Genomic DNA, 69,818 nt, shown 5'->3' on the forward strand with positions numbered 1-69,818 from the left:
GACCCTCTTCACCCTTTTTCGGAAGCCCAATTTTTTGTTCTTTACAATCTAAGATAGTCATTAGTTCATTACAATGGCATTGATACATCAAAGATGTAATAAGCATGATAACAGTTTGTTTCAAACTCTCACAAGAACGGGTTTATAACCCAACTAAACAATAGTCTCAAGCCCAATAACATTATTTATAGTTTTGGAGTTTACGTCAACCTTATCCACCTGTTGGGTTACTAAATGTTGTCAAACTTCTGGCAACATCAAAGCGTTGCCATTACATAACGAAGAAGTAATCTAGCTCATTCGAGTCCAACATAGAATTCGTGGAGATGTGAATGAAGTTTTTTTTGTTGAAATAATGTGAATGAAGTTGACGAAGAATTACATATAATGGAAAACATATAATAGAAACACATTATATTATAGAATAATAGAAACCATTTGATAATTTTTTGTAACAAACAAAATACTCTGAAGTGTCATAATTTAGAAGTAGAACTCTAGTTTTTTTTTGTTGCGGAGGAGTGAGGCCAACACGAAACATTGGTTGGTTCAATAGGTAGTCACATGGGGAAGGTCTGAGTTTGCGTGATGACTGACAAGTCATACCAGCGTGTACTTGCGTAATAGATTATTAGTACCTCTTTGTCTTTTTTCGCAAGTCCAATTCTTTTGATATTTAGACAGACAGAAGAGTAGAACTTCAAGGCGTTACGATTATACAACGAACAACTAATTTTAAACTATTAGAGTCCAACCTCCGAGAGTTGAAAGTTGGTGAAGAATTAAGTATACAAGAAACACACACACATATATATAAACGAGGGTAATGAGCTAATTTGACCAAGTGGATTTTTTTCTCATTATTATTTCAGACTGGGACCGATTCTCTCTTGAGTCCCACATTTTGGGCCTTATAATTATCGCCCCATTCTTATTATCACCCATATTTTGGGTTTGATAATTACCGCCCCTAATGGAAAACATATAATAGAAACACATTATATTATAGAATAATAGAAACCATTTTGATAACTTTTTGTAACAACCAAAATACTCCTAATTCTCAACACAGCCGTTAAAGACTCAACACAAGAATTAGAAACAAACAAAGTCAAAATAGAAAGAAACAAACTCAGCCGTTAAAGACTCAAGACACAAAATAGAAAGTTTCATTGGAAAACAAAACCTATAAATAGGTTAATCAATCAAGCACTCAGACACACATTCTCAACTACTTTATTCATTCATAATCTATCTGCTTTAATTTCCCCCATTGTCAAATCAAGAAAACAACAACAAGAAAGAAGAAGAAGAAGATATGGAGGAGGAGACTAAGATGATGACCATTACCAATGAAGTTTTGAAGATAAAACACATTCTATGTGATTCCAACAACAACAACTACTCTGAAATGGAGTTGTTGAGAGCTCTTGAATCTCTTCTACACGTTCCTATCTCACTCGATATCCTTCAAGTATGTATACTATAACACTACTAATTTCATCTCTCTTTGTTTTTTTTCTTTACTTTGGGTTATTAGAATCAACAAGGCTTAACCTTTCTATAGTTTAATTTCTATAATGTTAAACAGAGTATCATGTTATTGTTGTTCAAAGGTCAGAGTTAGGTTTATTTATATAAGGTTTAGCCCTACTTTTTTACATTACCAACTACTTACTGTATGATTTTATCTTTTTACAGGCTACTCAGATTGGAAGGGTTGTTAATGATATCAAGAAGAAATCAGAGTCAAAGAAAATCTGTCAACTTGCTCGAACTCTCGTCACTAAATGGAAAACTGTCGTAGATGAGTGGATCGACAAAGATAATGCTACTACTAAGAATCACCCTGAAACTCCTAATGAAAAAGTAATATACAAAGATGGAGTTGAATTTGTCCAGAAACATATTGTATTGAAGTGCTCCAATAACGTCACTCTTCGTTTAAAATATCTATCTAAGAAACATCAATCACCGCGACATGTAGTCGCAGAAGCACAAACCACAAATATGAAGATGGAGCAGCAAGAGGAAAAATTATTAGTTACCACCAACAATAAAAGTGACGCAGTTCAGAAAAACGAAGAGTTTGCACTCCAAGCAAAACTTGAAGCCAGCAAGAGAAACCTTCATGATGGGTATGAAAGAATACAGAAAAAACAAAGAACCATAAAGACGATTGACTTTAAAGGTCTTCCACAGGACGGAGTTACTAATTTATGTCAAGCTAAACCGCGGACCAGAATTGTGCGCCAACGCATTACTGCAGCAGGCTCGAATTGTTTTAAGAATCCAAACACAAGTAGAGGTTGCAGAACAAGGGCTGCCAGTTGCATTTGAAGAGGAAATAGAGCATTGTCGCTTCTCAGAAAAAAACCTGTCTTTTGAAGTTTTATTCTTTTAAGTTGCAAAGAAACTTATGGTGATGTAACTAGGTAATAGGATACAGAACTACGTGATGCTTGATCCCTTTTCATTTCGTGGGTACGTAGGCAGCTTCACTATGACATGTTCAACGAAACAAAAATGATAATTTGTCCAATGAAGTGGGACGGATGTAGGTTGAAATATGTCGTGGACGGCATGGATTCAACCCATTTTGAAACCCGGTGTGAATAGCCGGGATTCAACCCACTTTAAAACCCGGCGTGAAGAGTTGGGAATTAACCCACTATTTTAAGAAAAACAAGATTTTTAAGAAAAACAAAGATAAAAGTGGGTTGAATCTAGGCCGTTCCCTGTCAAATTCCGACCTAGATTTGTCCTACTTTTTTGGGCGTCTTATCATTTTTGCTTAATTGAACATGTCATTGTGTTGTTCAGCACAAATATGTAAACAATTTTTAATTCATTATACAAACATGTACATATTATTACATACTTCTCATAAGATTAAAATACTGAGGTAACATACAAAGGCTAGACAGATTTTAGAATTTGAGAATAATAAACAGAACTGAGTTAGAAACTCCTTAATTTGTGAACTTAGATTTTGCAGCTCAGTTTGTGTTGTAGTGAATAACTGGGAGTGAACCTAAAAGTTTACAACCCAATTGAGCAGCAGGGCTGCTGAGTTTTGAACTTGATTTGTCCAAAAAAATGTACCTTCTTCATTAAATCAGATTGTTAGTTAATTTGTTTAATGTATTGGCCAAAAATAGTCTTGGGCCCTTCGGCACAACAGTAGTCTAAATGGGTGGTGAACGTAATCCACTCTACCTAATTCTATCTGAGCCAAATACGAATGTCTCAGTGGACGCTTACTCTTCGAGGAAATCTAATTTAACCCATTAAAGCCCATTGGCTCAAGTGGATTTGGCCATCCATCTGATCAGAACCGTCCCAAAAGTCACAATCATCGAGGGTGGCAGTTCTCTAAGCATCCTTTTAGCAAACGTCTGCTATGTCCATAAATTACAGAATCAATTTCAACCCAAAAGATTTTTCATGAATCTTCTTCCCACTTGCAAAGCCATGCTGCTGCCTCAAACATCTCAAACTCATCTCTGACCACGAATAACTCAAAGTTGAGGCGGTGTAATGGTACAATCAAACTACTATAGACGACAGACTAACACATCAAATAACTCTCCTCTGAGAGTTGAGTTCATCCTTGACTCCAAGTCTTTAGAATCTGACAGACTCTAACCTTTCAAGGGTGCTATGAGCTTCTAAACGGCTAAAAATAGAAGTGGACTCTCTCCTTCAAAACACTACACATTAGTTATTTTCTAGTTGATTCCTCTAGACGAACGTCTACATCCAATTCTACTCCGATAGAGTACCCTGGTTAACTCCTCATAGAGTCGAAACTCTCACAACTGTAAGAGAGTCAATTCACATTTTGACTCACAACACGGTGATACTTTTAACATCATATGTCTTTGCTTTCTCGTCTTACTATGTTTTCTACGTTTGCTTACTAAGCATCAACTTGCTATGTTTTCTACCTTTGCCAACTAAGCTCATCAACTTACTATGTTTTCTACCTTTGCCAACTAAGCATCGACCGACGCCGCTTTGATGTCTGAATCTACGTTTTTACTTGTCTTTTTGTTTGTTTGCAGGTCTATTACAGTTCCATAGTCTCTCTTGACTAATAACTCTGTTGGACAGACTATGAAGAAGAAAAGTGTGAATACTGATGCTGCCAACTCCCTCGGACGGACCCTACGAAGAAGAAAAGTGTGAATACTGATGAGTTGGATGCACACTATGAAGAAGACGGCACACTATGAAGAGGAAAAGTGCCCGTCACTGCCAACTACATTAGCATTCGGCATGTGGTCAACCCATCCATCGGAGGCATTTTGCATGTGGTCAACCCATCTATCGGAGGCACCCTAAGAAGAAGAAAAGTGCCCGTCACCGCCAACTACATTAGCATTCGGCATGTGGTCAACCCATCTATCAGAGGCACCCTACGAAGAAGAAAAGTGCCCGCCACCGTCACCTACATTAGCATTCGGCATGCTATCGGAGCCGCATTCGGCATGTGGTCAACCCATCTATCGGAGGAGCCGCATTCGGCATGTGGTCAACCCATCTATCGGAGCCGCGACCGTTCAGCATGTGGCCAACCATTTTTCTGGCCAAATAGGGATAACAGGAGTAGTGAAATTAAGGGTTAAACTGAAACACTAATTTGACTAGTAAGATACAGAGACCAAGTCTATATACCTGGCTCTCTCACTCATCTTGTGGAGAAGTGTCTAATAAAAAAACCATAGTCACTTAACACAAGCTAGAAAGATTGGATAATCCTTGCAGGTAAAAATGGAACTTTGAGGGAGAAAATAAAATGAAAAATCTAAAACTATGACAAACATTCATTAAGAAAAAGCTTCTTCTTACAAACCTTAATTGAAAAAGGAACAAAAAAAAAAAAAATTAAGGATGAAAAATTCATCTTCATTTCTATTTACAAAAAAGTCCCTAATTCCAACCAGCTCTAATTCTCTTGATCATTTAATACTAAAGAAGATTCATTCATGGGTTTCTTCTTCACTATGACTTGAAGAAGAAGAAGAATCAAGATTAGTTGAATTTGAATCTCTCCTATTAAAAGAAAAAGTAACCCATATCTCTCTATCACCTCTTCTTTCTTCTGCTTCTTCATCATTTCTCTTCTTCAATTCCCCATCTTCTTCAACAGGCATCTTATATCTACAAATAGGGCAAGATCCATGAATACCCAACCATTTTTCAATACAATTTGAATGATATTTATGCTTACAAGGCATTTCTCTTCCTTCCCCACCAATTTCCCATCCATCTAAACAAATAGCACACTCTAAATCTTTCTCTGTTATTTCTACCTTTGGCATCTCATCAATGGAGGATTTAGTTGCAGGTGGTAAACCATCTTTCTGTGAAATCCCATTAAGAAGAGCATCAAAACTTCGATTACTTTCAATTATAGTCATACCTTGAGTAAAAGGATTAATCAGTATAATTCTATCTTGGGTTCTTCCTGTTTCTTGATTTTCATCTTGTTCTTGATCTTGTTCTTGTTGTTGGTTTGAAATACCCAATAAGAAAGGTAAGAAGAAAGAAAGATCTCTGTTTCTTGATCCGATGAGTTGCTCAAAGAAAGAAGAATCTGATTCCGAGTTTGGGGAAGCCATTGAAGGATGAGAAGATAGTGAAAAACCAGTATAGAGAGAGAGAGAGAGAAAGAAAGGGTAATTGATTTGACAATAGAGAGAAAGTGGTTTGGGAAAGGTTGAGTGGATTATAAGAGAGAGAAAGAAACGCCCACAGGAAGATTGTAGAAGAATCTAGAACCTTTTTTCTGATGTTTATCTAATAAGCTGGTAAACCTAGAGATTTATATAATAACATGATAAAGATGTTGGAACCGTTGGATGATACAAGCGGTATTTTAGAGTGTTAAAATCTCCGGTTTATATAGAAGATTGATGGAGATATTTTGTGTGAGACTGTGAGTGTGGGAATTGTGGATTAGTTCAAACTTCAAAATAGCTTGGTATAACGGAGGAATCTGGGTCATACACGTGTTTTATTAGCTAAACCATCAGGGCACCACACAATTATAAGGGCACCACAAAGTTAAAAACTTATAAGGGTTGAAAAGTCAAGGCCGCTCCAAACATGAAATAGGACAAAGATTTAGGGTCCGTTTGTTAGGTGGGGAAATGGGGCTGGGAAAGTCGTTTTCACATGAAAGTCGATTTCTATTGTATGATGGTGTAATTCTCATTTTCTGTGTGAAAACTGGAAATTCGGTAGCTTATCTTGGTTTCGTGTTTGGGTAGGCTGAGATTTTCGCCCCATTTATCATTATCGATGAGAAAAATAGTACTTTCAGTTCGGGTCAATGTTAAATGTGTGGGAAAAAAAGAATCGGTAGGTCATTTGTTTTTGTTTAGTAATACGAAAGGATTGCGATATGTTCATTTGAATTTATGGTTGAATGACGATTCCATCGAGTGAAACTAAACTAGAAAAACACCTAATCAGGTGAAATCAAGAGGTTGGCTTAGTTCCGGTAGAGCCAAAGCTAGTCAGTAATGGACATAAGCTTCCCCCTCCTTGGTGATGCCTTAACTAGATTAGCTTTAGGAAATGGACCAAAATATGGTATAGCACTCCATCTAGATTAGAAAGAATTCAAATGGTAGGAAACTATGTACATTACTAGGTGTAACCTGTGCCTTTGTACGACACAAACATTCTATCTTGCACGTTATTATTTACACAGGCAAAAGGTAAACGACGAAACTACAGATTTCGTGTGTTGTACAAGTTACCACTGATACTTAGCAGCAAGAAGAACTTCCTCGTAATTCTGAGCAGCATTATCCCAACTAAGATTTTGCATCATTCCGCGCCTCTGGAGTCCCTTCCAACTATCTTTATATTCCCGATACGTAAATAAGCAGTTCCCTAATGCATGTATAAGTCTATCTACTTCAGCCCTCTCGAATGTCCACCCTAACCCGGATTCATTATACGGATCAAAAGGTTGGACTGTATCTCTAAGCCCACCAACAGCATGAACAACAGGAATAGTCCCGTAATTCATTGCATATAGCTGGTTCAATCCGCAAGGCTCAAATCTTGATGGCATTAGTAAAATGTCTACACCTGCAGTTATTCGGTGTGCCATTTTCACCGAAAAACCAACCCATCCTCTTACCTTGTCGCGGTGTTGGGCCTCAAAGTGCCTTAGCATGTTTTCCAAGTCTGGCCTTCCGGTGCCTAGCATGATAAGCTGTATGTCTTGATCAACCATCCAGGGTATGGCTTCGGCTATCAGATCGACACCTTTCTGGTGGTCAAGTCTCCCAATGAAACCTATGAGAGGGACATCTTCACGAATGGGTAGACCGAGTTCTTTTTGTAGCGCTTTCTTGCATTTGGGTTTACCACCGTCGAGGGTCTCAAGAGAGTAATTTGTATAATCGTCGGAGGTTAGATGAGTATCTACTTGTGGATTCCATTCTTTCATATCGATTCCATTCACGATGCCCTTTAGTTTCCAGTCATTCTCGTTTATGATTCCATGGAGACCCCAACCACCTTCTCGAGTCTTCAACTCCCAGACGTAACCATGGCTTACAGTAACTATACGGTCTGCTGACTTTATTCCAGCAGCAAAAATATTGAAATGATCACCACCCGCGGGGTCGTACAATTTAAACAGGTCCATATAATGTCCTGGAAGATCCACTTTCGAGAAATCGTCCACTGGACCACGACCCTGGTTGAGATTTATTGATTAAACTATAGTTAGAAATGGTTCTATTTATTGAATGCTAATATCAAGTTACCCTCAAGACATTCATGGCCTGTCTAAGGTTCTTATCATGGCCTGTTTAGGGTTCTCTTTGATGGCCTTCAAGTGCATATTCCGTCCTTATGATGTCCCCAAGATATATGACGTAACAAACCCTTCATATATATATAACAAACCGAAGAACAGAAAGTCTGAGGAATGAACCTGGTGGGCTATGTTGTGGATCACAAGAACAGACCGTGCATAAGTCATCAAACCATTGTCACGATAATATGCCTTCAGATATACTGGTAATAATGCAGTGTGCCAATCATTAGCAATAAAAACCAAATTGCCATCTCCATAGCAGACCCCACCACATGGAACATACCAAGGAACCTGTAAACCTTTCCGAAGTCAGATTTCAGCTGGAATTGAGTTAAGCATCATTCTCTCGCTCGTAAACATGAACACATTTTTTTGCTTCCTAGTATCACTTTATCTATTAACTTCCAAATAAGAAACACGGGGTTTGTGAACAAGGACCATAGATGCTCCTTTTTAGTGTTTTCTTTGCAATTAGATACTCGCAATCATGTAAATTAGGTATAAATTGAGACTTTGTAATTGCACAAAATCGTACTAGTATTGCCTAATAGATGAAGAAGTCAAAAATCAAATATCTTTGCAATGTTTGGTACCATAATCCGTATTTCAGAAAACTACCTAGCCAAAAGTGACTTGTGTGTATTTCCGTCACCCTCTGTGCATAAAACATGTATCGTTCGAAGTTTTTAAAGAATTCATCTCTTTCTATTTGATTATATCTGTAGGTAGTGTCCATTTAAACTTTTTGAAGCATCTTTTTGTTGTGGTTAATAGGTTTAGAATCATACCTCAACGGCTGCCTTGCAGAACAAAACCATGCGCCTTAATATGTCCTGCATAGGGTTTGAAATCAAAGATATTGGTGAAATTTAAATCTACATAAAAGTTAGACAAAATTATACGATATGTAAAAATTCTACTAACGGGATTTAGAAGAATTCACCTCTCGGTTTCCTCCATATATATTATTCTCGATATTACGAAAGACAGGGCTATCTATGAAAACGAAATCTACGCCATCAATATACGCCTGGAAGTAATTTACATTCATATCCTGCACAGATCAGTATGGCACAAAATTATTTTCTTAAGCCATGCATCAGAAGAATGTAATATTGTCTCAAGTGCATCAGCTGTTACTTACGTGCCCTTCTATCTTATAACTGCGGCACACTCCCGTGTTTTGAGGTTCAGCGTAGTCCCCATAAAATGGTACAACAACCTGACAGTTAAAAGTTTCAACCACATCAATTACAGTAAGGAGTTCCATGAGGTCTTAATGATTTTTAAGTACCCAATTGATAAGTTTATATTTAATATCGAGTTTGATTTTAACATATTGAGTTCTCTGAACATTGTCATGTGGTCAACTATGATTTCTCATTTCCCTAACTCCAAAACTTACATATTATAGATATGGTGATATACATAAATTAGTGTGTATCGAGAGTTTATAATGTTAGGTTAAACTAGTGAACGTAAAATAGTATTACCATGACTCTATGTCCACGCCGAGCCAATGCCTTTGGTAAAGCCCCAGCAACATCTCCTAGCCCACCTAAGATATCAACAAAAATCAAAAACTACCAAAAATGTAGGCATGCTCATTTTTTTTCCTTATCCAGTGCAAGCTTGTAGCTGCCAACATGCTTATTATGATCCAACAAATCATTAAGAAGATGAGGGAGCAAAAGAGACTAATTCATGGGCCACCTTGTATCCAAACCAAATAATTTTTACCTGTTTTGGACCAAGGAGCACATTCAGCAGATACCAAAATGATATTCATGACGTCGCTTCCAGCCAAGGGAGGAGATTCTGTGTTTTCTCCTGCAGGGTTTCCATTTGCTTCGTGTCTCTGTTCTTCTAAACTCATTTCGACTAATTCCTCGAGCTTCTTTCCTTCTGAAATCAAGGTTTTTGAGGTTTTGGGAAGAAAGGGCGGGTCTATGTCCGATTCAAATTCTTTTGGAGTAGTTTCTTTGGACTCCTTTCGGAAATTAAGATTTGAATGAACTTGCTTATTTCGCTCCGGGTTATTTTCTCCTTCGACACTGTTAGGAATACTAACTCCAGCTGAAGAGGCATTAGTAGATTCTCGATCAGGGTCACCTTCACTAAAGAAAGCTACATCCATTTTCGGGCTAGGTATATTCGTATCATTATGAGGAAGTAAATCATCTTCTGGGTCGATAAAACTATCTCTTATAGAAGACACAAGTTTTCTCCGTTCTGCAATCTGTAAGAAGATAAGTTAAATTGAAACAGTTGTACAGGACAAGGCAAAGGCGATGACTGATGAACGGTACATTAAAACGTTTACTAAACTAGGCTGAACTAGAAGACATGGAATTGAAGGAGAAAAATACCAAATACACAATCCATTTCACATTGAATGAAAACATATAATCTATTGAATCTTAAGTCCTAACTCGATTGAGGTACATGAACATAACTCGTAAGAACAAGAAACACAAAGAAGCTTGAATAAATAACTATCTAGTCAACTACGAAGACTGATAAGATACGTAAAAGAAGAGAAAAAAGATCAACAAAAAAGAGAGAAGAACACAAAATATATCATAGATAGATGAGAAGCAATTTGACCTCAAGTGGCGAAAAAATCATTGTAAATTCAACCTATGCTACAAGTGGCATCCGAAGAAACTATGCAAGTCAAGTGATATCCAATAACCCAAATCCATATTTAATACCATATTACAAACTTACCCAAAGCATAGTGGAATAACATGTAGTGTTCATTCTAAATGAATGAGATTTTCGAAAAATAGTTGATAAAACTTATATGGTCAGAGTATTGCCATAACAAAACTCCAAATAAAAGTTGAGGGGAAAAAGCATTTCCCTTGAAGTATCTCCAAACTACCCCAAGTTTTTACCAAAATTAGATATGCATTTATTAGTAGAGAGTAGAGACCCACTTAGGTTTAAACACAAAATTCTCATAAAAAGTTTATACCTGTTGAAGTAGCTCTTTCTGTAAAGCTAACACCTTTTTGCTCTTTTCAATTGTAGCTTGAAATCTATCATTTGATTCATCACTTAGGTTTTCTTGAGAAGAGTTCTTCCCAATAGCTCTCATAAACTTTTTATTACCCATTTTGATTAGTTTATCTCCCTCCAAATAAAACCCATGAAAATTTGCTCCATCTCCAACCTTGAGAAACCCACATTTGGAAACAGAAGAATGAAATCTAGGCCTAAGAATATGAGAATTCCCACACTGAAAAAGAACAGAATTCTCCATTCCCATACCTATTATAAACGAAGAAGAACCCATTTGTTTTTCTGGTTTTGTAAACTGGTCGAGAGAAACCCAAATGTGGAAACTGAAAATGAAGCAAAACCCAGAAGAGAAGGTTCAAATTTATAAACACCCAGAACAAGAAAACGTGGAAAATGATAATCACTCATGCATAAAATGACTTCTTCAATTGTGGGGTTGGTTTAAGTTGAAATTAAAAATTGTAATGAGTGAGATTGAAGTGAGAGTTTAGATTTTTGAGGTTGAGAATTGGGAGGAAATTTGGATGTTGTAACGAGTGGTTGACAGTTAAATCCAATTAAAAATTGTAAGCAGAAGAAGAAATCAAGGCTTGAAAAGGTTAAACACGTGATAAATGATGAAGACAGTGATAGAAATGAATCAAATGATGATGAACCCTAGTTAGAGAAACCCTTTAAAATGCCCCTCATGGTCTTAACTATGAAACAATGCCACAAAATTTGATTTGGGAGGGAATCTCAATCAACGGGTAGGATTGATTCATCAATTTTCTCTTGATATGTGTTTTGGAGCAACAGAAAATCTCAACTGTTATACCAGAAATCGACACAAAACTAGAAAACGAAAGGAACAATCATCATCACCAAAACTCTAAGACATGCTCTTCTTAATAGATATGAAACTTCTCTCAATTCTCTAGTTATATCAGCACTATATGATGATGATACATGCTAGTGTACATATGCCAACTTCAAATAGAAAAAAGTTGTAAGCAAAAAAATAACAAGACTCCAGGGCAATACTGAGTTCTGGAGGAATTTCTTGTTTCTATTTTGGATCTTGAGATGATTATTTGAGAGTATAAAACTCCAACATTTCTTCTTCCACCGGATGGGTCTTCCCTACGATGACAAGGCAATGAAGAGGCGCTCCAAAGTCAACCTTCAGTAGTTCCTTCATTGGTCCTGCTACTACCTTCTGATCTTCACTTCCAATACGCGCAAAACCAACACAAGTTGTCTTTTCATCGTAAGCTGCAACAAAAAAGCAACACCAAGATCGAGTTAACTTGATATAATTTCCTTGAGACAAGTGACTGACGTGAGAGAGAAAGTAGTAAAGAGACAAAGGCGTAAACTTTGAAGGAACTAAAAGTACCACACAAACAACTGACAGAATCGTCACTTTGCAGGCAAAAGGTTTACTAAACAAAACTGAGGGCTAAAGTGTCTGCTTCATCAAAAGTCAGGAGCTATTCCGGAAGTAGCCTGATACTTAGAGCTTTATGAAAGAAAAGTAAAAGAGTCCGAAAAATATATGAATACTACCAGATTGTCCTCGTGATTGCTCAACCTCTAGCAGTTGTTCTATGGCAGTATTGATTGTCATATATTTCGGTGGTTCGTACTGTTTTCTTCCTCTGGAAACAAATTAAAGGCAAGATTCAGGCATCACTAGGCAAAGAAGACAAATCTATCATTTAACATTAATCAGAATAACTAAGATTTACCTGCATAAGGATTCAAGAGTTGGTTCCTTTACCCGTATATCTGCAGCTCAAAACAAGTTCAGTTATGTTTCTGACCCAAGAATTAACAAAATAATGTCTCAAGTTTCTACCTAAGTCACTTGCAAATAACATCTTTCGAATCTTTCATTCTATAAATAGATTAAGCAACTAACGTTCACATGGACAGTTCAATAAGTATACCAACCATGGTCATATATAACCCAAGACGATAAAGAAAAACTATATGGCGAAAAACTTGAAACTGTATGGACTTCTCTCTTTATAGGTTTCTCGGCAACCACAAATTTCTTCAATGAGAAAACAGTAAAAGTTTTTTGCATATCGGATGGCTGTAGTAACAATGTAACATTACATTGATCTATTAACCTAAGTAATTGGGAGTGACCAGTCCTCCAGTGTAGGGGCACTGGATTGAGCTCAAAGGTAGCCTTAGCGGATCCCACACCGATCCCGGGTTAGTTCTTATATTTATAACTGTGATTGCTAGAATTCAACTTGAAGTAAGAGAAGAGATTATGGCCTACGCTTAAAATATTATAGATATTTTTATACACTCACAGACATACACACATAAAAGTAAGTGAAAACTCAGGCAGGAACTCGGCTTAGCTACTCGGCTCAGATAAGTGGTGATATAGTAGCGGTGAGCGAAATGGGGCCAGCCTAAACCGTGAAAAAAGGTTGTAGGAGAGCTATACAAGCGTCGTGCTGCTAGGCAAAGCGGTGGGTTATTGAAAAGATTTTTTTTCAACTTTTTGTTTTATTCTATAAATATAAAAAAAGGTAATTCTCTATACAATCCATATCGGATTGGATGTCTGAGCATTCCTAGAACCTCTGGCCCCACCCCGATCTGGTTAGATATGAACAAGTCAAGAGGGCCACTGGTCAGTGGCCCATGCAGTCAAAATCGAAGAACTAACACTCAGCAAGTCAGCATAACCTTCAGCTAAAAGAATGATCATGGTATGCATAAAAGCAGTCTAGAAGTTCTTTTTCAAGATAGAAAAAGACTGTCTGTAGGAACCTTTAGATCAGTAGATGATTATGTTAACCACATACCACAAAGACGCAAAAAATCACTCATACATCAAGATACAATCATATTTTCATAGTGAACCTTAGCATGAAGAAACCGCCACCGGTCCAAAGGTAACAAATTGATCAATAATGTACAGTAAGAAGCTTACCTAACAAGCAGAGTGTATGCAAACCAAGCTTCCGATTACTCTGGATCTTCTCATAGAAACTGTCTGGTCTCCATGTGTCCGTGAAGAAAGGAAGCGAGATGGTCTCACCGTAACGGTAAAGTTGCAACCCGCAAAGTCCAATAGCATTCATTACTGAAGCATTGTGTACTACCTTTACTTCTACACCCAATTTCTGTGCTCGAACTACTAAGTCTGAATGAGTTGTGGCTCTGCATTCCATATTTATAGCTTCAACTTAATACATGAATTAAGATAAACCATGGTTTGACCTTATTAACCATACATCCTATCAACCTAATATATGGGTTTCCTTTGTATACAATGTATAGTACTTGAGAACTATCTCTCTGATGTTAAATTGAACTATCTTACTCTTAACTCCTACAAGTAGCTTAGAACTCCACAATCTAGGATTCTAGGCTAAGATAACTATTTCACAAACTCATCACGATATTTGAAACAAGTAAATTATTCATAAAGATGAGTTCTTTAGTCCTTAATGACACTACTAAATCTCCAATCATTGAATCTGAAAGCTAAAAATAGTACAATAACTTAAAATTGAAGAAATGATCAATGAATGTACATACCCAAAAGGATCTCCAACAACAAGGAAAGCGACATTAGACTCGCGAGCTTCCGACAGTATATCATCTGCTTTTTCCTCAACCATTTCTCTATCTGCAAGTATAATTGACTTGCCATACAACTCTTCCTGCAAAACCCAATACAAAAATGAAGTTATATTGTCTGTGTGAAGATAAAAATAATAGTAAAATTTGAATCAAAAGACAAAATTGAATCAAAATATGAAACCCCAAATGATGGAAATAGTGAAGAAACTACTTACAAGTGAAGAAAGACCATTTGAAGATAGACCAAAAGAGAGGAGAGAAGTGTAAGCCTCCATGAATACTTTATCACATTTCTTTATAGCTTCTAACCCTTTCAGTGTTATATCTTTCTCATCCCCTAAACCTAGACCTATAACATACAACATATTCACTTTCTCTCTCTAAAACTCCCTCTCTCTCTCTCTCTCTCTGTCTCTAGTCTCTGCTAACAATACCAGCCCAGAAAAGAAAGAAACGATGATTATCAGTACTGGGTCGAGCTGCAAATTGGACGACACCGAGCTCCGGCGACTCTCTTTCTCTCTCTAGACTCTCTATATGTCTCTCTCAATTGAGGGTTTTGTGAATGAATATAGCAACTGGGTTTAATCTCAACCGTCCAATAATGAACGGTTGATATCTCACCATTCATGACTGACGCCATTTCTGACGTCAATTTCAGACTGAAGCTCAATTTCAGTTCACAACTTTTAAATTAGGTTTGGAGTTTCGGAGGATGATTTGGGTTTCTGAAATGGAGTTGAAATTAATTTTTCTGATGGTTTGAGTTATACTACCCTTGACCCTTCCTTGCATTTCGTCGAACCCTAATTTCGAGACAAATTTGTTAGTCGAAACTAAAGAGTAACTGATTTCTCCTCCTAATTCTCAAATTTGAAATTGATGTCCGTTAAGTGTTTGAAGAATTGCTTCACTCAAAAGCTCAGTTGGTCTAAGGAATGGCATTGGCTCTTCTGACTATTCTTCCTACCTCAAACTTCAGTAGCTCCATTCTCTTTGGGACTCGCCCACATCAATTTAACTGCTTTCCCCTGAATCTGAAGAGTAAGTGAGGGTTGTTTTTCGAATTCAAGTTTTCAACTTGTACTATTATTATTATTATATCATATGCAATTTGATCCATGACCCATTTATTGTAAATAATTACTTTATTTATCACTAGTTAACAATTTGACATGATTCCATTTGATTCAATGTTTTAAACTAAATATTGCTTTACTCTTTTATCGATAGATTCGTCTTTCAAGTCATTAGTGATTCAAGCAAGAGCAAATACTCGTAAAGAAAGTCCCAAAGTCAGGAACCGAAGACTGCAAAAGAAGGTACGGGTTTTACTTCTTAATATGACCATTGGTTTTATCATCTCCTACTCATCTAAGTATTTCATCTCAATTGGACATAAAATGATAGAAACTATCCCCGAGCGAGGCCTTAAATTGAGAGAGTAAAGATAGGTTGGAGATTGTATGACAACGATAATGTTTCACTCTCTCTTCTCATATGATGAGCAGTATTTGATTCTTTAGCTTCCAAACCTCCCATCTTAAAGCAAAATAGTTAAGTCCCTCAGTGGGTAGCCCGAGTTGTGAGTAGCTACTGAGTACGATCCGGCTGGGAATAGCCCGAGCCAAGATTGGGGAACTCAGCTCCGCAAATTAGTAGACTTTAGAGTAGCTTCACGGAGTGTCTCTATATCAGTACTCCGAATTCACACCCAAATGGCATATGGTAAGGGTCTAATTGTAGCTACGTGTTACTGCGCCCAAGCTGGAGTCGGCATTCCTGAGTGTCTCTCAGATGATATGCATTTATGACTACTAGACATACTAACGTGCTGTTCCTTCAATATTTACCCTTTCTTTATTCTATCTTGAGCAATAGTTTCTAAACATCGAAAATAAAAATATGTTAGTATAGGTAGTATGGATAGTTGTGATCATCAACAATGATTCCAAATTTGTGGTAAGCTGTTAGTATATATTGGAATCTTGAACTCAGAATGTTCATATCTTATTACATGTTGTTTTCCTGCTTACCAGTTTAACGGCACGTCTAGAAGGCCCAGACTCTCTGTTTTCTGTTCAACCAAGCAGTTATATGCAATGTTAGTCGACGATCAGAATAAGAAGTGTTTATTTTATGCAACTACTCTACAAAAGCATATTCGTGACGATCCTTCCTGCACTACAATCGTAAGCATTTCTTTCACAATCCCTTTTCTATCTAGTTGATTTCTCACAGACTTGGGGGTTATATCCATTTTGTGCGAAATCAAGGAAGTCGTAGTAATGCACCACAGACTGATATCCAAACGGGTGTGCCTGGCTAATGGGTCACCTAAATGGACCATTTCCGCGGTGGCAAGGCCCGCTTTGAACCCCTAAGAACGATGATATGCACTCCTACAGTTTCACACGCGATGTGCAATAATTCATAGTTTGAGTTGGATGGTTTTATTAGTATTCGACATTTGAGAAACCATTTAACAAAGACCGTGTTTTTTCCCATAAGATTGACTTTCTGAAAGAAGTAAACGTGGCGGTTTCTTTTCTTTACTATTTTACTTTAACTAGGCAAGTAGTAACTAAATTTTTATCGGTATTCACGATTGTGGGCAAACTTGTAAATGCAGGAAGCTGCTCAAAGGGTAGGCGAAGAGCTGGTGAAAGCGTGCATCAAGCTAAACATAAACGAAATAGCTTCGTATGACCGAAACGGGTTTGCAATAGGAGAAAGAATGGAAGCATTTGAAATTGCAATTTCCCAACATGGGTTCTTGCTGCGTTAGTAATCTTTAAACTGTTTCAAGCTTGTGAATGTATTGTAGATTTGTAGCTAGGACCAAACAACTCGAACCTATCATAAAATTTTGTATGGTTCTCTTACATTATGGCGACATTCAACATCCAACCAAATAGCTATTTCAGGTGTACTTCCATTAGAATATATCAAGTTCAAATATACGACTAAATTCGAGATCAAGGTTACTATTTCACTTTTGGAGATCTCGGATATAGATATAAGTAAGCAAATAAATATAACTCACAGTCAGAAAAGCTACTTAAGGAAAAATGATAGATATTACTACCGAAATATACTCTATCTCAGACTAAATAGGAATCAACCGTCCACGAAGAGTGAAATATCCATGAAGGGAAAGAGCTGACTCGGAAATGGAGACCGTTGGTTTCGTGTAGGTCAATGGTAGGTTTTAAATTGTAACCTCTTCTAGCACATTCAAGTGGTTTTTTTCCTTATTGTCTGGATCTGACTCTAATGTGTCGAAAATCAGACCCAATTATCCACTCAGACTAATCATCACCAGTCAGTGAGACGAAAACAAATATCTTGAATACGAGACGAAAACAGATTTTTTGAATCTGAATTGTCTGAACAGGTCCAAGAAAACAAACGAGTCAGATCAAGCCTACTTTTCAGAGTGCTAACAAGTTTCAAATCAGCTGGTTGCTAAACCAACCTTCGCCTTCTTTCCTTTCTAACATAATAGTCTTGTCTTCATCATGAATGGATCTTCAAATCCAATACTTTCACTTATGAAATCATGTTCAAAGAAATCCCATTTTCTTCAAATCCACGCTCACATAATTCGTACATTTCTCATTCAAGAACAATTAATCTCAACTAATTTCTTATCATTGATTGCTCTATCCCCATCTCGAGATATCAACTATTCTACTCAAATTTTCTCTCAAATCCCAAAACCCACTTTCTCTCACTACAATACCATGATCAGAGCTTACTCCCAGAGTACTTCTCCTGAGAAAAGCTTTGATTTTTATAATCAAATGCGAGAAACAGGTATCTATCCAAACCCCCTTGCTTCCTCTTTTATGCTAAAATCATGTATTAAACTTAGGTCATTAGTTGGTGGTAAACAAATTCATTGTAGAATTTTAAGAGATGGGCAAGAATCAGATAGTCAATTACTTACTACATTGATGAGTTTTTATGCTACTTGTGATAATGGAGTTGATGCTCGTAAAGTATTTGATGAAATGACTGAAAGAGATACTGTTACTTGGAATGTTCTGATTTCTTGTTATACTCGTAATGGTCGAACTCGTGATGCCTTGAGTATATTTGATTTTATGCAGAAATCTGAGTTTGGGTCTGAACCAGATGATGTTACATGTTTGCTTCTCCTCCAAGCTTGTGCTCACTTGGGTGCATTAGAATTTGGCGAACGGATTCATAAATACATTAATGATCATGGCTATGGAGATGCCATTAAAATATGTAATTCGTTAATAGCTATGTATTCTAGGTGTGGATGCTTTGATAAAGCATTTCAAGTGTTTCAGGGGATGCCTAATAAAAATGTGGTAACTTGGAGTGCAGTAATTTCGGGTTTGGCGATGAATGGCCATGGTAGAGATGCTATCGAAGCTTTTGGAGAAATGCGGAAAATGGGTATCTCTCCCGATGATCAAACTTTTACGGGTGTACTTTCAGCTTGTAGTCATGTCGGCTTAGTCAATGAAGGTTTGGATATATTCTATTCTATGAAGGAATTTGGAGTATCACCAAATATTCATCATTATGGGTGTATGGTTGATCTTTTAGGTCGTGCTGGTTTACTTGATCAAGCATATGAGCTTATAACTTCAATGGTGGTTAAACCCGACTCAACGATTTGGAGAACTTTACTTGGAGCTTGCAGAATTCATGGTCATGTTTCACTTGGGGAACGAGTCGTTTCCCATTTGATCGAATTAAAAGCCCAAGAAGCTGGAGATTATGTATTGTTATTGAATATCTACGCGTCTGTTGGGGACTGGCAGAATGTAGCTAATGTGAGGAAGTTAATGAAAGAGAAAGGAATTCAAACATCCCCTGGTTGTAGTACAACTGAAATCAATGGTGAAGTTCACGAGTTTATTGTCGACGATAATAATCATCCTCGAAAACATGAGATTTATGAGAAACTCATTGAGATCGAAAGGCAACTAAAACTTGCAGGTTATGTTGCTGAGCTATCATCAGAGTTACACAATTTGGCCAGAGAAGAGAAAGGAAATGCACTAACTTATCATAGTGAAAAATTAGCTATTGCTTTTGCAGTTCTTACAACTCCACCAAACACGAAGATTAGAATAGCGAAGAATCTTCGAATATGTGTTGATTGTCATAATTTTTCAAAAGTTTTATCTTCAGTTTATAATAGAGAAGTTGTTATTAGAGATCGAAGTCGATTTCACCATTTCAAAGGAGGAGTTTGTTCATGTAATGACTATTGGTAGGTAGTTTAGAGTTGAGTAAACTCAAGCTCAGAGTGATGTTGAAGAAACCAGAAGAATTGATAGAGACATGGTGTGGACAAGTATGAATGCATTTGCAGCTTCAAAAGAAGTTTCTTATGAGACTTTCTCTCTCTTGTTTCTCTCTCATGGACATGTGAAGAGACAATAGGTTGAACACCAACCATATAGGAATATTCGGATATGTATACGGATAGGTTATCAAATTGTTATTGTATTATGGAGGGGGTGGGGTGTGAACATCAGTGATACTCTACCCCACATTGAAGCCACCAAAATCCCGACCGACTTAGGTAGACGGTTAGGATTTAGAGAGAAGTAAGATTAATGTCTTTCTCTAAATCTTGCTCGTCCACTTAAGTTGGTTAGAATTCTAGTTGAATTAGATATCAGGCAGAGTATCATTTTCGTAGTGTGAAACAGTAAAAGCATATACCTGATACAACTTGAAAATTAGTACATTATCTTTTTCTGGATTAGATTAATGAACAACAAAGTTTATTTGGAATCTTTGATTATTTTATTAGTGTTTTTTCATGGGAGAAGTTAAAGCCAGTAACCAAAGATCCAAAATAAAATTTCAGTCTATCTAATAACTAATTAGGGTTGGCCCTAGTCCTGTTAGGAGTATTAGCTTTTCTTTTTGTGTGTTGAGTTGAAATAGTGAGGAGTATTAGTTTTTTTTTTTTTATGAGATGTGAGGAGTATTAGTTGTATAGTCTAATTTAGTATATATGGCACTAAAAAGGTAATATACATTTTAAGATCGAAACAAATTACAAGTTTAAGAGCATACGGAAAAAAAATAGTACTTACACAATAGCTATAACGGGTAAATACCACAAACTATTTCTCTTTTAGAAGTTCGGTAATATCGTTACTGGAAACTAATTGTTATTTCTTTTTTCATTATAACATCGTTTTCAACCGTGTCATAACATATACACTATAGAGAAGAGGAAGGAGAGAAGGCTAATCGATTCGAAAGTCTAAATGTGAAAGCGTTTATGTAATGTGTCTATTAAAACATCACTAGAAACAAATATACCAACCAATTATTTGTTCCTAGCTTTCCTAAAGAGACACTCAAACATGAATAGTATTTGACATAATAAGTGGAGTATTATGATTCATGAATGAATACAACAAGGGATAATATTGACCAATCACTCAACCGCCTATAATTTAATATCATAGGTAATGTGATATCCAATACTCAAAACCAACTATCCATCTTCTCATTTTGAACCTATAAATACACAACTCTTTCAAAGACAATACTCATCTCACAACAAACCCACTTTAGAAAAAGGGAAACCCAATCCACCCCAATCTTGAAAACCATGAAATCAACTTCTTTAATCATCTTTCTTCATATTTTTGTTATACAAACTTTGTCTGTCTTATGTGCTAATTCTCAGAGTTTTGATTTCTTCTACTTTGTTCAACAGGTAAGTTGGATATACTACTAGTATATACATCATCTCTTTCTCTCTTTCTAACTCATTGTACTAAAGATGTGTTTCTCTCTCTCTCTCTCTGCATTTTGGATTAGTGGCCAGGGGCATATTGTGATACAAAGCAAAGTTGTTGCTACCCAAAAACAGGAAAACCAGCTGCTGATTTTGGGATTCATGGGCTTTGGCCTAATTACAATGATGGATCTTACCCATCCAACTGTGATTCTAGTAACTCTTTTGATCCATCCAGTGTAAGTATATAATAATATCCCTTCTTGTTGTTTACCTTCTTTGTTACAAAAATAATGCTACTGTTTTCGTAATTGGATCACAAAATAAAAACACAAGAGAAGTGATATGTGTACAACAGAAATACCTCTAGGTCAGATCAAATAATAGAAACACAATATATAGTTCAATCCAAATGGGCAATTAACCATGTCAATTTAGAGTTTGACTACGTGCCAATGTCTAGGTTGTCATGTCAATTTGATAGAGTATTGCTTATGTGGTAAGATGGATTTACAAAAAAATAATAATAAAAGAACTTTTAATCGAACGGGTTGTAAGTCAGATGTGATACTCTGCATCAATATGTTGTAAATTTTAACATGATAAGTAAATGTTATCACATCCAACTGTACCACGTCAAATCTAGGGCTATTATTCATAATCAAACATCACATTTTGGAATGTTGTTAATATCCACACTCAATATCCACACTCAATGTAGTCTAAATGAGGAACTTACGCATTCTTATATTTCTAATATGCTTGTTTTCTTTGTTTAAACAATGAATTTGCATATTCATGTCTAAATTCAAACCATCTACTAGTAGAGAAAAATGGGTGGTTTACCCCAACCCGGTCCGTCCACTTTTGGATGGGTTTGGATCTAAACTTGTTAATATCCACACTCAATTATGGGAATGTTGTAGTTTACACACTAATATCTTTCACACTCCATTTACACCTGCTTAAGGCGTAGCTTTGAAACAAAATTACTTCTAAAATCTTGTTTTATTTGCAGATTTCAAGCATTAAAAGACAATTACAAAGTGAATGGCCAACCCTAGCTTGTCCAAGCGGTGACGGTATAAAATTTTGGACCCACGAGTGGGACAAACACGGGACATGTTCTGAATCCTTCCTTGACCAACCAGGTTACTTTCGAGCCGCTTTAAACTTGAAAAACCAAGTGGACCTCCTCAATATCCTTCAAAGCGCAGGTACAAGCAAAATTTATTGGTCTCTTTTCTTGTTTACATTACTTAAAAACTAAAAGATAATATCGGGCCGTAATTTAACTTTGTTATGAAATTTTTGATCAGGAATCCAACCAGATGGGAATTTTTATAGCTTAAGCAGCATAACAAAAACCATAAGAGATGCTACTGGATATACTCCAGGAATAGAGTGCAATGTCGATGAGTCGGGTAACAGTCAACTCTACCAAGTCTATATCTGTGTTGATACTACTGGAACAAACATAATTGAATGCCCTATACTTCCTAGAGGGAGGTGCTCATCCAACATCGAATTTGCCAGTTTTTAATGGAAGACATCACGAAAGAGAAGAAGAACCTCTCATTTAAATTTGTCCTGTAATTTAAATTGTGCCTTGAAGGTGTTTGTTAGTTCTTATTATTGTTGGTGTTCAGTAATAACACACATCTATCTAGGTGAGTACATTTTATTTCTATAATATAAGATAAATGGGATGTAAAATTATTTACAATTGAAACAAAATCTTATTTATAGTGGGAGTTCACTTGGAAGTTCCTTTTTCCACCTATAGTAAGTCGTGTGTGGTATTAGAAATGTCTTCGTAGTTATATCGCGGATCTTTTAGATAAGCGAGTATTCGTAATTAGAAAAATATTAATCAAGAAAAGACGGGCATCTAGGAATGTCTTTTTTTAGTTTTGCTCAATCGTTCCATTTTAAAGATGTCTTCCAATAGTATTATTAGCACACATCATGTTCTAGAAATGGTTAAAAGCGCTCTCTCTCAAATCAGACATCGCCACTATTTTATTCGAACTAAAATCGATAGACTATAGTCGATTTGGTTACAAAATCGACTGAAATCCACGAATTCCAAATTTGGGAGACGCGAACTAAGTTAGTGGTTGGACTCCGCCGCCTCTACAACTTACAACTCAAATTGATCGGTTCGAGGTGAATTTTGTTACAAATTTCAACTCAAGTCACCGTTTTCAACTCCAGAATTTTAGAGTTGAATTTGATGGACTTCAAAATAATTTTTTAATTCGTTTAACTTAGAATTGATTGCATTTTGTAATATATCAATTTTGGAGTGTCTCTAACAAATAGAGTTAAATTACAATTACGTAGTCAAAAGTTAAAAGAGATGGAGAGAGCTAATAACAACATTCAGGAGCCGCTTTTATTTCTCGGAATTTTGTGTCTGTATGGACAAGACTTTGAGCCTTTGTATCATATTTTGAACTCTTTGTAATTGGGTTTGACCACTCCCTTAACCTCCTGATATACACACACACACAAAAAAAAAACGTTTTCCCTCATTTGTTGCCCTAACTCAAAAATTGAAATTTGACTTAACTCATCTAATCAACGGCTGGAAATGGTTGTACATTTCTGAGTGAACTTGCCGATTGGCAATATAATGTTGGGTTTAAAAAATCAGACGGTTGACACGTTGCAATTGTTTTCTTCTAACCAACACAAGAGAAAACTAGAGAGAGAAAACGAAGAAGTAGGCGTTTTTAGAGAGAGAGAGAGAGAGAATGGATTGAACTTGTCTTCTTTCTCACTCTTACCTGCCGGTTTTTTTAGTTCTCCGATCGGTAAGCTATTACCTTGTTCCTATTTTTCTTACCTCTTGTTTTATTTGTAGTTAGGGTTTTTGTTGATGTATATTAGAGTTGTTAGTCTGGATTAATCTTTGTTTTAATTTTGAAAAGATCAACAAAACTAGGGTTATCAACTATTTACTTCTTTTATTTTATGCCAGTTAATCTTTTCCCAAATTTTATCTAATGTTTTTAGGGTTTAATCTAATAAGGGAACTATTCATCTTTGCTGATTTTCTCAGTTGTTTGAAACCTTTAGTTGAAGAGTTTGAAATGCATGCTCAGTTAGACTGAAAATATGATCTTTAGGTTTTTTTTAATCGGGAATTTTGAAATTCAGTATGAATTAGTTCTCGAAAAACTTAGTGACTCTTTATCAGTTGTTTAAGAAGATTGAGGGAAGGAAGACTGTGGTTATATCAGTTTCTAGACATTATAGGCATTCAGATTTGAAGTTTTTGGAGGACAAGGTTTTGATGATTTCTTTTTTCTGGTATTTAGTCACCGAGTTTACTTGAAATAGGGGAAAAGAAAGGAGAATAGATTGCTTTTTTTCTTTTACTAATTTTGCATTTGAAATTTGCTTTCTTAAGAAAATGAGGAAGTGAGTTTTGTTCAGAAGCAATTGCTTTTTAATCAGATTTTCGGAAGCAACTAAAAAAGATGTTTTACCTAAGCTGAAAAGTAAAGTTGGTAGTGTTCCGAGCAATTACTCTTTTATTTGCAGTTGAGATATGTACCTCCGGCGAGTCAGTTTGGCTCGAAGAGTCCAGCCTTTTGTTTATCAAGTCTCTTGAAAGAACCGTGAAGCAGACCTAAATCACATTCAGTTTGGATTTTCGACTCGTCTTGTAAAGTCTTATCGCCCTTTACTCGCATGTGCATTGTCCACTTGTAATTTGTCTATGGATTGAAGTTTTATATCTTATAAGTTTCAGTTTTAGCATATAAGAATCTCGGTTTTAGTTCCAAATGCTACATTTTATCGAATTGTAACAATAATACATAAGTTGTGACAAATGTCATTGAGTTCACTCTTAGTAGATTATTGATAAAACTATTGTGATTGGTAATGCCGCTTTTTTTGTTCTTCGTAAAGTTGTTTACCTTGGCAAATGAATTTACTTAATCATTGGCTCAATCGCGATATGCGTAAAGACAACCCGTTACAACTAAGTGAATAACAATGTGATGCCTCTATAGTAGTATCTTAGTGTATTATATCTCAACAATTTAGTATATAATGTTTTTTTATTTTTGCCATCTTCTTTACTTGACTTTCTAAGCAGAGGGTGATGAGGTCATAATCATTGTAGAAAGACGAGGAGGTGAAAGTCGGAGAGAAAGGTCAGGATCAAGATATTGCAAGGCAGCAAAGCCTCATGAATTCTAACACACAGAACGGATTAGTTGCCGGATCCGCGCAAAAAAGGTTGATCATATCTGATGTACAGTGGGACATACGGAATAAACAATGGCGAGTTACTGGACCACAGCAACACAATGCTATACAAGAAAATCCCAACCCTCATAGTAATGGACTTCTGAAAGCTCCAACAAAACGTAGACGGAGAAGAAAGAAAGTAGAAGATAGTGCAGAGCACACACTATCCGAAAAGAGCCATAACCAAAAGATTGGAGAGAATGTTGGAGGACTTAGCCATCTCTTGATACTTGCCGACTCCGCTGAATTACTAGCGGAATCTCGGGATAAGAGCATTGGTGGAAAGAATCATCATCAATATCTTGGTTTGTGCCTTGTAGAGCATAACTTATTATTCGCTTTACTTGGTGCTTATCGTTTTTGTTTGTTGGTATGTTTTAATAGGATCCCAAATCAGTCCAGACATCTGTTGCTTACCAAACCGACTTAGTACTTTTAACTCTTCAGGTTGGTTTCTTGTGTGTTGTCTCCTCACCAATACATGTTCATTTTCCAATAAGCTGTTATTTGGTCTTGTGATATTTGATATGTTTCCAGATGAGAAACATACAGAGAACATGTTAGATCTGTCACATGGGGTTCATAGTCATGAAGCTGAAAAGTCTGCCTTGCACTTGCATGGAAAGATGCGTCTGACCAATTTGCGACGCCAGGCCCGCTCTAAAAGCCATCCCGTGGTTCAAAAGACCCAAGAAAGTAATGCACCTCTTAATGTATATCCGAAATGCTTTCCAGGTAACCTTCTACTTTTGTGAGCATAAGATAGTGGTTTTCAAGCCTTAATTTTTTGTTTCCCCATTCAATGTTCAACAAAACAACCTATAGAACCAATTGCTGACAAATCACATAGGCTCGTTTTCTTTTGTAATTTTCCTATACATGATATACTCAATCGCCTCTCACTTTTTTGGAGCCTTTTACTATGTGTAGTACGGTGTTGTGAGCACTGTGCAGATATCAGTATCTGACACCAATAGAAGGTGAGCGGAAAAAGACCAAAATGGGTGCATGGTTGTAAAGTGCATACACAAATATATGTGTGTGTATATATATATATATATCCTTGTTATAGTTATTAGGTCATTCATTTCTAGTGACTACTAATATCTGACAAGAGTACCCAAGTATGAGACACACCACAACATAAGTTACTGTGACTGTCAATGCTACATAGATTTTTAACTAGTTCTATTTGTCGTACCGAAAATTATTTGTCCCTTTTCAAAAAATTGTCATACTGAAAATCTACATGCAAGGAGTTAACCTTCTTTGTAAGATATCTGCCTTGAACTTATTCTTTTCTTTCTAACCAGATATTCAAGCTGAAAAGGTTGTTACAGATGGAGAAAAAGAAATGGTGGAATCCCAGGGTGTTGAAGGTACCCATCTTCCTTAAATTCCAAATTTTTAGTTAAGACTTAAGTTTTCTTTTTCGGGGATTAAAAAATTAGCACACTTGGCTGAAACAATAAAGTGGAGAAGAAAGTGATGAAAGGAAAAAATAAAAAAAATAAACAGACCGAAAGAAGAATCTTGGACATGATTGAAAATTGGCCACCAAATGTTATAGACAAGATGCAGGGAGTCGTGAAACTTTTCTTTATGAGATTCAGCTTGATTTTAGAAATTCGGTTTGCTCTATAGATTTTCACTTCATACTTGTATTGCCTATTTAGTTTTGCTTTTAACATTTTAATGGCATCACATGCAGTTCAAGGAGGAAACCAACAAATAGATTTCAGAAGAGAACAACCATCCATGACTAAATTACAACAAACATATGGGCAGTACCAACCTTCCATCCCACATCATTTGGTAACTATGGTTACTCATCCACCAACTCATTTTGCCAATGCACCACAACTAGGACCCAGTATATTGAGAGAACCATTGATGAAAGACTATACTAGTGTTTCACTACAAGGGCCAGTAAATTCAGTGGTTAATTTACAAACTCAGAAGGATCATAAATCAATCACTAGGGAAAGACGTATGTCGAGGACACACAAGCGAAAAAAACGTTTAGGGAATAAACAGGTCCATGAACAACAGAGTCCTTTCTTGCCGGAGGCTCAAATGAACCAAATGTACGCTGCTGGACAACAATGGCAATGGCAGATGTGGGACTTTCAGAACTGGAAATTGTGGGAAGAAGAGAGACAGAGAGCGTGTCAGAATGGGTGTAATCAATCTTTACAAAGGAACCACCAACCTAATCTGGTTGTAGGGTCTGATGCAGATAAATTGCAAGCTAATATTGACTTCTCCAGATCCACGATTATTGATTTTCAGGGTGGAGTCTCTACAAGTTTAGGTATATAAAACGCCCTTTTTCACCGAACTATTTTATCTGTGTGTGCTTACATTGTCACTTTTCTCTTGTGGTTGGAAGTATGAGTTTCAGAGCCTCACATGATTGTGTGATGTCTTTCAGATCATTCAACCGAGCAGCAAAATCATGAACCAGTTAAAGCTTATAGAGAGAAAACTACATCTGTGAAAGGACGAACCCGTGTAAGCCATTTGAAACGCGAAGCTCGAACGAGAAATACAGATGGTGCAGAGGAGAATCCCCCATGCATATCATAAACTGATAAAGGTATAAGCTTTTTTTCGCTTTTCTTTTCCTCTAGTGGTAGATGCGTGTACCTAGATTTGACCATATTCATATTTCTTTTGATATTCTCTACAATCCATGTCTAAGGTTCTCGGTGCGGAATATGCTTACCTTTTTCAGGAAACAGGAGCGCTGTAAATGTTGTTGGGGTATGCTCGCCAACAAGATGTTAGTTATATTAAAGCCTGAAGTAGTTCGATATCCACCTATCCTCGTTCTGTATAGTTGTTTTCATCGACGAGAAACAAGTATGAGCTTACTGTGGTCAACCTTGTTCTGGGATTTGCGTAATGAAGAATTATCTTTTCTTATCTTTCATAGGAGTGGCTCAGGCAATTGGAGCTGACCCTGTTTTTTTCTATTAAGTTTCTGTCCAAAAACACTCTTGATTGGCTTTAGATGCCAGCTTCATGTTTTTTCTAGTGTTTTTAGACTGGATTTTTCATTTCAGTCCTATACTTCTGTAATCAAATTTGTAGACCTAGTTTTTATGGTTTAGTATAAAGTTAATGTTTCTTTTTGTATTTTGCTGTTTATAGTGTCATGTTTTGCTATGTATAAGAATGCTCCATTTCCCCTAATGATTAAGACCCTTTGTACCAAGATGTTCATGTTGAACTTTAGATTAGTAAGTTCCATCAACTGTCATTTAAATAATTATTTCGAAGAAGCAGCAATGCCTCTGTGTCTCTAACCCTCTCAGTGGACAACCAGGTGCTGTTTGGTGTAAAATAATTCTTGTGTCTTTTGGGATAGTTTAGTTTTCTTTTGGAAGGGGTAATATGTAACTGTGTCTCCAAGTTGAGACCTAGAAGGTGGAAATCAACTTGCTAACCGTTCTTTGACAGCATTGCAGTTTACGATATATGGTTGTGAGCACAGAAGCAGCGGTACCAAAGTTTGTTTTCGGTACGGTTCTATGTTACTTGTTTATAAGTAGAGACTAGAGAGAAAGGTCCTCTTTGCAAAAGAAAAAAAATTGGCCTATGCAGGTCTCGAACCTGCGACCTTCGCGTTATTAGCACGACGCTCTAACCAACTGAGCTAATAGGCCAACTGTCTATAAATGTACGGCGTAATGATTGTATTAGCACCCAATTCATTTCAAGTAACCACTAACCACCTATGTCAAGCCCCAATGCCCCAACCACCACTTCTTCCTCCTCACCACAACTACCGGCTCAATCTCGCCACCATCTCTCTCCCGAAGAAGAAGAAGAATTGTCAAGAGAGAGAGAAAGAGAACGAGAGCGTCGAACGACCCTTCTCCAGTGTCATATCAGGGTGCTAAGAGACCCAAGTTTAACTAACCACCCGCCCCGGCCAAGAACCATTAGGCCGGGTTTGACAAGATAGTATAATTTAAGAATCTTGAAAAGATTACACAAGTGAAGAGAGAATTTAGTTATTGTTGTTGTACTAAGAAGGGGAGGAATAAATGCTAGTAGGAGGCGCCCCATGTGCACCACTGATGTCAAACATCTTAAGATGTTAGTGAAGGTACAATCACCATTAATTTTGCCCACAACTAACATTTCTTTTTATCCCTTCCTCACTAAATGAACATATTTGGGAATTTTTGATGCCTCTTTTGACTCCCAATTTTCTACCAACTAGAAAATTTGTTTCATGTACATTAAACAGTCAAACATGGCTCCAAGTTAAAATATATTCACAACTTATTATATTTTCTTATTCTCTTTTGTTTAAACGGTTATCTCTCCCCCTCTTTACTAGTGGAGGGAGTGCCCGATCGACTAGTATGTCAAAAAGAACCTCTTTTTCCATGAAGCCTATTATTCATCCACCACTCTTCCATCTTCGTCCACCACTACCACACCCAAATTTGCCACCACCATCATCGCCTTCAACCACTTTAACCCCAACCAATGAGACCTAGTGGATTTTGGATGTGTTGAAAATGATAAGAGAATGGTTGTTAATTAAGCTCTCAATTAACAACTCAAAAAAGTGTGTTAGGCGTAATAAACAAGTAGTGTCAGGCAGCAGCAGACAGCAGCTAATAAAACTTAAACCACTGGAAACCGCGGAATTCCAATGCTAACAAATTTTTTTATTTTTTTTATTTAGGCAGTTCAATCTTGCATGATTAGATGGATGACGTCAGCCCATATTTTTCATCTTACGTGGTTGTTTTCTATTGGATATTCACCTGATAACCTGAATACTGTCTAACTGTACGTAATTAAATTACTACATATTTCTTTTCTTTTTTTTATCTTTTTAGGTTAAAGAATTAAATTGCATTGAAGTTAGAGAGAGACTTATGTTACTTGTTACATACTCTATCAGTCTATCTATTCAAAATTCAAATATTCTAGATTTTTTTCTGTTGAAGGAATTCAAATATTCTAGATGGTATTCTATCTCTAAAATGATCTTGAAAATTCACATGTATCTAAAATGGTGAGAAATTTATAGTTACATAAAACCTTCATCAAAATATGACATCCTCAATTGTGTAGACTTAACGTTTTTAACTTAAATATAACATTGTCAAATGTGTAAAGGTAATGTTTCTATCCAAAATCTTAGATGTCATGATTTTGAAAACTTAAAGATGGAATCTAGAATTTCATTTTAACTGGCGAATCTGAACGGTGACTCATGTTAACTTGAAAATTCATGAAAAAATAGAGTTAATTTGCTTCTTACATTGTCAACATGCAGATATATACTGCATTTCCGTTTAATAGACGTCGTAGAAGAAAATAAAAAGTAACTTGGACTTGTGGGGTCCTAAAATGGGTCGGCTTGTTAGACAATACATACGAGCTTGTAAATAAGTCAGGCATACTCAGGTCCGCTATAGCTAAAAAGGCAGCCCAACCCATTGGATCTGAAGCCCGATGGATATGAAGCCAGCCCAACCCATTGGACACAACTAATAATAATATGTGAGTAATTAGCAATAGATAACGTGGCAAATTAACAAGAGAATAGGTACACGTGTAAGTAAATAGGTCATCCAATTTACTTAATTTTGTTTTATTACACTTGTAATTATATTTCCACGTTTAAGATGTCTGAGAAGATTTACATAAACAACAACCAATTTCAGTTTCTTGTTGAAATACAAGTAAAGACAATTAAGACTACTACTACTAATATTTAATATGACAAAATTACCCTTACATTTTAGTGAAGATAATGAAGAATCTTGCCGTTTGAAAGACTTATTCTACTTGCTGCAAAAAGGATAAAACCGACAAAAATCAACTCTCTTTCTCTCTCTATATGTGTGTGTGGGTTTGGTGGTGGGTGGGTAGTGGCTGGCGTTTGTTTACCAGTGGAGGAAGAGATAGATTCGAAGTAATGAGAAAATTCAGTTACAGTCAACATTTTCAGACTTTTTCACAAAACCGATTCAGTCTAATCCTCTTCATTCACTCGGCCACCCTAACCGATTCAAAACAGTTTGAAACGGATAGCTTAAGTACTACTATTACTACTAGTAATTATTTGTGCTAATTAATGATGTTGTCTTAATTTCAGACCCACTTACTAAATTGTAGTTAAAATTTAACTCCAATTGAGCAATACAACTTATCACTAGAAGTATTATCACTACTTTAGGTTCATTTGGTTTATATCACCCAAATGGGCGCTCCCGAACCCAATCAGGCACAAGACAAGTATGAATTACGGAGATTAAAATTTTATAGAAAAATCAATGTCCAATTCATTAAACACATACTAGTCATGTGTCCTTTGTCACCGTGGTCCACTGACATATACAGATTTCATGTATTGGAATCCATTGTTATGGCTCCTACCCCATTAGGACGAAACACTTTTTTGTGATAGAATTTGATTGTTGATTCTTTGATTAGTTTTGAGTCTTTTGACGACTTATGTATAACAAAAATTTATTCTAATTTAGAGTTTTCTATTTTTTACTCTAGACTCGACTATAAGTTAAAGTTTATCAAATCTCAGTGTAACTATTAACTTATAATATAGTTCTTCTCATTAATAGCATTAAAACGTGTTGTATCGGGTTCCATCGGTCAAATAATAATGGGTCAGGAAAGGCGGGATGTCACGTACCATTTCAAAACTTACACACAACTTGTTTATTTCATAAGAGGCATCCTGTTGAACTGGCCTCTATTTTCATATATTCTAGACTTTGACGGACTCTTATGGCGGGTTTCGAAATTTCGGACTTGGGCGTAGTGTGCTCTGCCAGCCCATTATGGTGATTAGTAAGAAGTGAAATTAAGAAATTGAAAACCAAAACACAAAAATAATAGTTGAGCTCAAATTTAAAAAGTCCAAGCTTAACCGAGTTGAATTAAATATGAATCGGTTAGTATTTATTACATCCAACAACAACCTCATTAGGGAAGAGAGTTGGGGTGTCAGAATATTAACCAGAGGGATTAAGAACACTAGTCAATGAAATGAAATGAATGGATGAAGGCAGGCAGTGGTGTAAATAAAAAAGGCCACCACTACCACCACCACAATATCTTTGTTTTTATCCCTAATTCTCATTTGGGTTACAACCTCATCCCATCCCCATAACCTAAATGATAACTCCAGATCATTTTTTTTAAATTTTCAGAACCATCAATCTATCACCCATTCTCAACCCATCTCTTGTCTCATCATCTAATATTTATCACCAATAATTACCATTTTCTTTCTTTCATTTCTCTCTCCTTGTTAATGGAGTTTGAGATAAACCCTTGCTAGCTAGCTATAGTTAGTTTTTCTTTCTTCCATCATCATCAACTCCCCATAATCACAATCCCCTTTTTCTCTTAAACCCTAATCCCCAAAACAAAAAAAAACAAAGCCCTAGCTAAATGTTTCTTTCAACCATGGCTGATTTAACTACTACTACTAGTACTCCAAATCAAACACCAACACCAACCACCACCGCCACCACAACTCCTGAAACTGATACTGAAACACCACCACCTCATACTAAACCAACTAACCACCACCACACAAAGATCTTATCCTTCACCAACGGCGCACTCAAGAATCACCACCAAAACCACCACCACCACCTCTCAACCCCATCTGTGGTGATTTATAAAGAATGCCTAAAAAATCATGCTGCAAGTTTAGGAGGTCATGCTTTAGATGGATGTGGGGAGTTCATGCCATCACAAACAGCCACCGCCACTGACCCAACTTCACTAAAATGCGCCGCTTGTGGGTGCCACCGAAACTTCCACCGACGTGAGCCTGAAGAAGGTGGTGGCGCGGCTACCCAAATCATTGAATTTCAAGCTAATCCAATACCCACACCACCTCGTCATCGGAGTCCAACAAATTCAGTCTCCCCACCACCAATTTCATCGGCTTACTACCCATCTTCAGCTCCTCACATGTTACTAGCTTTAAGTGGTGGTGGTTTGTCTGGTCCATCTGATAATCATAATCGTCCGGCTAATACAGCAACTACTATGACTACAACAATGACAACTCCACCTGTAATGGGTAGTAATTCAAATGGTGGAGGAGGAAGGAAGAGATTTAGGACAAAATTCAGTCAAGAACAAAAAGAAAAGATGTATTCATTTTCAGAGAAAGTTGGGTGGAAGATGCAGAAGAAAGATGAAGGAATTATGGAAGAATTTTGTAATGAAATTGGGATTGGAAGAAGTGTTTTGAAAGTTTGGATGCATAATAACAAACATACTTTTGGTAAGAGAGATGGTAATAATAGTAATGATCATCATCATCATCATCTTCAATCAACAAACATTATCTCTCCCAATAACAATTATGGTACTACTTCTCATGTTCCTAATGGTTCTTCATCTTCTTCTTAATTAATTATCAATTAAGTACTCTAATTAGATAGAGATCATGTAGAGAGAGATCTAGCTAGAGAGAGAAAGAGCTAGAGAGATGATGTTGTTTCTATTTTGTTACTTTGTTTTGAGAAGATAAGAAAGAACAAGAACCCATGGAAGAAGAAAAGGAAAAAAAAGGGGGGTGGATTAGTTCAAAATCACCCTTTTTTGGTAGATCAATTTTTTGTTAGTTATTTTTGTTTGTGGATTAGTGATGTGGGTATTTTGTTTCTTGATTTTCTCAATCCTTTCTTTCTTTTTAATATTTGAATTGACTTGTTATGGGTGATTGGATTTGGTGGTTTTCAGCTTCTTCCTTTTTTTTTTATGCCTTCCTTTACCCAACATAAATGTTGAGGGAGAGGTCTACTAGATATACAACCAAAATTCCAAGCTAATTAAGAGTTCTAATTAATCCCAAACTTCCTTATTATCAATATTGTTGAGGAGTTAAATCATGGGTGATAGTTCAACTGATTTGAGTTTAGGGTTGGGAGTCAGAGTAGAACCCAAGTCCTTACTAACATAGCTTGTCGGAAAATGGGAATTGAGCTCCTTGGCAGACACAAACTTTATTCATTACATCTTAGCGAAATGAGAGGTGATACTTTAGTTGATTCTAATTTAAGTTACTCAGCTTAAAGTGTCCGTTGGAGCTTTCGTGGTCATGTCAGATTTGACTCGACCGTTACACTTTATGGATCAAATAGCGTTCAACGGTTACGGCTCCTCCAAAAATGCCAAATGAGTCTTTGTTGCTATTTCGGATTTGAATCGACAATTACATCACTATCTTACAGATTAGACAAACTCCATTTGTTACATTTGCCGATAATTAAATCACAAGTGGTAATCCCCATTGATTCCATTTTAGAGAGCTTTTTTCAAAAATTGCACTTTGAGTCATTGTTGGTTATTTCATATTTGACTTGAAATTACCCATTATCTTATCGATAAGAAGAACTTTATCTAAGGTAAACTCAATGACTAATGGTAGTTTGGTTGATTCGATTTTAGATAACTTGGCTTAGAGGGATATTGAGTCTTTGGTGGTTGTGTCAAATTTGACCCATCACATAGATTTCAGCTCTTACGTCTAGGGCAAACAAAATGGTATATATATGTAGGTGTAGCAATTCAATTGATCCCATTTTAGGCAGTTTCTCTAACAGTGGCAATTTTAGATGAACGTCAACCGTTCCATCTTTAGAAAATCAAAACACAAATGAAATTATCTTAGGTAGCTTTTCAGATGGCAGTTCCAGTCTTTGTTACTCGTGTCATATTTGACCGGACGGTGACTCCAGTATATATTAGATAGATGACCTTCAGACGTTACATTTCAGGCAAACTTAATGAGCGGTGGTGGTATGACTAGTTTCATTCTAAGCAGTTTCTCTAAGAATGACGAATGACTTTCTAGTGGTCGTGTCAGTTTGACACGACGATTAATCAATTACACTTAAGCTGGTAAACATGAGTCATAAATCGTTATATCTTTTAAAAACTAAACGAAATGTGGTGGTTCAGTTGATCCCATATTTGATAGTTCTTCAATGTATAGTGGTCGAATATCTTGGGGGTCCAGTGAGACTTAATCCTCCAATTGCACAACAATCTTTGAAAACCATTAGAAACTTCTAAAAAACTATCATATATTATGTATAGAAATATTGATTTTTATGCTTCAAATCTCTTCTTTCCTCTTTGGGACATTGGATGAACTACAATCTATCCTTTAACAAATCTTCTACTAAGATATTGGTTTATTTTTAAATTTTATAACGCATAGAAATATAAAGTAATGTCTTCTTAAGGGAAGGAGGAACATCTTGGTAGAGATAATGTTGTTTATTGGTGTGTTTAGGGAAAGTAAAACCCTAATCTTATAGTCTAAATTAGTTCTTAATTAAGTTGTATCACTTTAATAAGTTCTTTATTACTTTATATGTTAGGGACAGAATTAGGAATCCAGAGAGAGAGAGAGAGAGAGGGATTATGAATAAAGCTGACGGAAGCATTTAGAGTCCACCTTTCCATGTTTGTATGGAGGGTTTGGTCGGTCGGTTTGTTGGTGAGCTCTCTCTTAATAATTACTAATAATCTTCATTAATTATTAATTAATTAGTTAAATTATGTCGGGTAGATCAACACATGTCGTCTTCAGATCTTTTCCTAGTGTTAATCTAAATTTATTTTATTTTGTATTTTAAGCCTTAACTAAATAAATTCACAAAAATAAATAAATTTAGTTGTACAAATTTATTTTATTTTGTATTTTATTCTTTGCCCATTGCACTCTAGGCACTCCAGGTGGGGTATCCAGAAATTTCTATTAAGAGGTTCTAAAAAAATTATTACATCCTTCGGAAAATTAAAATCATACAAACATAAACAAATAATGAATAATTTATTAATAAAATTATTAGCCACGAAAATTACTGCGTCTATACAAATTTCAAAGACTAAAGAAGATTATAAGATTAAACTGATGTGGACTAATTTCTTGAAGTCTCTTGGTCTTGTTAAGTACTTTTGTACTCAGAGAAATAAATGTAATAAGATTTTGATCTTGTCTTTCTATGATTTTGAAATTTCTTAATAAGTAGTTATAGATTAAAAGAAAAAAATTGTTAAAAAATGAGTCAAGGGACGGAGGGCTAGTGGAAATATACTTATTAAATATTTTCTAAAATTAGAAATTTAGGAAATTCGACCAAATATGAAAGCACAAAATAGGTGAGTACGGATTGAATTTGTGACCTAATAGTGTAATTGAGAGCTAATCCTGTAACTCTAACGGATTAGCCATAACTCGAGTAGCGTTAATGAAACTAACAGACCACTATTTCGTATTTGTACACAAGTACACCATTGTAATAAATATGCAAAAAGGTGGATTCAAACTTGCGACCGCAAGGGTGGTAGCGCTAGCGCTTTGACCCTTGACGGATGACAACATCTGATCAAAGAAGGAAACAAACATTTGCTTATACTGTTTTTTTTTTTGTTGAGGGATTTGCTTATACGGTTGAAGTACTTCTTTTCTAAAAAAGAAAAAGAATACTACAGTATATAGTTTATGGTAGAAGTTGTGGAGGTGTGTATAGGCCCTCCGCCCTCCTAGTCCCCACTTGCATCCGCCACTCCATATTTTCTTGCATTTTTTAGTTGACACTCTCAGTACATTTTGACTTTTTCTTTCATTTTTCTTTTTATCAAAATTTTCACCAAAATTCTTGGATTTCTTCTTGTTGTTTTGATAGGTATCATCTGAATTTCGTTAATTGAAGAACAAAACTAAAAATCTTATTACTAAATATCTTTTATGTTTCAAAAGATCTTTTGTTCTTATTTGAAACTGGTATTTAATAATCTTATTTCTTGTATGTCTCTTTTCATTTAGTGTTTCAAAAGATTTTGAAGTGGCTAAATCTTAAAAAATCATTTATTTTTGGTTTTACGTTGATTTCAAGTGATTTGTAAATATGATCTTCAAATATGAAAAATTCGAACACTCTGAACCCTCGGACTGGATGCCTAAGGCATGGTTTTTGCCCTCAGACTCCCAGTGTGTCCGGTCCAAGAGTCGACGCCAAGCCTCGGAGTGTCCAATTCGAGACCTTCTCAGACTAGTTTGACTCCATAAGTGCCTATTTTCTCGGGCTCTCATCCGGAGAAAAATAAACGCATGTAGAGGTCTATAGCAACTAATTTGACAGGAATCCATCTTGTTTGAAGTGTGCCAAGAGCAACTTTGGTTGCGCCTATAGAGGAACCAAAGGACTACTTAATACTTAGAGTTAATTCCTATGTGGCCCCCTACTTTGTGACCAGCTTCTTTTATGGCCTCCTTTTTTTCGTAAATTCAAATATGGCCCCTTATTTTCAAGTAAATGTCATTACTACCCTTCTTAATTCTAAATTTAAAACATTTAAAAAAAGTTATTTCCACCTCACCCCTCTCTCTCTCTCCACCTCATCTCTCTCTACAACTCACCCCTCTCTCTCTTTCCAACTCACCCCTCTCTCTTCCCAACTCACTTCTCTCTCTTCTCTAAAAAATCTCCGGCCGGCGACTTCCCAAAAAAAAAAAAAATTTCTCTCATCTCTCTCACAAAGGTCTGTTCATGAACAGACCTTTGAAGGTCTGCTCGTGAACAGACCTTTGAAGGTCTGCCGTGAACAGACCAGATCGGTCTGTTCACGGCTCCGACAAAGGGAAACCCCCTTCGCCGGATTTTTAGAGAGAGACAGAGAGATGAGAGAATTTTTTTTTTTTGTTGGGAAGTCGCCGGCCGGCGACTTCAATCGGAGAAGATGAAGGTGAGTTGGAGAGAGAGAGGGGTGAGTTGGAGAGAGAGAGAGGTGAGTTGGAAAGAGAGCTGATGTGGAGAGAGAGAGTTGACATGGAGAGAGATGTGTGGTGGAGAGGAAATGAGGTGGAATTATAATTTTATTTTTAATTTTGAAAAAAGATTTAAAGGAAGGGTAGTTAGGACAATTACATCAAAAAAGGGGGTCATATTTGAATTTACGAAAAAAATGGGGTCATAAAGGAAGCTGGTCACAAAGTAGGGGGCCATATAGGAATTAACTCTAATACTTATTAGTTATTCTAGAGATAGAAATATGTTACTTTTATAGGTGCCTCCCCAAAGTGTTACCGGCCTCAAGTAAATTGTGGAGGGGGAGAGTGAAGGAAAAACGCTTATAACACTTTTTAAAGGCTATCCAGACTTACAATTTTTGAGATGTCGGATTATTGCTTAGACTATCCAAACTTACGTTTTTTGGATGCCTGAATAGTTGAGAGCCTGAGAATACTTTGGTGCTAAGCTACCATCGCTTTCACAGGGCTTATCTTTTAGATTTGTGTCTGACCAACATTTTGGCCCTTAAGTTCTGTTAATGTACAATTTAAATCCTCATTCAAAAGTTTACTGCTAGAATCTATCCACTGAATCTAATTAAAGTTAGGAAGTGTTAAACACACCCCAATACCAGGAAGTTTAAAAGAAAGACACAATCATAACATTTAAAATTAATTAACTCATTAAGCTTAAATGACACCTAAATAAAAGAAGAACAAAAATCAAATTAAGTTCATATTTTTATAATTTGGTTTATTCTTTTTTTCTAATTTTTCTCTAAACTTTAATTTCACATTCCTATTTTGTTCTCTGCAAAGGTTTAGTAACAATAACATAGAGGTAAGCTTCTTATTCATTAAATTTTTTTTGTTTATGTTTAAATTCTTATGGTTACTGCTAGTAAATTAAAATATTTATATTGATTAGTATATAATTTTCTTATTATCTATCACGTCTCAAGATAATTAGATTATATTTGTATCTATTGAATACGAGTTAGCTGGAAATGTTGACGAATATTATTAGTGATTTTGCATAAAAAATGTAAGAAGAGCGGTGTTTAAATAGTGTTTTTTTTTTGTGAGTAATAGTAACAATTATAAATTTTAGAGTTAATTCCTATATGGCCCCCTACTTTGTGACCAGATTTCTTTTCGGCCCCCTTTTTTTCGTAAATTCAAATATAGCCCCCAATTTTCAAGTAACTGTCCTAATTGTCCTTCCTATTCATAATTTTTCAGAATAAAATTAAATACATTCCACCTCACCTCTATCTCCACCTTTCTTTCTCTCTCTCTCCACTTTTCTTTCTCTCTCTCTCTCTTTCCACCTTTCTCTCTCTCTCTCTCTCTCTCCAGTTTCCACCTCTCCCTCTTTGTCTTCTCCGACAAGGTCGCCGGCCGGAAAATTTTCCGGCCGGCGACCTTAAAAAAAACTCTCTCTCTCAAAAGATTCCGGCGAAGGGTTACCCTTCGCCGGAGTTACCCTTCGCCGGAATCTTTTGAGAGAGAGAGGGATGAGAGTAATTTTTGTTTAAGGTCGTCGGGCGGAAATTTTCCGGCCGGCGAACTTAATCGGAGAAGACAGAGTGAGGTGGAGAGAGAGAGGGAGGTTAGGTGGAGAGAGAGAGAGGGAGGTTAGGTGGAGAGAGGGGTGAGATGGAGAGAGATAGAGAGAGGTGAGGTGGAGAGAGAGAGAGAGGTGAGGTGGAAATAATTATGTTTTTAATATTTTATTTAGAAATTAAGAAGGGTATTTACGTCATTTACATAAAAATAGGGGGCCATATTTGAATTTACGAAAAAAAAGGGACCAAAAAGGAAGCTGGTCACAAAGTAGGGGGTCATATAGGAATTAACTCTAAATTTTATAATAAAAAAAAGTGTCAACTTTTACATTTTTCAACTTAAAGTGTAGAGAACCTATCGATTTGTTTGCTTAGTATCTCTAAAAGTCAGGGCCAATATTGATTTCACAAGCAAACCCTCTGGGTTGGCCAAAGCCTAGTTTATCCTGATTCTAGAAAGTTTTAAGAATACGAAATAAAACAAAACATACCAAAAAAAGAAAGTGATAGAGAAAAGATATCTTACAAATTGGCGCAGGACGTAGTTAAAAATGTGAGTCATCAAGCACACATTACCACCAATTATGGCAGTAATGACATTTGGCGCAAGACTTTGTTAAAAAATGCATTTAATTTTAGATCCAACAGGTCTTGAGGGACCACCTCTTCGTGTTCTGTCGGATACACCTATGACTAATCTATCATATTGCAAGAACGAACCTCAAATCGTTCCGAGACCCCATAATGGTAGTCCCATGTAGGGTCATATCTATAAAAAGAAAAAGAAAAAATAATGAACTATTGGAGGGAAATGTAATAGGCAATAATAAATGCTCTACTAAAACATTCTGCAACGCGTAAAACTAATTCTTCTTTAATATTATTTTTAATATTAATTTTTTTTTTAATTTTTTTTTTTATGGTCGGCGACCTTTGTCGAAGAAGAGACAGGTGAGGTGGAGAAGAGAGAGATGAGGTGGAGAGAGAGATAGGTGAGGTGGAAATATCTCTTTTTTTAATATTTTTATTTTGAAATTAAGAAGGGTAGTTATGGCATTTACTAGAAAATAGGAAGTGAATTTATGAAAATAAGGGGTAAAGAAGGAAGTTCGTCACAAAATAGGGGGTCAAAAAGGAAATATATATAATTTATATTAATTATGTTTAATTTATTCAATTTTAGGAGTTATAATAAATTAAAATAATAAGTTATAGGTTTAAAATTAATAACATAACTAGGACGAAACATCACCGCCTTTCCTATAAATGTCCAACCAAAATATTAGTTTTATTTTCACATTCTGAGTAATGTAGGCATTGTAATCTTTAATATTTTATATATTTTTTAAATATAATATTTATATATATAATTCATATTAATTTATATTAAGTTTTAAAAGACTTCATAAATAAAAATAATAAGTTTATATATGTTTTAGTTTATATTTCTCAATTTTGTAATAATGAACGCATTGTAATATCTTTAATATTTAATATTTTCCTTTTAATATAATATTTGTATATAATCTATACCAATATTATTATATATATTTATATAATATATTGTATTTATATATATATATATATATATAAATACAATATATTATATATATATATAATATTTTCTTTTTCTCAATATTATTAATCTTTTCTTTTTAATATAATCTATATATATATATATATATTTCGATCACCTTTTTATATCGCTTGTTTTCGGCGCTGGACTTATATATAAATTCTTGCATTCTTGACTAGTGTCGATAAAGAAGGGCGTCACAGTGATGGTAAGACTATTGTAGCGACAAGTCGTAAGAATGGGAAAAAGAACAAGGGTGAGAAGAAAAAGAGCGAAGAAATAGCAATGGTGTGTCACGTAGATGGTATGACTATTGAAGCTATAAATCGTGAGATTGGGAAACCGAGGAAGGTGAGAAAAAAAAAAGCAAGGGTGAGACGCGACTTTGAAGTATATTTTTTTTCTTTTTATATCTTTTTACTATTGAAGCTATAGTTCTGTGACATTTTTCTTCATCTTTAATATTTTATATTTACTTTTTAATATAATATTTATATATGTAATCTATATTAATTAGGTTAAATTTATTAAATTTTAAAAATTATAATAAATAAAAATAATAAATTTATATATATTTTAGTTTATATCTTCGTATCTCGTAGTAATGTACGCACTGTAATAAAATATCTTTAAAATTTTATATTCGTTTGTTAATAATAATATTTACATATAACCTATATTAATCAAATTATATATATATATATATATATATATGTGTGTGTGTGTGTGTGCTCAAGAAATTCTAAATTACGACAACTTTATACACTTTAGATGTTTGTAAAAACTGAAGTTAGTATGCATCACAAATTACACAACAACTTTATCCATGATATTGCAATATCTTGTCGCGCCCATTGGGTTCTACAACCCAACATGGTGTGTGATCTTTGAAATCCTTGAGGCAAATAGATATACACGTAATCAACGGTCTCTATTTTAGGATCAACTCTTTTTCTCTCTTTTAATAAACTTTTTCATTCTTGATGTACCGTAGATTTCTTTTTAGGTATAAGGTAAGTCTACCTTTGTAGCATCTATAACATTTTCAAACAACACTATTAATTGATTCTCTGTCGACGATAAAGGGGAGTGGTTACCCAATTGATTTCCACCTTCCCCGTCTAAGGTTTGACACACAAATCATAAATTACATACTAACTATTTTCGTAAAACACCAAATCTAGTCGTGGTGCCATTGGCAAGAGTTGAGCAAGTTAAACTAGGTCTGCCTTATAAATGATCTTTAGGGGGATGAAACTCTACCATAATTCCCAAGCCCAAACTTACTCGACTTATTTTTTAGAATGAACGAGCCGCCGCCATAATTCCCAAGCCCAAATTTACTCGACTATTTTTTAGAATGAACTACGTTCTTTGCCAGTCATTACCTGACATTGATACATCATCAAGATGTGATAAGCACGACAACCAACGAAATTAAACTGCAAATGAAAGAAGCCTAATGTCCAACAACATAATAAAGAGGCCTTAAGCCCAACAAACTTGATTATACCTTCGATAACCCAAGTTCTATAACCATGGAACTTCCTATGGGAATCAAACCTAGGACCCCCGGATTTTTGGAGTTTATGTCAACACTTTCAACCGCTTAAGCGACCAAGTGTTGACTGCTCTTTGTTTTTTAGGAGCACTATATACAAATTAAATAAGAGTCTTTCACTTAGAATTTTCCATTTCAAGTGTATATTATCGGAGGTTATAATCAGCCCAGTGGGCACAAACAGTCCCATAATCTTAACCATTATTTGGGAGGTGTAATCTTATCTATTGAAGATAAACTTAGGAGATATAATCTCGACCTTTGAAGATCTGTTTGGGAGATGTAATCTCCACCATTTGCGATAAGTTTGAGAGGTGTATATTCACCAGCGGAGAGAGAGGATATTTTGAAGAAGATACCCTCCTCACTGATTATATATATAGGGTTCACGGTACAGGTAGATCTGAGTGACTGCTTATATAATTATACTTATATTAGGCGTATTTTTTCAGACTCTTGATTGATTCTAATCACAGAATGTATGTAGAGAAATTTAATTAGATCAGGCCAGTTCATAAGAAGAACTCAAGTGAAGTCTTAGAAGACTTATGGATCTCATACTCCCATTCCTACGGTAACATATCTTCGTTGGAAAGCATGTTGAGAAAACACCATAGGAAAATGCTATTGACCCGACAAAAAATGGCCCCAAAGGCCCGAACAACGCAAATTGCTGAAGGTCATATGCAAAATGTGCCTTGTCGGGGCAAGTATCATTGTTTGTGTATGATATATGGTAGAGGTAGTGCTCATAAAACATCTAGATGAGGCATGCGCGTTGTTTATTGAGCCCCCACTCTGCCCAGGTCCATAATGATAATATGATCGTCAGTAGGAAGTTCTATAGGCGCCTTTTTGCTTAAAGGGGTCTCCTATCTATTGGCACCCTCAATTTCCTAACATGATGTTAGTGCAGTTTGAAAGTACACCCCACATCCCTAAATCTTTTTTTTTCTTTCCTTCCAACAGTTTTTTCTTAGAAACTAGTGTGATCCGAAGATGTTTTAAACTTAGGAGTCTGAAATATGTAATGGAACTTGGATTGCCTCCTTCGGTTTTGGTCATATATTCAAGATTGTGTAATCGTTAAGTGTGTACATTGTTTTGATTATAAAAACGGATTGGACTCTGAGATTTGGTTCAAAATCGGTTCGAGTACACCATTTTATGTACCACCATTTTCTAATTAATATGATTCATTCATTATAACTTTCTTGAACTACCGTTTTTCATTAATAATTGATCACTAATTTTTTCAGATATGAAATCATGTGTCAAGGAATGTTTATTGAGCTCTTTTGAGACCTCTATATTTACAGGGAAGAATAAAACCAACAGATGTAAGGGATGACAAAAGAATGTGGTGGTCGGAATCGATTGACCAAGTTTTAAGGGGTTGGGTAGGTGCCATTGACAAGAATGGGGACGGCTATAAAACTTCCCTTTCCAATAAAACTATATTTTAACACTAATATAATAAATAATATTATTTTAATATTATATAATTAGGACATTCCTATTCCTTTGCAATCCCGAAAGGAGAATGATTTCTGTTTATAACCATAATTAATGAATGGTGCTAACTTGAAATGCTGACAAATTAATTGTGTTGAGACTTGTGGTTTGTATAAGATTTACATTTCAGATTTATTATTTTTTTACACATAAGGCATGTGTTTATGTATGTATCATTTTTTAGCGTGTTAACCAAATTGATTTGTTTTAGAAAAGTCACAATAATTGAAATGGGAGGATTGAAAATAGAAAAATATACGGGACAAAAGAATGATGATTGTTAATTCTTAGATGTAAAGTACGTTTACTTTTCTAGTTTCTTCTATCATTTTTTTCTTTGTAAAAACTGACGACTTGACCAACGTATAATGATGCAGATTAAATCCACATGACCCGACGAATAAGTTATCGATTTATTAGGTAAGTTTTCAATTCTTGGGAATAATGAAAGTGGAAAATTAATTTTGAAAACGAATATGAGGTATTTGGTAATATTCTCGCTGAAAATAGTAAAAGTGAAAATTGTGTTGTTATTGTAAGTGGTCATTCTCACTAAGATATATTTTTAATTGAAAACTCTCATGTCATTGTTACCAGCCCCACTAAGTTGTGTCATTCGACTAAAAATGGGAAAGATTAAAAGAAAGAATCAATCTTTCCCAAGTCATACATTATTCTTCTCCCTTTGAAAATTTCACATGCTTGATTTCTCATGAGTTGCCATCTTGATGAGTTCTTGTCTAAATTAATGCACATGATTCTGTCTCTCTGAAGAAAAAATTATTGATAAGGTCATAAGAAAGACATTATACGTTAGAGGAAGTTATATATGATTGCGAGTTTGATTTTGCTACAACAATGTTGTTTTCTTATAGGATGTAGGAGATTTTATCTGATGAACCTAGCTTGGGCACAGGGAGGCTCGTCGTTAACAAATAATTCTAGGTTGCTTGACTCTAGGTTGCTCGCCTCCTTGACACCCCACTCTAGATAATAGAATAAGAGGGGCGAGATCGGTAAGTTTGTGGGCAGTATGGTCTTTCATATATATATATATATATACAGGCCATTGAGTATTGTATTTCTAATTTCCTTCTAGATATCAAAAATTGGCAGCCCATCACTACATCACCTGCAACATGTGCAGTAAATGATGAGTCGAAAGGAAGTTTCCTTCTGTGAAAGAGGCAAGACATTTCTAATCTACAAGGCTTGTCTCCACATATCCATCTTGAGTAATGGCAGGGGCTCATCGATTTCTTAGACGATTTATTTCATTAGATAAGAGTCATTACAATCATTACAGAGCATGAATGTTTCACAAAAATAATACTCCCTATGAAATTACATTAAAATCTATGAATTGAATAAACACATAAGAGTCTAAATTTAAACATCTTTAGCTTACCTAATAAGTCTTAAAAGCCCCATTTAATATTCCTTTATTTCTTTTTAAATGATTAAATTACATTAGATAAATTTTGATAATAGTTGCTTCTACTAAAATCCGATCCCATCGTTTTATAAGTTTTAGAGGGAGTGTTCTAACTAATGCACAGTTCGGTGGACTTGTTTAGTAAAAATGATTCCATACAGCTGCATGCACAGGAAATTTGGGGGCCAATTTTGGGTCATCTTTTATTACTTGTCATTAAGAAGGAAATTAAGGCCATCTTATTGCTTTGCTGTCCCCTACCCCTTCACTTCAATCCTCCCCACATGTGCTTTGAAAGAGAGAGAGAGAGAGAGGGGTATTAAATATAGCACTGTGGATTCTGATTTTCCAATTGAAGGTAAAGTTTCAAATTTTGGTTATGATAATCATGAGGGTCTTTCATCAAAAAAAAAAAAAATAATCATGAGGGTCTTATGGATCTAGTTCATGCTTTTAACCCTTGGATTTTTTTTCACATATATATTCATGAGTGCATAAATGGTAAGAATCAAAGATAAAAGTCCAACTGTTGAAATGGGATAAAAGTTGGAAGACATTCACATGTTGTGCATTTATAGTCATTTCTTCATATTCCATGACATTTCTCCACCTCCTAATGTTAAGAGTAACTTGTGAGAGAGATCAATAAGAAGCTCTAGTTACTGCTCTTGTTATCTATGTTACATAACTATATGGATTCAAGAAATTTCAGTTTTGATTGGGATCATAGTTAGATAGAAAAGTAAATATAAAATTAAAATATGTCCATTCAAATTAGGAAGAAAAAATGTAACTGGCTTAGTTGGATTTGTCTTGTTATCATTTCAAGGATAAATAATTTGAATAAGTCTGATAACTACCATCACTAAAGACATCTGAGACTATAGGTCATATAGGTCGGGATTCTTGAAGCTTTCTAAGGTATGAAAGTCTATTCCTACCTATATTTTATTTTACTATTTACCACAAGTCAATAAAGGATAGATTCCACATCTACTTTTACAATGAATCGAAATTGTAAGCTTCGAATTTTCAGATTAATTGCACAACCAACTGGCCAAACACTTGTTGGCGCCTTGTTAGTGTTAAGAGATTAAACTAATGAACTAAAAGTATCTTCGATCAAAGTTGGAGTAGGTATGGTGTAAATAAAAACCAACAATAACTAGAATCAACTCCATCTCTTTTATACTTCTGTATAGCACTAGGGAGAATACAAATTTATAGAGGTGTACAGAGAAAGTCTTATGCACTGAGAGTATTAACAAAAATTTAATGTGGTTTAGCACTAATTTAAATGCTTATGATGATTAATTTTTAGTCAAAGTTCACATTTTTTCACGAATAATACTGATTCCTAAGTTTGGAACTTAAAATGAAAAGGAATATAAATCTCAATATGTGATCTAAAGCCACATCATAAGAGAAAATCCAACCTGATAAAGTATTAAATATTCTGAATGAAACGGGACTTAGACGAAATTGAAAAATGATGTGCCACCTTGTTTAACATTTATTATGGTAAAGCGACCCATATATTGAGATGGGATGGATTAGTAATAGGAGACTTGTCCTAGACGTGCTCCTTTGTTATCCTTAGAAAGTCCTAGAAGTTACACCTTCAATCCCAAATTAAATATTCACTCATTATAACAATTTATTAGTTTTTTTTTTTTTTTTTTTATGAAGAACAATTTATTAGTTAGTATACACAGAATTCATTTTCAACAATGATATACGAACAACCAGATAAAACCTTCCAAAATCAGAAAGCAACTAATACATCGAAAGAGGAAAAGTGCATCAAGGCAGCTTGTGAAACTAGAGACAGTTGATTTCGGTTTCGGAAGATTTAGGCGGTCTATTGTTAGTCTAGGTATCATTTTCCATTCATTTTGTTTAGTGCATGCATAAGTATGAGTAAATCTAATCAATTGATCATATTGGACAAAATTATTTTTCTTCAAATTTCTCCTCACTAAATTCCAATATTTTTCCCATTAAGCAAGTAAAGAAAGATAGATGTTGACTTTCAATCTTAATCCTGCCATCACAAGATTGAAAGAAATAAGTCAAACCAATTATCTTCATCACAATCTAAGTACAGTAGTATCCAAGCCATGTGTCACCAAGTAGTTATTGTAGTTCTGCTTTAAAATTAATTTCACACCAACCAAGATCTAAAGAAATTACAATGCTATTAAATTCACATAAATAAAATGAAACCCTAGTTTTTACCTGCACTTTTACACAGACAGTAGAAATGTAGCTAGATCATCTCATAAACCATCTTTTCATTAAAATATAGTAGTAGTAGGATTTTTATAACAAAATGAAACCCTAATTTTTTTGATTTCATGCTAATCTCATTTGATAGAAAAAACACATATTTGTGAGGATTTCTATAATTTACACTTCTTTTTTCCTTCCATTGATGATGACAAACAAGATGATAATCAGTTCAAGAACTGGACAAAAAACCCCCAAAAAACAGGACAAATTAAGAACCTTAACAAAAAGGAGAAGTACCAACTTAATTAGATCAAAAGAATTCAGATTTTTCATCATCACCTAGTGAAATACCAAACAACCCTCCATGATTTTGTTCTTGAACATGAGAAATACTTTCATCAAACAACCAATTCTCAATCATTGTGAAAGGTTCTTCTTTTTCACAACTCATAATCAACTTGTTTTCATCTTCATGAAAGAATGGATTACTAGTAACTGTTGCATAATTCAGATTATGATGATCATCAATAGTCATGGATTGAGAAACATCAGGAGTAGTAGTACTTGATGAATGATCAAACCCTAATAGAGATTGAAAACATCCATCTGATTTTGTAACAACACTTAGGGTTCCTTCATGATCACTTGAACTTTGTGTAGTAGTAGTTCCTGAAGTTGATGTTTGAGAAAACTTAGGAGGAGGTGAGTTCTTCATCCATCCTTGAAGCAATCTTGAAATGTTATCAGTACTTGATGCATATGTACTTGTTGTTGGTTGAGGGTTTTGTGTACACATAAGTGAATCAGAACAAATGGATGAAGAACTTAATTCAGATACAGAAATGGGTTTATAATTCTCAATAGATAAAGCTTCAGTTAGGGCTTTTTTAGCTGTTTGCATATCAGTTTGTAGTCTTCTTTCCCATTGGCCTTTAGCTATTGGTTCTAAACTTGAAAACCCTTCTGTGAAATGATCACTAAAACCTAATTCAATCTTTTTGAGCTTCTTTTTCATATGGGTATTCCAGTAATTCTTAATATCATTGTCTGTTCTTTGAGGAAGATAAGAAGCTATGGCAGCCCATCTATACAAAAGAACAAAATAATAGATCAAACACAAATCCAACAACACATATCCTCTAGTTCTAGACAAAGAAGTAATGAGTATATTTACCTGTTACCCAAAAGAGCTTGAAGATGGATAATCATCTTTTCTTCTTGATCAGTGAAGTTACCACGTTTAATACCAGGCCTAAGATAATTAGTCCATCTAAGCCTACAACTTTTACTGCATCTATGTAAACCTAAACAACACAAACATATAAAATAAAAGTTAGGGTTACAAAAATTACATCATGAACTTATTAAAAAAACATTACTATGTAAGATTTAAAGGCATACCAGTATTAGTAGGAACTGCCCTCCAATTCCCAGGACCATGTTCTTGAATATAAGAGACTAAAGCAATATCTTCTTCAGGAGTCCAAGGACCTTTCTTCACACCATTTTTATCACAGCAAGGTGGTCTACCCATGTCTTTATTTTAGAAATTCCCTAAGTTCTTCTTCTTCTTCTTCCTTTAGCTAAAGAGCTAAGTTAACTAAGAAAGTGATCCACCCTCTCTCTCTCTCTCTTTCTATATATTTTGTTAATTAAGAAAGAAGAGACATGAGTCCAAGTCTACTGTATTATGGTCATATATATAGAAGAAAATGGGAGACTTTCTATGCTTAATTATAAGTGGCTAGCTCACCCTAGAGAGAGAGAGAGAGAGAGAGAGAGAGAGAGAGAGAGAGAGAGAGAGAGAGAGAGAGAGAGAGAGAGAGAGAGAGAGAGAGTAGAGAGAGAGAGAGCTAAGGTATCCCAAGAGTCTGTCTAAAAAGGAGGAGAAGAAGAAGAAGAAATGAATAGAGGGAGAGCATTAAATCTTTGGGTTTGCAAAAGTCAGCTGTGTCAATGCTTCTTCTGCCTCACAAAACCGCGTGGTATTCAATGCTCTACTATTTGTTTTCTTCTTCTTCTTCACCGGGAAAACCCTAAATTTGCTTAATAAATCCCCAAAAGGTAAACTCTAGCTGCCATATCATTAATAAGTTTATTTTGCATTATTATGGTTTATGTGCTCTTTATTTTCTTGTTTTAGAAAAAAAATCTCATTCTACTCGGACTACATTCTAATAAAATTAAGTTTCTTTTGTGGTTATTTGGGTCAAGGTGACCCAAACATATTTTCTTTCAACTAGGGGAGCCGCATGTGAACAAAATTTAACTTAATTTGTGGCTTGATAACTTGTTTTACTAAAATACAAAAAAAATCAAAGTATACGAGCCGAATTGTTCTTTTACGTAGTGAATTCACGTGCATAATTTTTTTTGACTTAATTTGTAACTTGATGACTCACGTTCACTATACAACAAAAAAAATAAAAGTTTGACGACGATCTAGACTGTTCTTTTACATAAGTGAGTCATCATGTCATAAATGAAGTCAACATCTTTTATACACTAAACATTTCACTTCACACTAAAAGGTTCAATTGTCAACCCGGACCGGAGTTCCAATGGGGCATGATGTTGTTGGGCCAGCCCATCTGAGCCCCATGAAATCAAAGCGCGGGTAGGCTCGATCGAACCGATTCCCAACCCTTCCCTAAAGAGACTAAAAATGATAATGACAAGGACTTAATGTAACGGAAGTGAACTGAAAGGGCTAAATAGGGGGCAATTCATAGGGAGCAATGCATAATGTGCAAGATTATGTGCAACCAACCATATTGAGATTTCTGGGGAAGCATTGAGAGATGATCTTGGAATGCATTTCCATGTTAGATTTGCTTATTTTTGTTTGGGAAATGCTAGATTTTTAGTTTGTCTTTCAAAAATTAAGGTTTTATCTCAACTAGTTCTTGTTGCTATCTACTCACTCATACTTATTGGATATCATCCAACTAATCAAATAATGGAAAACAAAAGGAGGAACAAATATAAAAAGTTTCTTCAAATTATGCATTCCACTTGCAATCATATGGAATATATGGCTTGAAAGAAACAAGAGATTGATGGATGATTCGTATGTCAAAGAAGCTTCAGTGGAGGAAACAATTGTCCAAGCAAAAGCTTCCATTTTCTACTGGAACGACAACCAACCATAAAGAAAATCTCGAACCTAATCACAAATTGAGATGCTTTAATTAGCTTTGAGCCATTTGTAGTCCTTCTTAATCATTTTGTTGTTTTGTTTGTTGAAGTTAGTTTTCTCATCTAACCTCCGGAAAAAAATTCTTAATTAATCTTTTAGTGATATAGTTATATAATGCCGTCGAAAATACCACGACCTAACCGTAATTTTCTTAATTAATCTTCCAGTGATAGAGGTATTTATCGCCGTCGGAAATACCATGACTGGACGATTGCCTATATAGTCGCCGGGAAAATGCGTTGGCTCAATAACCCGTACTTTTTAAGTGTACAATACCATTTCGGGTGACAATTTTAACTTTACTTTAGCACCTCTTTACATTTATTTACATTTTCTCACCATTTTGAAATTACGTCTTTATTTTTAAATCTTTGGTTAAATATCCTCATCTTCATCATTGAGGTATCATTATCATTGACATATCATGATAAAGATAAAGTTGATCGAAAATTTCATCATCGGCAGACATATTTGTAAAGCAATTATATATTTTTGCCCTAGAGAAACAAACACTTCTATGAAATGGCATAATAGCTTGGTAACCTATTCCAAGAAATCTGGACGTGCCTATTGGGATTTTTATATACCTATAGTAAATTAAAGGATTATTTCTCAAATAGCCCCTAATTTTGTAATCGGTTTCCTGCCTAGCCCCCTACTTTTACTCAGATGTCCCTCTTTTTCAGTTACCGTTATAACACCGTTAACTAATCATCGCCTTTTCTCTTCTATCTCGTCACCTCTCTCTGCCACCTCACCTTCTTGCCACCTCATCGGCCGAGGACCTTAAAAAAAACAGTTTTTTTCCTCTCTCCTCTCTTTCTCTCTCTCTAAATTTTTTTTCCTCTCTCTCTCTCTAGATCTGTTCTAAAGAGAGAGGAAAAAAATAATTTAGAGAGAAAGAGAGGAGAGAGGAATTTTTGTTTCTATGTTTAGAGGTCGCCGGCTGAAATATTGGCCGACCAGCGACACTCGCCGGAGAAGACGATGAAGTGGCGAGAAGGTGAGGTGGCAGAGAAAGGATGAGATGGAGGAGAGAAGGTGATGACTAGATAACAGTGTTATAACGGTAACTGAAAAAGAAGGTCATCTGAGTATTTTTGATAAAGTAGGGGGCTATGCAGGAAACCGGTCACAAAGTTGGGGGCTATTTGGGGTCACCTTCTCCGGCCGGCGACCTCTGCCGGAGAAGGTGATGAGGTGGCGTAACAGATGATGTGGCGTGAGTTGGCAGAGAGAGAAACACATGATGGAGGAGAGAGAGTGACGGTGTTATAACGGAAGGGGGCCATATGGGTATTTCTCGTAAACTAGGGGGACAGGCAGGAAGCTGGTCACAAAGTTGGGGGCCATTAGGGAAATAACCCTTTTTTTTTTCTATTGGCAATGGTCAAATGAGAGAGTATAGTTAGGCAATCTTGTAATATCTCTATTACTGTTTTTGAAGATACTAGTATCTAATTTCCTAGACTAATAAGAAATTTAGAAAACTAGGCCACCTAAACAGTACGAGTTAGTTCTAGCGATTTATCATTCTGTTGCGTCCTGACTCTGTGACGAATCAAACTTGCAATTGTGGTGGTTTATGCAATAGATTTCATGGCTTTATCTGTAGTTATAGATTGTGATTCTCCGATAGCACCATTTTCAATTAGAAATTTTGGGTGTATGGCCCAAAAAATAGGCCCTAATAGGACTTTTAGTCCTCTCTAATCCCATAAAGGGTATAAAAACCAAAATAATATTACAAATAGATATCTGGTCCATTTGGTTCAATCTAGACAGAAAACACAAATTCCGAGAATAACTATTATATATTAATACCTGTACTAACCTTTCTTAAATATAAAAACAGTTATAAGATCAAAATCACCAAATATATTTTCCATTTTTATCTCCCTGTTTCTCTCTCCAATCACGTTTTTATATTAAGAAACCGTGATCTTCTCATAATCAGTAAGTTTTCTAACCGAAACCTTATTGTCTCTGCACTCTCTCTCCCTCTCTCTTCATCTGATTCGAAAGTAAATCCTCCATTAAATCAGACATCTTGATTCATATTCTTTTGATTTGCTGAAATCAAATCACCATTGTTAATCAGGTGAAACATTAATCAAGTTATTAGTTTTTGTGATTTTGTTTTATTTTATGATAATTGATTATCTCTCTACACCTTAATCTACTGAAAATCTTCCATTAAAGCAAAGAAATTTGTGTTTAATATTCATTAGAGATATTCAAAAACAGTTTCTTAATATTGTTAAACAGGTTAACAATCATCTTCTTAAATGATTCTGTTTCAAATGAATATGAAATTCTTGTCTTTCTCTCTCTAAAAATTTATTGAATGATATATATTTTGATGAGATAATCCTTCATGACTGATTCTTACAAATTCAGTATCGGATTTCTCTCTGTATCATCTAATCAAATCTTCATCATTATTCAGGATTTTCTCTCTCTAAGATTCATAACCGATTTTATTATGTTAATGTTAAATCCGTCTTTACTGAAGATAATGCGATTAAGAAGTGTTTGTATCTATGTATTTTGTTACTTTTTAGTAGTTTAAGGTTACAGATTTTTAGATCATTTCTTCAAATCTTCATCAAGGTTTCCGTACAATTTTTTATGTAGAGAAGATCTCGTAAGATTTGTTATAACTGAATGCAAACGATATATAATTTAACATAAATTACGGATCGTTTACAATAAATTACATATCATTTTTTATCCAGAGTAGATCTAGTATGATTTGGTTGTAACAAAATGTAAACGATATATAATTTACACGACATTACATGATGTTTACTGAACATAACACATACATAACGCAGACGTCTTTTGTACGATGTTTTTATAACAGAATGTAAAATATATGTATTTTGTTACAAATTATACATACTTTATAAATAATATCAAAAACATCTTATAAATCTGCATAAATTAAATATAATTTATTCAACATTACGCGTACTTTTTTCACAAAACAGTTGCCGTTTATAGTACAATAAATGTTCCAAAAATTATATGTAATTTATTGCACATTATACATATTTTTTCACATAACAGTGACCTTGTGATTCGAACTAACGTTATGTTTGTCTCCTAACACATTATGAAGTTTAACAAACAGTATGCATAATTTTTTCCATTATACATGTCGTTTCTAGTAAATTGTTTGTTTTGTTAACAAATGTATATGTTTTCTTTTTGCAGTTTTGTTGTTACTTATGGAATTTGCTACTGAAGTTGGTCATTTGTTTCCTGGTGGTGCAAAATCATTTGGATATGCTCTTCGACAATATAGTGTAAATGTTGTTTGTCCTGCTCAAGACTACATATGCTCTTCGACAATATAGTGTAAACGATTTTTTGGTAACAGAATGTAAACGATGTGTAATGTAAAAGAAATTATGTGTTATGTAATAGAAATTATGTGTAATTTACTGAACAAGACCCAAATACATTTGATAAATTACGTTGTATACTTGACTAATGATGGTTTATTCGTCATAAATAATACATAATTTACGTATTTGTTTCATAATTTGTATTCGATTTGTATTTATGTATGAGTAAAAACGAAAACAAATGCTGCTTTAATGTTCCCAGAAAAATATACTATTTCCAAAACTGAAAGTTAAGTGAGAGAAAGTGATATATATGTTTTGTATATTAACCCCCAAATCACGCTAAATTGATCCTAGATTGATTCAGATAATAGGAAAGAGAAAATTTGATTTCCAAATCTGTTTAGAGGAGAGAGAAATTATGATTTGTTTCTATCTTTTTTTTTCTAATAAATCTCCATATTTTTGGCTAATAAATCTCCGTATTAAATCTGTACAGAAGAGAGAGAAAATTGATTTGGGAAAGTTTAGATTTTGTTTCTAAACAGATTATAGAAGAGAGAGAAATTTTCGTGAGAATCTAACCGTTTTTTCCTAAAATTTATCCTAAAATCAAGGTACATTAAACCGTTTGAAATTTTTGTGCGGCCCCACACATTAAAATCCCGTGAAAAACGACTGGGACATGGAAAGAATTATGTAATATATATTAAGGGTTTTTAGTCCCAAGAGCAAAAGGACTAAAAATCCATTTTTGGGGAAGATTGGACCCTAAACCCTTTTTGAACATTATTTTGGGCCATATACCCACGGACCCCAATCAATTATAATGTCGCAGTTACAGTTTATCAGACCAATTATCAAATAATCGTAAATTGAACATGTTAAACATTATCTTTTCTGTCATGTTTAACATCATCTTCTCTGTCCTACTTCGAATTCTACGTTCTCTAATTTGACAGTCTGAATCTTTTTAGACGCCACCTCCCTGTATCTCAATTGTGTCACTCATTGTTTATATACTTACAAATCTATCGCTCGCGTACTTGTCATCTCTTTGTCCTCCACGTAGAAGACAGACACACCTAAATTGTTGGGGGCCTACTAACGACGGACTGTGTAATTAACTATGTGTTTCTTTTACCATAGAGATATATACAGTTGATACAACATACACCTAAAGCCCTGACTTGAAACATAAAATCTAATTAATACTTACATTATATAATCATAGAATACAACTTATTTCTATTATTTTGTCGGCTAAAAGAATTACACGTGGCAATGTATCATAGGTTAGGTTGGTCTTCTAGAATCGGGCTGTCAAAAGAAACATCAAATTAAGGAGAGAGGATTTTGTGTGTTCCTCGTGTGAAATGGGCGCTAGCTCATGGTATGGGCAATAAGCGCCTCAAGACAAATAATTGAAGAATAATAATAAGAATGTTGATAGGAGACGGCAATTTCACTTTCATTTTATGTGTGTGTGAATGATGATGGTCAATGTGACCAATTATTAGGGCTTTATAGGCCAGTGATCCAACTCTATTTTTGTCAACTCAAACCATATCGGCTTACTCCTGTCAGTGCGTAGTCCAACAACATTGACTAATTGTTTCAGCATACGTTCAATACCCATTATGCTTTTTTAAATTTCGTGCTGAAAAAACATAAAAATAAAAATAACAAAGCAAAATGTACATAATTGCTTATACGCATATAAGAGTTAGAAGGGATGTTCCTTTTTAGTTATTTGTGGATGATGAGAGTAAACAATATCATACAATTACCGACCCCATATGTGTATACCTTATATGCCGCCCACTTTATCCTCTTTGAATAAAACAAAGAATAATAATTTTGTTTCACACCATTTCAGAAAGCGCTAATATATGAAATTTCTTTCCGTCCTATTATACATATAGGATAGGATAGAAGTACATGGTGTGTACACGGAGTATACACCAATTGTTCTTGTATAATTGTACTTAAACCACCTAAGCGAATGGACCTCTTTCCTTATGGTCACCAACGAGATATTATCAAACATGAATATGAAAATGACCGAGTTGATGACTTTACGTAGAAGTTCCAATGGAAGTTAAGACGATTTATTGGGCGGACGCGACAAGCCCACAATAAATAGTGTGTCGTATTCGAAGGACCATATATTTGCCTCTTTAATTAGTTAACTCTAAATTCCAAAAGCAATGCTCATCCTGCTAAAATAAAATGTGTTACTCTTCTGTAAAGGATTTTAATGGGATGGATGAGGAAAATAGGCCCACTAGTGTCATGGGCTTGGGCCCACAATTAATAAGGTCATGGGTCCACACAAATTAATTAACGTCTTAATTTCTTCTTATAAGTATCAACTTCATGAAGTGATAGGATTGAGATAATTAATAGTAGTATGCTCTTTTTGTTTGTATATTTGTAGACACTTGGCAAAATACTTCCTGTATTATTGGTATATGTCGGCAATGATGTTTGACTTAAGAGGTAATAGGTTGTTTGGCTAGGCCTATCTCTAAGTCAAAGGGATCCTTAAACCTTTTCACTTGAGCAACCAAGAAAAATGTAAGTACCTACCAATCTACCATTGGTTGGTCCTGTGGCAGAAGGTTTATTTGTTTGAATTCATAACGTAGGGTTGTCCAAGCAAATTGACCACAGTCAAAAGACTCGACCGGTGGGAGGAAATGTAGGCTATTAACACAAATGGGAGGGGCCAATAAACTTTTAAAAACATATTTTCTTGACCCGCCTTCCAAATTTATATCTTGATCAAGCCCATTGAATCTTTTACTTAAAAAAAATCTCATATTGGTGGCCAATTATAGAAAAAATTTAAAGGCCCTCTTTTTTGCTAAAGACGCTCCTTACAACAAAAGTGTAGGAGTTCATGTGAAAAGAGATAACTTCACCAAAAATGGGTACGCCCTTAAAACAAAAGTGTAGGAGATTCGTGATTGCTGAATTTTTTTTAAAAAAAAGGCATTATTGTATAGGATTTTATTTTGTTCAATAAAGTTATTAAACAAATATAACTAACTAAATTGTTAAATAACACTTATAGAAGACCACTGATTTAGATAAATAAGAAAATTTTCTACGGTTCAAAGACTTTGTTAAAAGTTGGTCAACGTTGATTGACACAATTTTTTCTACGGTGACCATTTTGACTAACATATTTTTACTTTTTTTCCTCCACGTTTCCACCACCATTTTTATCCACTCCGACATTGGTCACCGGCAAACGACCATGGCTGGCAACTTTAAATGTTTTTTTAAAATTTTTCTTCCACTACCTACAACCACCACCAACGTCATTACTTTTCTCTCTTCCTCTCCATTTCTCTCTTCTCCTCCCTCTCTTCTCTTTCCTCTCATTCTGCAATCGTTTTCTGGCGTTTGAGGACCTCCCAAACCGTCACTGATTGGGGTTTGGAGATCCCCTCAAACCAGTATGAATTGGTTTGGAGTTCTTCCACACCAGATAGATTTTTCGTCGAAGAAGATCTTTCCCTTCGCCAGATTTTATAAAAGAGAAATATGAATGGAGAGAGAGCGAGAGAGAGAGATAGAGGAGGATAAATGAAGGTGGTGGTGGACAGAAAAAAATGGCAAAATAGTTGTGGTGGCCGAATTTGGTGGTGGTGACCTAATTTGGTGATGGTGGTGGCCAGATTTGGTGTTGGTGGTAGGAGATGAGGCAGAAGAAGGTGACTTGTTTCCCTTAGAACTTTTGCACCCCGAAAATTTTATCAAAATTTACGTCTGCTCTTTAAACTCAACCCGGAAAATATTCTCATTTCCCCACAACACCCGCATAGAAAAACGCAAAAAATGTAAACAGTTATAAAAAGGAAAATTCCTTAAATAAAAAAAGGGTTTTTATTTATTGTAAAGAAAACTTCTGTAAAATATATTTCGTTTTACAAAACTTTGTGCTATTAATTTATAGAAATTCTACTATTCCTTTTATGTCAAGTCAATAATTATTTTTTAAAAATAATGATTAACAATACTGACAAAAAAAAACATGTTTTTCGAACTATTTGAGCAAAAGAAAAAATATTCCCGAGTAATGACTTTGTTGAATAATGAATTAATTAATAAATGACATAGTTAGATGATGTTAGGTTAATCCCACATTGGTTGTGGAAGGGGCAATGTGTGTGTTAATAAGTGTGGGAGAAGCCTTACCTCTTGAGCTAACTTTTGGGGTAAGAGAAGCTCAAGACCACCCAACACTGGTATCAGAGCCCAGGTCATGACAAGTCTCGGCCCAATAACTATTAAAGTTAAGAGCCAATGTGTGAGGGGGAGATTGTTAGGTTAAGGCAATGTGTGTGTTAGTAAGTGTGGGAGAAGCCTTAACTCTTGATCTAGCTTTTGAGACCACCCAACAGATGCGAAATGTTAAAAAGCCCTCACCATATTTCTTACACTCACATCAGAAGTATTTTTCGTTTGAGTCAAAGAGAAGTGAGTTTATGTAACGAAACAAAAATGGTCTACGATAACCTGCCTCTTTCATTTAGCCTCATCTCTCATTATTGAAAGACCATTCTTAAGAGATTGTCTACGATATTTTTTTTCTTTTACAAAAATAATATACTCCGTATATGCATCTCGAATTGAGAAGTAAAGGGCAAAAACCAATTTGGTAACCATTGTAACCAAGGATTGTGGACAAGATCACCATAGACTTATTTACTTAACTAATCATAATGCCAAAAGGATGTGCAAAATGGATATAAAATCTCTTTAATGTTCAAGTCACTTGACCATCTTTCAACGAAAAAAAGTCACTTGAGCTTGGCTGTGTTAGTAGTACTAGCCGACCGGTTCCAAAACAACTAGCTGCTCAATGGGTCTAGTGTTGTTAAAAAGGCCAGGCCGGCCCGGGTTGGGCCCGGGACCGGCCCGTTCCGTACAGGCCCGGCCCGTACGGAAAACGGGCCTGGCCAACCCGGGTTCTATTCCGGGCCCGGGCTGGGCCTATGGTTTGGGCCCGACGGGCCAGGCCCGGCAAAACCTTTTTTTTTTTTTTTTTCATGCCTTATTTTAAAAATTTAGATAATTTGAAAACATTCCTTTTCGAAAAGATCTATCCAACAAAATCGTTCCTAAAAGATTCATTTCCATAAAATATTTTCGAAAAATCTTTCCTAACTTGTTAATTTATCTATTTAAATCATCCTCTATATTATTTCCAAAACGTAATTTCTAAAATCACTTTCACGAAATCTTTTCAAAAATCTTTCTTAAACTTGTTAACCTATTTATGTAAATCATTTTCTATTTATATAAATCATCCTCTACTAATTAGTTTCAAAATATAATTTCTAAAATTATTTCCCAAAAATCTTTTCATAGAATCTTTCCTAAACTTATTAATTTATTTATGTAAGTCACCCTCTATTAATTATTTCCAAAAAGTAATTTCATAAATCAATTCAAAAAACTCTTTCTGAAAATCTTTTCTATACTTATTTATGAAAATTATATCCTATTAACTAATAACTATTCCTAAAATCTTTCCAAAAGTCATTTCTAAATCATGTCATTATTTATAGAAAATCCTTTTTAAAGTTTTAATTTTTTATATTCAAAATAAACAATAGATTTGTATTTTTGTAATTTAAATTTTGGTTTTTCAAAAAAAAATATATATATATTATAGAAAATCCGGGCTGGCCCGGCCAGGCCCGGATTCAACCCGGCCCGGCCAGGCCCGGATTCAACCCGGCCCGGCCAGGCCTGGGTCTATACCCAGTCCCGGGCTGGGCCCTTGTATAGCCAACCCGGGTTGAGCCCAGCCCGGGAAACTTTCAACCCGGGTTGGCTAGGCCCGGCCCGGCCCGACCCGGCCTTTTAAGCATCACTAAATGGGTCCAACTCTCTGGAGGCCAAGTTATCATTTTTAAGGGCATATGTAAGAAGTTAAATTTATTTGACAATAACTAGCAAAAGATTAAATTTTATGATGATTTTAGAACATGTCAATCAACCCCAACTAGAGAAACTATTTACCTATTTACCACTTCACTTTTTTTTTTGTTGAAACTTATTTACCACTTCACTTTCTTTTTTTGTTGAACAATTTACCACTTCACTTGAAACCCACCTTTTAGGATTAGAGCCATTTAAAAAAGAAAACTAATTTTGTATGATTTGCATACTATTATTTGTGCATTATGAACATGCAAACTTTCACTACACAAATAAATATCATTATCTAAAGCAAAAGTATCTTTAGAAAAAAAAAAATACTACTATCTTTTAGTTTCTAACAAAAACTAATGTTTTATTAGCATTTAAGTTTTACTTCATCAACAAAAAAAAACATTTAACTTGCCTCCCCAACACCCGTGGTTTTAGGTCTAAAGATGCTGTTCTCAATTACGACTTCCTACTATTTGCATCTTAGGAAAAAGATGAAGAGAAATTAGTAAAAAGGAGAGGAGACGAAGAGAGAGAGCGACTGTTAGAATAAGTTGTTAGACTGGTCTTTGGGGCAAGTCTTCTCACGAGTCATGCGACTATACCCTCAAGTCAACACGTCATCGTGTAGCCACTTGGGTCTTTGTACTTATTAGGTTCCGTTCAATCTTTCACATCTTCTCTTTTTTTCTTTTATATTGCATTACTAATTTAGATGCGAAAAACCTTGAGTTAAAATTCAGATCTGAAACAAATGTCAAGCTTACTTGGCCAAGGGAGATGGTGACAAAGTAACAAGGGCGGTTTGAGGTTTCAGTTTCACAGTGATGGTTTGTTTGTCTTTGTATCTGAGTGAGAGTTCATTTAGCAGTCGTCACTTGGTCTGTGACCGTCCATTCATGAAACGGAGATCGATCTAGGGCCAAGTAACTCCCCCTCAAAGTGGGCTTCTGTCACCGTCCATTGAAACTTCATATTTATTCATGAATACATTGGTCAATATATAGTGATATTTTCATATAATTCATGTATCAATTTTGTCCATATAAATTGGTATCTTTCTTAGATCATGATTTATTGATTCTCTCACTTATTTGGACAAAAGATCTATTTCATTTACAACTAAGTGATCTCATTCTAATACGCGCTCATTTATTGAAATAGAAAACGCGCTCATTTATTGAAATAGAAAAAACACTTCAGACCAAATATTAGGTTTTTATATGCAGCATGACTTGATGCACGATTGTATCCGACATCACCGAAAGACAATGTTGTTTGATGATGTCGGATTAAGGTGAATCCATTAATAAAAATAAATTATTATTGAAAAGTGCTTGTTAGAGTAGTATAATAAAAGCAAATCACCTAATTAAAGAAAAGAAAGAAATTAAATAATGTAAGCGTCACTAAGGTTATATGTGCTACAAATTCTACTTGAGTCCAAATCTTAGCCTAATTAATATAATAAATTATTTAATTTTGAATTATTTTCTTTTCAAAGTATTGCTCATAATCATTATAAATATAGTAGGAAAAAAGGCAGCATAGAACAAGGCGACCTCTATCTTTTAAATAAGAAATATTTTATGGTAGTATCAAATATTAGAAAATGTTATCATAATTAAAACCCATAAACAAGTTAGGAAAACCCTATAAAAGTTCAATTTACTTGGTTTAGTGACAAAGACTCTTCAACAATTAAGGGTGTGAAAAAATATTTAATAACTAATTGAACAATTGAATTTTTGGGAAGAAATACACTAGTTTTAACAACTTCATAGCATTTAGGGGTATATTGGCTCCTAATATAACCTAATTACTAACATAAAAGGGGTGAACTTGTTTTCAATTTAAGCCTTTGCAAACCCTCAATCGTTCATGTATATATGGAGTATTATATTTAAAATATACAAGTGATGCTGACTGCATATGATGCTACTCCAAAATATGCCTATAATTGTGATTTTCTTGTATAGAAAAAGGGAATTCACTCGAGCATGAATTGAAACGTACATAAAATAAAACACTATGAATTGAAACATATAAAATAAATTTGTACATAAACTATGAACCAGTTTCACTTGACTCCATCAAAACGTACTGCCCAAGTCTTGTAACTCTAAAGATTTTATTGTTTATCCTTCATTTACAATATGACTATAATGACGTCTATACACGCAATCCAGTGAAATAATTTTGCAAAATGAGTGGAAAAATTACACGAGAGTTTGTGGTCTGAACTATATTTTATAGGTGAGCAAAATTTTTAAAAGAACCTAAACTTATAAAGCCTCTAGCCTTTGGCAGTGATGATGTCTAGTGTAGATTAATCCCTCACATTTTGGAATTCAGGGCAGTACTATGATCATGAAGTTAGGGACACTCATACGTTCATCTAGGAGAAGTACTACTTCCCCCCTCCATTTGCTCCCTCCCCCAACCCTCCCGGTGACATCTTACTTGAGGGTGGAGCAAATGGAGAAAGAATATGCTAAAGTAAAACGTCGCTACATCAAGCGGATGATGGAGAGAAGAAGCAAATGGAGGAAAGAATAGAATTTTGTCGATCTAGAGGCTGAAACCAACTGGCCCATGAATTGGCTCCAATTTGGATTTCTATCAAATTTAATTTGCTTTGTCAACAATTTGGATTTGTATCAAATCTAACTTGATGTGTTAAAGCAAACGGCGGTGGTGGTTCTCTCAGCCGGGGGCACCTTTAGTCTTAGTTCATTGATATTGTCGACCTTTAGGGGGATCTTGAGAATCTTTTCTTTTTTCGACATTTAGGGTCTTTTTTTTAGTGCGTGTCTTGTTTAATTCCTTTCTCTTCACGAGACACTTTACATTCGAAGGTTCTGTGTAGAAATTTACGTTGTAACTCTCATGTTCTCAGAGGAATAAGAATTCTGATACCATGTAATGATGTGATCGATTTCACTATAATTGTTATTGTGGTTTTACTAAAAAAAAAAAACACTTGGTTGTCCAAGTGACTGAAAGTGTTGACATAAACTTCGAAAACCTGAAAGTCTCGGATATCGTGCTTATCATATCTGGACGATATATCAATGCCTTGTAATTGATAACGTTAGTTGATTTCTCAAAAAATATTGTTGCTTTTAGTCCTTATCAATGACCTAATTGTAATTCAGTCTACTTTTAACTTGTTTGTAATTCACTTGATTAACAATTGAGTTATCAACACTTGGTTGTTTAAGTGGTTGAAGTGTTGACAAAAAGTCCCTAGAGGTCTGGGTTCGATCCCTAGAGGAGGTGGAATTTCTGGATTATTGAATTTGAGATTATTAGGACATACACCAAATTAAAATTAAAAAAAAAAAAAAAAAAGACATTGACTTTATAAATGAAGTTATGAATTTCCAAAGAAAAAAAGATCTCAAATTGTTTCCTAACAACATCTCCAATGCAAAACTCAAAAAAATCTCTATACATCCTATGTGTCAAGTTCCAATTGAGATTCTCACTCCCAGGTGGCGTTAACAGAGATTCTTAATTTTTGTATATCTCTAAGAGGACACTCTATTTCTGGAGTGTCCTCTTGAGATATCTCTAATTGTCCAACTCATCAATATTTGATTTTCAACCAATAGAAATCAAGTCTTCTGTATTTTCTAAAATAACTAACTATTTATTTACTAAAATAACTATGCCACATAAGTAAATAAGATAAGTTTTGAGTTTTGCATTGGAGACAAGAAAAATTAAGGATCTCTATTAATGCCACCTAGGAGTGAGAATCTCAATTGAAACTTGACACTTTGAGCATCTCCAATTCAAAACTCAAAAAAACTCTATTTGTCATATGTGTCAAGTTCCAATTGAGATTCTCACTCCTATGTGGCGGAAATAGAGATCTTCAATTTTTTTGTGTCTCCAATGCAAAACTTCAAACTTCTCTTATTTAGTTCTTTGTCGTAATTATTTTTGTAAAGAAATAATTAGTTATATGGAAAATCGATTTCTATTGGTTATAATTCAAATATTGATGAGTTGGACAATTAGAGACATCTGAAGAGGACATTCCATTTCTAGAGTGTCCTTTTGAGATATCTCTATTCCACCTTCGACAAGTCATCTTAGAGATCCAAATAGAGTGTTGCATTGGAGAGAGTTTTCAAGAAAAAACTTTAAAAATCTCATGTGGCACTCAGAGTTTCTAAGATTGAGTGTTGCATTGGAGATACTTTTAGGATGAATAGAGATTTTTTTGAGTTTTGCATTGAAGATGCTCTAACAATAATAATTTTCTCACACAAGGAATAAAATTTATTTCACCATTATATTTGCCAAACTCAATAACTTTTTCTGCCGTTGGATTTCAAATCCTTCCAAATTGGAGATTTCATTGATCAAATAGCACTTGGAAAAGTATTAAGGAAGAAAGACAAATTGTCTGGCTCATTAAAATTCCAACGTTCTACAGACTTTCTTTCCACATATGAAGTTTATAGAGTGAGAAAGTGACAGAAAGAGATATATAGAGAGAGAGAAAGAGAGTTGTGAGAACTTTTATTTAGTGGGATTGCGTAAATTTCCAATAACAAAGATTGATTTGATTCATTCTTTCTTCTTCAAAATAATAAGCATTAAAAACAGAGACCACCCAACCAAATAAAATCTTCTCTCTTCTTCTTCATCATTTTAATTCAATGAAAAAATTGACAATTACCCAAAAGATTGAAAGTCACAAGTTTTTTTTTCTCCACCCTTAATTGCTTGCTTCATCTTAGCCCTTAAATTTCTCATCATTAGGTCAAATTTCAACTTCTTTTCCCGATTCTTACTCTATAATCCCGTGCTTTACTGGTAAAAAGAACATTTTTAAGAAAAATTCAATACCCAAAATGAAGTTGTTTATGAAACCTAATCCTTTTACCTTAAACATGATATGGTAGTTAGATTGGATTGAAACTATGGCAACCCTAAAGCGATTTATCTTCATTACCCATTTCAATTTGTTGAAGAAGTGGTCTATTAATGAATTCTTCTATAAGATAATGGTTTTCTTCATCAGTTTTATCTGGGGGTTTATCAGTTCTTACTTGTTTTATCTGGTCAAGTTCATAATCAGATTTCTATTCAGGTAATCAGAATTTTTCAAATTGATTTGTGGGTTTTGTTTGATTTTCTAGTATATTTAATGGGTAGTTCTTCTTTTTCTTGATTGATTCAATAAATTTCATCTTTGCAGATTTCATGATAATAAAAACATTCTAAAGGAAAATCAATCAAATGAACCTAATCCCAATTCAGAACCAGAAATTGTTTCTGAGTCTGAATCTGAAGTTGTCAATCTTATGGATAGAGAAGATGATCAATTTGAAGAAAATGATGCTCCAAAATTCATCTTCAAATTTCAGTATCAGAATTCTGAAGAAACCTTAAGAAACAATGGAGAATCTGAAGAATCTGTCAGCAGCTTGAATACTAACACAAGTAAGTATCAGTTCTTACCTGTTAAGGGTTTTAGTGGGTTCATGGAGGAACCAGAAGTTATGAATTTTACTGTTAATCAATTACATTTTGATGAAAACAAAGATGCCATTGATAATAAAGAGAAGATTCTTCATGGTGGGTCCTTGTCGGTGAAAAACTTTTCTCAATCAAAATCAGAAACAGAACCCATTGTTAATGAAATTCAGATTTCTCAGACTGAACAGTTAGTTGATTTAGAGAGTAATTCAGTTATTAGTCAGGAAGAAATCTCTGATGAATCTGAGGTTTTATCAGTCTTATCAGAGAAAGAGGAAGTTATAGGTTTTGATTCAGACTCTGAATCAATTAGTGTTGATGATAATAAGCTTTCCTTTATGAATCATATAATCGATACGAACGGGGAAGAGTTTCTGTCCGAAAATGATTTCAGAGATAGAATCAAACTCGAACCCATTGTAGAACAAGATGAAGATATTGATGAGAATTTTGAAGTTTCGGATTCCGAAGAGAACCCTAGAGTGATGGAGACTGAATTGAATGAAAACTTCGAAAGTTATGAAGAAGAAGAAGAGATAGATTTGCAGAACTCAAGTGTTTTAGGAGCTGATTTTTTGACCGAAAATGAATTAGAACAACAATTAGAAGAATGCAGTGAAGAAATGGAAGACTACCCATTGAATTATGAGGATAAATCTCAAGAACTGAACTCGAAGCATTCGTCAATGTCGGAATTTGAAGACTCGGATGATATGGAGTCAATGTTGGAGCACGAAGACTTGATAGAGCAACTCAAAATGGAGATAAAGAAGATTAGAGTAACAAGACTTCCAACTATCTTAGAAGAATCCGAGTCCCCAAAGATTGTTGAAGATCTAAAACCATGGAAGATCGATGAGAAGTACTTCCATAAAGATCGAATCGATCAGCTACAAAAATTCTACAAGATTTACAAAGAAAAGATGCTAAAATTCGATATCGTCAATTATCAAAAGATGTATACAATAGGTCAGTTATTACTCCTTTAATCCTTCTCTTTGTTAACAATCTATATCCATGATTTCCATATACCCCATTGTCCGTTTAGTCTTGAATTATCGATGGATAGTTAATTCAGACCTTTTGATCATTTGTTTTCTCATGTTTGAAATGTCTTGATAATTTACAGGTTTTCTTCAGCTTAAGGACCCACTTCATAAAACTTCATCAAGAAAATCAGGAACTCAAACTTTCACATCAATAATTTCACAAAACTTTCGATTTTCAAAACCTAAAAGACCAGAAATGGAGTCAACAGCGAAGTTTATTAAAGAGTTAGAGCATGATTTAGAAGTAGTTTATGTTGGGCAACTGTGTCTTTCTTGGGAATTCATCCATTGGCAATATCTAAAGGCTCGAGAGCTTTTGGATTCTGACCCATATGAGACTCGACGATATAATGAAGTTGCAGGAGAGTTTCAACAATTTCAAGTCCTGATTCAAAGATTTTTAGAGAATGAGCCATTTGGAGAAGGACCCCGAGTTCAAAACTACATCAGAAGTCGATGCATTCTTCGAAACCTTCTTCAAGTTCCTGTCATCAAAGGTACATACTTGAAATTGAGTGTACATACATGAAAAAGAGTCTCAAGGTCTTTTTTGTTATAGATTAGAAGTATAAAGTAGTCCAAGGGTAGCTTATAATTACGCAGAGAAAGCTTATACTTGAAGTAGGAAATTAAGATCCTAAATATTTGGTTTATTTTTACGTGTTGTGTTTCGTTATTGTTATCGACTTTTCAAAGGGTAAATTCATTGAAATGCAGAGGATTCGAAAGATAAGGATGGAAGGAGAAAAAAGGATGCAATTACTTGTACTATGTTATTACAGATTATAGATGAATCAATGAAAGTCTATTGGGAATTTCTTCGAGCCGAAAAAAATGAAGGAAACATGATCTTAAAAAGCCTTTTAGGACCTCAAGTTGAACTCCAAAACCCTGAAGATTCGAAGCTTTTGGTCGATGTTCAAACAACTCTTCAAAAGGTACAACAACATCTTTGAAGTTTCAATCTTGTCTTCTCTTTTCCATTTTGAAGTTTTAATCTTTGGGTTATCTTTGTAATATGCAGAAGGAGAAGAAGCTTAAAGAACTTTTGAAGATTGGAAATTGCATAGTAAGGAAGTTCCAAAAGGAAAACAAAGAACGATCGAATCAAGTTCTTTTCTTCTCTCAAGTAGATATTAAATTAGTTTCGAGGGTGTTAAATATGCCGAAATTAACAAGTGATCAATTAGTATGGTGTCTAAAGAAATTAAACAAGATAACACTTGTAGACAGGAACATTCACATGGAACCCTCATTTTTGCCCTTCCCATGTTGAATTTTAGACAACTTTAGTCTTTATTAATACTATCATACTATTTACATGTATAAAGTTTTAAATAGACATGTAGACCCATGATGTTATATTTATTTCCATGTTTTCTTTAAATAATTTTGTGCTTATAACAATGTAGGTGGTTATATAAATTGGAGTTAATGTGGTTATCTGAGTTCTTAGGGTTTCTGCTCTTTATCATTTAGAGTTTGACTTGCACGTACTTACATTTGCTATCGAAGGCGACCGCTCTTTGAGTTCATGAACTTCTTTATTCTCTTTAGGTGCCAACTTGGTCACTTTTGTTTTTCAGATGAGACCCAATTCATATGTTAAATGTGAAAACAAAAATCAATATTCTGAAATCAATATTTTTTTCTTTAAATATATTAGACTTCATATTTCAAACTAGAAAATGAGAATATAAACACTCTTTAAATTTCTTGAACTTCTTACTACATTAAGCAGAATCATTGACTAGTATAAATAGAATATGTGACTATTGATGTTAACTCTTTTCGAAGTTATTAACTGAGAACTTCCCAAATGCTTTTTCTAGGGTTATTAGGTTATTGTCAATTACTTATTTCTGTCAACACCCTTTGATATTTGGGGATGACTTTGGTGTTTGGAGTGTAATTTGGTTACATTATGGTGGTTTCTTGAACAACCTAATTTAGATGATCATACAGTTAGGAATTATATAAGGGGTGTCGGTGAGAATACTCAAGTGGGTGTCGGTGAGAATACTCAAGTCTCAAGGATACCCCCACCAAAAGTTGAAACCCCAGCCCTAATTTAAAATGAGCACTCTGTAAGAAGTCCACTAATTAGGAGCCAAAAATCCCTTTCTACTTGTTTTTTTTTTTAATAAGGAAGCTAATGTATTATTAGTATCTCGAACTTGAAATTTAGATGGTGGAAACTAAGAGCATTTCCAATGCAAAACTCTAAAAAAAAAACTCAATTAGCTCTAAGCCTCTAACCAAAGTTTGGTTATTAACTTCAACTTGTACTGTTTTTCGTATACTTACTCACACTGATGGGTACTCCATGACCTTGTGCACGAGAGGGTAAAATCGGAAAAGCCTGATACTCGTCGAGTACACTCAAATACAGTGTTGTTATGAACGCCGAACTTGATGATTGGTAGCGCGCCAGTATGCCCCGCCCAGTCCACTCGAATACCCAATTATCTCTCTGCCCCCAATTATTATCTCTCTGCCCCCAATTATTATCACTCTTTTATTACGATTTATACCGTAATTGTATGGAGTTATGTAAATT

At 34.9% G+C, this 69,818-nt stretch overlaps 9 protein-coding genes, 1 non-coding gene and 1 pseudogene across 11 annotated transcripts; 6 read left to right on the plus strand and 5 right to left on the minus strand.

Annotated features, from left to right (window-relative positions):
- Window positions 1-4,802: 4,802 nt before the first annotated feature.
- On the minus strand, window positions 4,803-5,627 carry LOC147553096 (E3 ubiquitin-protein ligase MPSR1-like). Its single transcript, XM_086667227.1, has one exon. The coding sequence runs from the start codon at window positions 5,625-5,627 to the stop codon at window positions 4,986-4,988; it is 642 nt and encodes a 213-aa protein (XP_086523353.1). The 3' UTR covers window positions 4,803-4,985.
- Window positions 4,803-11,667, minus strand: LOC147553095 (granule-bound starch synthase 2, chloroplastic/amyloplastic-like). The gene is made up of 8 exons (XM_086667223.1): window positions 10,830-11,667; window positions 9,590-10,088; window positions 9,343-9,407; window positions 8,994-9,071; window positions 8,793-8,903; window positions 8,638-8,682; window positions 7,967-8,140; window positions 4,803-7,726 (listed from the first exon to the last, which is right to left on the minus strand). The coding sequence occupies exons 1-8, from the start codon at window positions 11,148-11,150 to the stop codon at window positions 6,770-6,772; spliced, it is 2,250 nt and encodes a 749-aa protein (XP_086523349.1). The 5' UTR covers window positions 11,151-11,667; the 3' UTR covers window positions 4,803-6,769.
- Window positions 11,668-11,736: 69 nt separating this feature from the next.
- Window positions 11,737-15,062, minus strand: LOC147553097 (Tetrapyrrole (Corrin/Porphyrin) Methylase). Its single transcript, XM_086667226.1, has 6 exons — window positions 14,689-15,062; window positions 14,429-14,553; window positions 13,818-14,047; window positions 12,607-12,646; window positions 12,425-12,516; window positions 11,737-12,130 (listed from the first exon to the last, which is right to left on the minus strand). The coding sequence occupies exons 1-6, from the start codon at window positions 14,836-14,838 to the stop codon at window positions 11,946-11,948; spliced, it is 822 nt and encodes a 273-aa protein (XP_086523352.1). The 5' UTR covers window positions 14,839-15,062; the 3' UTR covers window positions 11,737-11,945.
- On the plus strand, window positions 15,041-20,260 carry LOC147553098 (Ribosomal L18p/L5e family protein). Its single transcript, XM_086667228.1, has 5 exons — window positions 15,041-15,517; window positions 15,707-15,795; window positions 16,513-16,665; window positions 17,106-18,292; window positions 18,589-20,260. The coding sequence occupies exons 1-4, from the start codon at window positions 15,412-15,414 to the stop codon at window positions 17,259-17,261; spliced, it is 504 nt and encodes a 167-aa protein (XP_086523354.1). The 5' UTR covers window positions 15,041-15,411; the 3' UTR covers window positions 17,262-18,292; window positions 18,589-20,260.
- LOC147553099 (Pentatricopeptide repeat (PPR) superfamily protein) lies at window positions 17,995-20,260 on the plus strand. The gene has a single exon (XM_086667225.1). The coding sequence runs from the start codon at window positions 17,995-17,997 to the stop codon at window positions 19,732-19,734; it is 1,740 nt and encodes a 579-aa protein (XP_086523351.1). The 3' UTR covers window positions 19,735-20,260.
- Window positions 20,261-20,884: 624 nt separating this feature from the next.
- Window positions 20,885-22,970, plus strand: LOC147553100 (extracellular ribonuclease LE-like). The gene is made up of 4 exons (XM_086666585.1): window positions 20,885-21,203; window positions 21,308-21,463; window positions 22,243-22,441; window positions 22,544-22,970. Exons 1-4 carry the CDS (start codon window positions 21,096-21,098, stop codon window positions 22,765-22,767), a joined length of 687 nt encoding a protein of 228 aa, XP_086522711.1. The 5' UTR covers window positions 20,885-21,095; the 3' UTR covers window positions 22,768-22,970.
- Window positions 22,971-23,707: 737 nt separating this feature from the next.
- LOC147553101 (uncharacterized) lies at window positions 23,708-28,634 on the plus strand. The gene is made up of 8 exons (XM_086666586.1): window positions 23,708-24,043; window positions 25,339-25,798; window positions 25,878-25,940; window positions 26,031-26,228; window positions 26,807-26,872; window positions 27,205-27,807; window positions 27,928-28,092; window positions 28,231-28,634. Exons 2-7 carry the CDS (start codon window positions 25,432-25,434, stop codon window positions 28,080-28,082), a joined length of 1,452 nt encoding a protein of 483 aa, XP_086522712.1. The 5' UTR covers window positions 23,708-24,043; window positions 25,339-25,431; the 3' UTR covers window positions 28,083-28,092; window positions 28,231-28,634.
- Window positions 28,635-29,090: 456 nt separating this feature from the next.
- Window positions 29,091-29,164, minus strand: TRNAI-AAU (transfer RNA isoleucine (anticodon AAU)). Its single transcript has one exon. It is a non-coding gene; the product is annotated as a tRNA-Ile (tRNA).
- A 3,390-nt stretch (window positions 29,165-32,554) lies between these two features.
- On the plus strand, window positions 32,555-34,192 carry LOC147553103 (zinc-finger homeodomain protein 11 pseudogene; annotated as a pseudogene). Its single transcript, XR_015238474.1, has one exon. The product of XR_015238474.1 is annotated as a zinc-finger homeodomain protein 11 pseudogene (transcript).
- Window positions 34,193-48,251: 14,059 nt separating this feature from the next.
- Window positions 48,252-50,188, minus strand: LOC147553104 (myb-related protein 306-like). The gene is made up of 3 exons (XM_086671254.1): window positions 49,608-50,188; window positions 49,381-49,510; window positions 48,252-49,291 (listed from the first exon to the last, which is right to left on the minus strand). The coding sequence occupies exons 1-3, from the start codon at window positions 49,738-49,740 to the stop codon at window positions 48,517-48,519; spliced, it is 1,038 nt and encodes a 345-aa protein (XP_086527380.1). The 5' UTR covers window positions 49,741-50,188; the 3' UTR covers window positions 48,252-48,516.
- A 14,667-nt stretch (window positions 50,189-64,855) lies between these two features.
- Window positions 64,856-68,704, plus strand: LOC147553105 (uncharacterized). Its single transcript, XM_086668758.1, has 5 exons — window positions 64,856-65,820; window positions 65,929-67,178; window positions 67,339-67,755; window positions 67,976-68,196; window positions 68,283-68,704. Exons 1-5 carry the CDS (start codon window positions 65,651-65,653, stop codon window positions 68,532-68,534), a joined length of 2,310 nt encoding a protein of 769 aa, XP_086524884.1. The 5' UTR covers window positions 64,856-65,650; the 3' UTR covers window positions 68,535-68,704.
- The last annotated feature ends 1,114 nt before the right edge of the window (window positions 68,705-69,818 follow it).

The sequence above is a fragment of the Eschscholzia californica genome, unplaced genomic scaffold (genome assembly GCF_041429995.1).
Source record: "Eschscholzia californica isolate CP2 unplaced genomic scaffold, dmEscCali1.0.p SCAF_3, whole genome shotgun sequence".
Lineage (NCBI taxonomy): Eukaryota > Viridiplantae > Streptophyta > Magnoliopsida > Ranunculales > Papaveraceae > Eschscholzia > Eschscholzia californica.

Excerpts from the sequence above, each read along its gene's own strand:
- LOC147553099 (XM_086667225.1), top strand. The coding sequence starts at position 17,995 with ATGAATGGATCTTCAAATCCAATACTTTCACTTATGAAATCATGTTCA.
- LOC147553098 (XM_086667228.1), top strand. The coding sequence starts at position 15,412 with ATGGCATTGGCTCTTCTGACTATTCTTCCTACCTCAAACTTCAGTAGC. Across the intron at positions 15,796-16,512 it reads ACCGAAGACTGCAAAAGAAG|TTTAACGGCACGTCTAGAAG; the intron begins GTACGGGTTTTA and ends CCTGCTTACCAG. Across the intron at positions 16,666-17,105 it reads ATCCTTCCTGCACTACAATC|GAAGCTGCTCAAAGGGTAGG; the intron begins GTAAGCATTTCT and ends TTGTAAATGCAG.
- LOC147553105 (XM_086668758.1), top strand. The coding sequence starts at position 65,651 with ATGGCAACCCTAAAGCGATTTATCTTCATTACCCATTTCAATTTGTTG. Across the intron at positions 65,821-65,928 it reads ATAATCAGATTTCTATTCAG|ATTTCATGATAATAAAAACA; the intron begins GTAATCAGAATT and ends TCATCTTTGCAG. Across the intron at positions 68,197-68,282 it reads TTCAAACAACTCTTCAAAAG|AAGGAGAAGAAGCTTAAAGA; the intron begins GTACAACAACAT and ends TGTAATATGCAG.
- LOC147553100 (XM_086666585.1), top strand. The coding sequence starts at position 21,096 with ATGAAATCAACTTCTTTAATCATCTTTCTTCATATTTTTGTTATACAA. Across the intron at positions 21,464-22,242 it reads ACTCTTTTGATCCATCCAGT|ATTTCAAGCATTAAAAGACA; the intron begins GTAAGTATATAA and ends TTTTATTTGCAG. Across the intron at positions 22,442-22,543 it reads CAATATCCTTCAAAGCGCAG|GAATCCAACCAGATGGGAAT; the intron begins GTACAAGCAAAA and ends ATTTTTGATCAG.
- LOC147553095 (XM_086667223.1), bottom strand. The coding sequence starts at position 11,150 with ATGGGTTCTTCTTCGTTTATAATAGGTATGGGAATGGAGAATTCTGTT. Across the intron at positions 10,089-10,829 it reads AGAAAGAGCTACTTCAACAG|ATTGCAGAACGGAGAAAACT; the intron begins GTATAAACTTTT and ends ATCTTCTTACAG. Across the intron at positions 9,408-9,589 it reads TGCTCCTTGGTCCAAAACAG|GTGGGCTAGGAGATGTTGCT; the intron begins GTAAAAATTATT and ends TTGATATCTTAG.
- LOC147553096 (XM_086667227.1), bottom strand. The coding sequence starts at position 5,627 with ATGGCTTCCCCAAACTCGGAATCAGATTCTTCTTTCTTTGAGCAACTC.
- LOC147553097 (XM_086667226.1), bottom strand. The coding sequence starts at position 14,838 with ATGTTGTATGTTATAGGTCTAGGTTTAGGGGATGAGAAAGATATAACA. Across the intron at positions 14,554-14,688 it reads CAAATGGTCTTTCTTCACTT|GAAGAGTTGTATGGCAAGTC; the intron begins GTAAGTAGTTTC and ends TGGGTTTTGCAG. Across the intron at positions 12,647-13,817 it reads GCATACACTCTGCTTGTTAG|ATATACGGGTAAAGGAACCA; the intron begins GTAAGCTTCTTA and ends TTTGAGCTGCAG.
- LOC147553104 (XM_086671254.1), bottom strand. The coding sequence starts at position 49,740 with ATGGGTAGACCACCTTGCTGTGATAAAAATGGTGTGAAGAAAGGTCCT. Across the intron at positions 49,511-49,607 it reads GGCAGTTCCTACTAATACTG|GTTTACATAGATGCAGTAAA; the intron begins GTATGCCTTTAA and ends TGTGTTGTTTAG. Across the intron at positions 49,292-49,380 it reads CAAGCTCTTTTGGGTAACAG|ATGGGCTGCCATAGCTTCTT; the intron begins GTAAATATACTC and ends TCTTTTGTATAG.
- LOC147553101 (XM_086666586.1), top strand. The coding sequence starts at position 25,432 with ATGAATTCTAACACACAGAACGGATTAGTTGCCGGATCCGCGCAAAAA. Across the intron at positions 26,229-26,806 it reads ATATCCGAAATGCTTTCCAG|ATATTCAAGCTGAAAAGGTT; the intron begins GTAACCTTCTAC and ends CTTTCTAACCAG. Across the intron at positions 26,873-27,204 it reads GGAATCCCAGGGTGTTGAAG|TTCAAGGAGGAAACCAACAA; the intron begins GTACCCATCTTC and ends CATCACATGCAG.